At 40.6% G+C, this 72089-nt stretch overlaps 1 long non-coding RNA gene across 1 annotated transcript; it reads right to left on the reverse strand.

The window, feature by feature from the left end:
• Positions 1 to 3516: 3516 nt before the first annotated feature.
• Positions 3517 to 34617, reverse strand: LOC122688201. The gene is made up of 3 exons (XR_006339389.1): positions 34562 to 34617; positions 22254 to 22259; positions 3517 to 3604 (listed from the first exon to the last, which is right to left on the reverse strand). It is a non-coding gene; the product is annotated as an uncharacterized LOC122688201 (long non-coding RNA).
• Between the last annotated feature and the right edge of the window lie 37472 nt (positions 34618 to 72089).

Genomic DNA, 72089 nt, shown 5'->3' on the forward strand with positions numbered 1-72089 from the left:
CTGTGATTTATGTCGGAGAGTGTTTTGCCTATGTTCTCCTCCAGGAGTTTTATAGTTTCTGGTCTTACATTTAGATCTTTAATCCATTTTGAGTTCATTTTTGTGTATGGTGTTCGAAAGTGTTCTAGTTTCATTCTTTTACAAGTGGTTGACCAGTATTTCCAGCACCACTTGTTAAAGAGGTTGTCTTTTTTCCATTGTATATCGTTGCCTCCTTTGTCGAAGATAAGTTGTCCATAGGTACGTGGATTTATCTCTGGGCTTTCAATTCTGTTCCATTGATCTATATTTTTGTCTTTGTGCCAGTACCATACTGTCTTGTATTCCTTAAAAAAACTGGAAATAGAACTGACATATGACCCAGCAATACCACTCCTGGACATACACATCGAGAAAACTAGATCTGAAAGAGACACGTGCACCCCAATGTTCATCGCAGCACTGTTTATAATTGCCAGGATATGGAAGCAACCTAGATGCCCATCAGCAGACGAATGGATAAGGAAGCTATGGTACATATACACCATGGAATATTACTCAGTCATTAAAAGGAATTCCTTTGAATCAGTTCTAATGAGATGGATGAAACTGGAGCCCATTATACCGAGTGAAGTAAGCCAGAAAGATAAAGACCAATACAGTATACTAACGCATATATATGGAATTTAAAAAGATGGCAACGATAACCCAATATGCAAAACAGAAAATGAGACACAGATGTACAGAACAGACTTTGGGACTCTGTGGGAGAAGGCGAGGGTGGGATGTTCTGAGAGAATAGCATTGAAATAAGTGTACTATCAAGGGTGAAACAGATCACCAGCCCAGGTTGGATGCAAGAGACAAGTGCTCAGGGCTGGTGTACTGGGAAGACCCAGAGGGATTGGATGGGGAGGGAGGCGGGAGGGTGGATCGGGATGGGGAACACATGTAAATCCATGGCTGATTCATGTCAATGTATGACAGAAACCACTACAATATTGTGAAGTAATTAGCCTCCAACTAATAAAAATAAATGAAAAGAAAAAAAAAGAAAAAAGAAAAAGAAAGGAGCTTGCTGTGGGGGGTGTGTGTATGTGTGTGTGTGTGATTTGCTTCTTTGTCTTGAAAGAGGAGAATAGAAAAGACTTCTAAGGAGTTGAGATTTCCAGGATATATTCATTCTGGTTTGTCAAAGTCAGTCTAGAATTCATTCTCAAAAAAACACCTTTTCTCTCAAAATGTGGACTGCCCAGGAATTAGATCTCCAAAGTACCAGCAAGTCACGGGTGATTGGAGCAGAGTAAGATTCAGCTAGAATCTGAAGCCAAAAGGATGATAAATTAAAATAAAGGTATGTCTTTTCTCAGATGAGGTCACAAGCTAATCTAGAACAAAAGACAACAGTCTAGGAAGAAATAAAAAAATGGATCAGCAGGAATGTCAGGCATGACCCTCTTCATGGGAGATGGATAGGGACATACAGTGGTGTCCCAGTCTTTGGCTCCCATCTCTATGGTCACCTCTCCCTGAAATGCAGATGTTTGAAGAGACTGTGTCTGTGCTTCTTGATCTTCCCTCACCATATTTAGAAAACTGAGAATTTTCTTTGGGAAAAATGTGCCCTGGTAATGAGAGGCTGAGATACCTGGAATAACAGGCAAGTTTGATCTTGGAGTACAAAATGAAACAGAGAAAAATCTAAGAGAATTGTATCAAGAGAATACACCTGTTATAGCAAGCCCCCATTTTCCAGCAATACAAGAGAGGATGCTACATGTGGTCATCACCAAATGGTCAGTACTGAAATCAGATTGAATATATTATCTGCAGTCAAGGACGGAGAAGCTTTGTATAGTCAGCAAAAACAAGACCTGGAGCTGACTGTGGCTCAGATTATCAGCTGCTTACTACAAAATTCAGGCTTAGATTAAAGAAAGTAGGGAAAACCACTAGGCCATTCAGGTAAGACCTAAATCAAAATCCTTATGATTATACAGTGTGGGTGTTGAATATATACAAGGGATTAGATTTGGTAGACAGACTGCCTGAGGAACTATCAACAGAAGTTTCTAACACTATATGGGAGGCAGTGACCAAAATCATCCCCAATAAAAAGAGATACAAAAGGCAAAGTGATTACCTAAGGGGGCTTCACAAATAGCTGAGGAAAGAAGACAAGCAAAAGGCAAAGGGGAAAGGGAAAAGTATATCCACTTGAATGCAGAGTACCAGAGAATAGCAAGAAGAGATAAGAAGGCCTTCTTAAATGAACAATGCAAAGAAATAGAGGAAAACGATAGACTGGAAAACACTAGAGATCTCGTCAAGAAAATTGGAGATATCAAGGGAAAATTTCATTCAAGGATGGGCATAATAGAGGGCAGAAATGATAAGGACCTAATAGAAGCACAAGAGATTAAGAAGAGATGGCAGGGATAAACAGAACTATACAAAAAAATAACTTAATGACCCATATAACCATGTTGGTGTGGTCAGTCACCTAGAGACAGACATCCTGGAATGTGAAGTCACATGGGCCTTAGGAAGCATTCAGTTCAGTTCAGTTCAGTTGCTCAGTCATGTCCAACTCTGCGACCCCATGAGTCACAGCACGCCAGGCCTCCCTGTCCATCATCAACTCCCAGAGTCTACCCAAACCCATGTCTGTCGAGTCGATGATGTCATCCAACCATCTCATCCTCTGTCGTCCCCTTCTCCTTCTACCTTCAATCTTTCCCAGCATCAGGGTCTTTTCCAATGAGTCAGTTCTTTGCATCAGGTGGCCAAAGTATTGGAGTTTCAGCTTTAACATCAGTCCTTCCAATGAACACCCAGGACTGATCTCCTTTAGGATGGACTGGTTGGATCTCCTTGCAGTTCAAGGGACTCTCAAGAGTCTTCTCCAACACCACAGCTCAAAAGCATCAGTTTTTCGGCGCTCAGCTTTCCTCACAGTCCAACTCTCACATCCATACATGACCACTGGAAAAACCATAGCCTTGACTAGATGAACCTTTGTTGGCAAAGTAATGTCTCTGCTTTTTAATATGCTGTCTAGGTTGGTCATAACTTTCCTTCCAAGGAGTAGGCGTCTTTTAATTTCATGGCTGCAATCACCATCTGCAGTGATTTCGGAGGTCAGAAAAATAAAGTCTGCCACTGTTTCCACTGTTTCCCCATCTATCTGCCATGAAGTGATGGGACCGGATGCCATGATCCTAGTTTTCTGAATGTTGAGTTTTAAGCCAACTTTTTCACTTTCCTCTTTCACCTTCATCAAGAGGCTCTTCAGTTCCTCTTCACTTTCTGCCATAAGGGTGGTGTCATCTGCATATCTGAGGTTACTGATATTTCTCCCGGCAATCTTGATTCCAGCTTTTGCCTCCTCCAGCCCAGTGTCTCTCAGATGCACTCCGCACACAAGTCAAAGCATTACTAAGAACAAACTAATGGAGGTGATGGAAGTCCAGCTGTGTTATTTAAAATCATAAAGCATGATATAGCTAAAGTGCTGAACTCAATATGTTAGTAAATTTGAAACTCAGCAGTGGCCACAGGACTGAAAAAAGTCAGTTTTCATTCCAATTCCAAAGAAGGACCAAGCCAAAGATTGTTCAAGCTACTGTACAATTGAACTCATTAAAAACAAAACAAAACAAACAAACAAACAAACAAAAAAACCTGGAAAATTCTTAAAAAGATGGGAGTACCAGACCACTTTACCTGTCTCCTAAGAAGCCTGTATACCAGTCAAGGAGCAACAGTTAAAACCAGACATGGAACAATGGACTGGTTCAAAGTTGGGAAAGAAATACAACAAAGCTGTAGATTGTCACCCTGCTTGTTTAACTTATATGTAGAGTACATCATAAAACATGCTGGGTTGGATGAATCACAAGTTTAAACCAATATTGCCAGGAGAAATATCAACAGCATCAGGTATGCAGATTATACCACTAATGACAGAAAGTGAAGAGGAACTAAAGAGCCTCTTGATGAGTGTGAAAGAGGAGAGTGAAAAAGCTGGTTTAAAATTCAACATTGAGAAAACTAAGATCATGGCACCTGATCCCATCACTCTATGGAAAATGCAAGAGAAAAAAGTAGAAGCAGTGATTGATAGGTTTTATTCTCTCGAGCTTCAAAATCACTGTGGATGGTAGCTGCAGTTGTTAAATTAAAAGACATTTATTCCTTGGAAGGAAACCTATGATAAACCATTCAGTGTATTAAAAAGCAGAGACCTTTGTCTGCAAAGGTCTATATAGTCAAAGCTCTGTTTTTTCCAGTAGTCATATATGGATGTGAGAGTTGGGCCACAAAGAAGGCTGAATGTTGATGAATTGATGTTTTTTGAATTGTGGTGCTGGAGAAGACTTTTAAGAGTCCCTTGGGCAGCAAGGAGATCAAACTAGTCAATCTGAAGGGGAATCAACCCTGGATATTCATTGAAAGGACTGATACTGAAGATGAAACCCCAATACTTTGGCCACCTGATGCGAAGAGCCAACTCATTGGAAAAAACACTGTTGCTGGGAAAGATTGAAGGCAAAAGGAGAAGGGGGTGGGAAAGGATGAGATGGTTAGATAGCATCATTGACAAAAATGGACATGAATTTGAGAAAACTCTGGGACATGGTGAAGGGAAAGTGAAGAGAAGGTGAAGGTTGGCATGCTCCAACCTATGGGATCGCAAAGAGTCAGACACGACTTGGTGACTGAACAAAAACAACAGCAAATGAGAGGCTGTGCAATTCCAGCTAACATGCTGGGCAGCCCTGCAGGGAGATTCAGGATCCCTGGAGATTTATGCAGGTGAAAGAAGAAGATAGCAGTGAAGGCACTTGCAGTGAGTGGTCTTGCCCCAGAAGGACACTACAGGGAGTCTTCCCCTGAAAGGCCTCATGAGGTTTCCATGTTAGTGGGGAGGGACTTGGGATGCAAGATATTGCTTCTGCCTCACCTGTTATAGCTCAGACTGTGGATCTGCCTCCTGCCTTTATGCCAGGCTAAATTCCTCTTTCTTAAGTCATCTAGTTAGCCTTCTTCATCTCCTCTCCTTTACCTCCCTACCTCCATCTCATTAACTCTCCTCCTCCTCACACATCCTTCCCACCCATCCTCCAATGTGGGTCTTCTCTCAATGTCTTCTTCCCCATGGGTCTTCTTATCCGTGGAGTCACTTAGCCCAGTGAAGTCATGCCACCCTTCTGACCCTGAAAACTTTTAGTTTGATGTGTGCTATGCGCCTTGACCACCCACTTTTCCTGGTACAGCTCTGTTTCTGCTAGCTTGACATGAACTCAGTCCTGAGCACATCTCTTGTCTGAGAAATGTGGAGTGTTTGCATCACCTGCTTCCTGGCCTCCCTGTGAAAGATGCTAGGATTGGACAGGAGACTTGCAAGGCAAACAGGAGCTAAGCTATACACATGACACTCCAGGGAGGTGCTGCAGTTTAGGAGTCCTGCAAAGCACGTAGGAGCTGGGTTGGGTAGATGACATCACTAAGAGGTGCTGGTAGTCCAAGCTGTTAAATCCAACCAGACCCAGGAAACATGGGGATTTCTAGGGAGGATGTTGGCACAGAGCCCTGATGTGGGATGAAGCCTGACACATGATATGTGACACTGAAATCAAGCGGGATCCTGTGGGGCTCCTGGGCATGGCAGCCTTTAGTAAAGGGTTACTAATCAAGGAAGAGAAGGGATACAGAGATGAAGGAGGAGCAGCCAAGAAACAACAGTGCAGTCAAGAATCAGGGTCCTGGATCCCCCTTAAGGGATACACATAACAATATCTTTGAACTCTTTGCATAACTAAGAAAGAAAGTGTTAGTTGCTGAGTCATTTCCAACTCTGTGACCCCATGGACTCTAGTCCACCAGGCTCCTCTGTCCATGGAATTCTCCAAGCAAGAATATTGGAATGGGTAAATGAGTAGCCTTTCCTTTCTCCAGGGGAACTTCCCAACCCAGGGATCAGACCCAGGTCTCCTGCATTGCAGACAGATTCTTTACCATCGGAGACACCAGGGAAGCCTTTACAGAACTAATACCTCTAACAAATGGAAGACATTTGCATTCTTTGTTCCAGAAAAGACCACCTGAGGCCAGATTCAAAGAGTACAGCCCTTCACATTCTCGAATTCTTATCAGAAAACCTGCCCTTAAACCACTGCTATAAAATTATTCATGAAATATAACTGGGTTGGGACACACAGTTTTGAAGGGCACATACTTTTTCCTTTCCCTGGAAAATGAAGTTTAGCAATTGTTTTCTGTTTCACCCAAACCTCTGTCTTTGAGACTTGATTCAGTACCAGCGCACAGAGGTTGAGTCCTCAATATCAATCTCTGGAAGAAGACTGGCAGAAGCAGAACCCCAGGACCAGACTGAAAGCTATCAGATAAGACAGATAAAATACAGAAGGCCTAGCTAAATTTGAAGTTTAGAGTAAAGTGGACACATTTGTGTATAATTATGACTTATGAATTGATGCTTTTGAACTGTGGTGTTGGAGAAGACTCTTGAGAGTCCCTTGGATTGCAAGGAGATCCAACCAGTCCATCCTAAAGGAGATCAGTCCTGGGTGTTCATTGGAAGGACTGATGTTGAAGCTGAAACTCCAGTATTTTGGCCACCTCATGCGAAGAGTTGACTCATTGGAAAAGACCCTAATGCTGGGAAGGATTGGGGGCAGGAGGAGAAGGGGATGGCAGAGGATGAGATGGCTAGATGGTATCACTGACTCGATGCACATGAGTTTGAGTAAACTCCAGGAGTTGGTGATGGACAGGGAGGCTGGCATGCTGCAGTTCATGGGGTCACAAAGAGTCGGATACAACTGATTGAACTGAACTGAACTGAACTGATGCCTTATGCAATACTTAGATGATATTTATAGGATTGGTAGAATAAAGCCACCAAGGAGATGTCCTAATTCCCAGAAAACTGTGAATGTGTTCAAAAGGGAATTAAGATTGCCAATAAACCTAAAATAAGAACATCATCTGGGTTATCTGAATGAGACCAGTGAAATCACAAGGAATATCAAATGGGGAAGAAGGAGGCAGAATAGTCAGTGTCAGAGTGATGCAAAGCTCAACTGATTGTGCTTTGAAGATGGATAAGGAGCCATAGGCCAAGGAATGCTGGCAGCCCCTGGAATTTGGAAAAAGCATATAGCTGGATTCTCCCCAGGACCTACAGACAGGAACATGGCCTTGCTGACACCCTGATCTTAGCCAAGGAGACCCATTGCAATCTTCTAGCTTCCAGAATTGTGAGATAATAAATGTCAGTTCCTGTAAACCACTAATTCTGTAGTAATTTGTTGCAGTAGTAATGGAAAACTATCATGTTTATACATTTTTAAAAAGTTGTTTATTTTAAATTTAAATTTAATTGGTTGACTTGTATTTTATCTGACAACTCTAAAGAAAGCCCTGGTAAACAGCTGTCAGGGAGGAAGAAATTTTCCTCTATCCATCTAGATTTTCTGGCTGGTCTAAGAATTAAGATGACACGAGACAGATGAAAAGGAGGAAATCAAACAACATTTAACAACATGAATACATGGACTACTCATATGGTAAAGAACCCACCTGTCAGTGCAGGAGACATAAAAGACTTGGGCTAGATTCCTGGGTTGGGAAGATCCCCTGGAGGAGGGCACAGCAACACACTCCAGTATTCTTGCCTAGAGAATCCTATGGACAGAGGAGCCTGGCAAGCTATGTTCCATAGGGTTGCAAAAAGTTAGACATGACTGAAGCCACTTTGAACAGAACATACATGGGAGAGACCCAGGAAAACTGAGCAATTCACCAAAGTGGCCAAAACCCTCACCTTATATACCAGCTTCAGCTAAAGACAAGATGATGTGGAGGGTGGGAAGACTCAGTTCTGGATGGTAAATAGGGGTGATTGTGATGCAGATATAAGTCACTAATTTCTATGCTGATAGGACTTTCTAGAGATATGGTTGTCTTCCTCCTCTTCTAGGTATGGCAAAGGAGACTCCCCATCTTTGGAGCTTTCCCTTGCAAATGTAAACTTTCTTACAAAAGGTTAATTGGTTTTCAGGGTTTCCCCCTGTCTACTTTTTTTTTTTTTTTTAGAAAATAACCAGCTTAAAACAATTAATATGCCAAAGGGACATTTTGGGATAATAAATTCTACACAGTCAAACTGAATTTGGGCCAGAGACCAGGTTAAAAGCCCTGTCAGGGGCACTAAGTCTGTGTGGTGGGAGTTAGGCAGGAGCCCCAGTGTTCTTATTATAAAAGGGGGACAATAGCAAAAAAAAGTTGATAAGAAAGGTGCTCATATTCTGTCCCATGGGTGTCTCCTGCTCCTGAGTACATTTTATGATAAACTTTGGAAAAAAAAAAAAAATGTTATGTCCCTATCCCCCTCATCTGTTCTGATAAAAACAGCTGGACACTATGGGGCCCTCAGTGCACAAAAACCCTTCTCTGTCCCCTGCTTTTTGTTTATAGGAAAAAGGCTTCAGACTCCTAGACCTTCCTGAATTCCAAAGGACAGATCCAACAGTTACTAATTAGGTAAGTGAGGGAAGGCAGAAGCAAAGGAAAAGTGGTCAAGAAACAATAGTGGGCCTTAGTTCTTCCTCAAGTATTTTACATAACAATATATCTTTGAGCAATAACTAAAGCCCCACCCAGTAAAGAGAATGGTAACTTCAGACGGAGCACATGATTTGTGGAACACCACCAATCAATCAGAGGAAAGTCACACCCCTGCAGCCCTCACCTCAGATGTTGCCTTTGAAAACTCTGCCTGAAAGCAATTGAAGAGTTCAGATTTTTTTGGCATCAGCCATCATCCTCCTTGCTTGACCTTGTAATCAATGTATCTGTGGTCCAAATTCTAATATTTTGGTTTGCCTGGCCTCACTGTGTATTTGGGTACACAGACTTGTGTTCAATAACACACGACTGGTGCGAAGTGTCAATTGAAAAAAGAAAAAAAAAAGCATAACATGAGAGTTGTAAATTAAATTTTATTGGTAACAAAATGAGGACAATAGCCAGGAGACAGGTCCTCAGCAAGCTCTGAGGAACTGTTCAGCTGAGGAGGGGAAGGTCAGTACACATGATTTTGGTGAGGGGAGATAAGAGTACTCAAGCACACATTTTGGCAGAGGCTTGGTGCAAGTCATGAGGAATAAATGTCTCCATTAGTGATTTTAGTGTGTTTATAGATATGGAAAGATGCAGGAAATTGAGCTCATACAGTCTTCTCCTGAAAATATCTTAATATCTGAAGATTTGTTCTGACAGTTTTTCCCAGAGCACAGAGTACTTCATTCCTAAACTCCACCCTGAACACCTTTCAGGATGTGTTAAAAGTCAGTGACTGCAATAGTTAGCGACCTCATCTTTGTAGAGGTGTTAAAGCAGGCAGGTAGCCAGATATGAGCAGAGATCGGATAGTAGAAAACCTCACATTGTGTGAAAAGCAGGGGTCCATGGGCAAAGAAAGGCAGGAACCTCCAGACAGACAGGAAGCCACATATTTTGAGGGATAAGTGTTCTGGAGGCAGATAAAGAAAGGTGGGGAAAGGTAGGAATCTCTGGTGTTTAAATGTAACCTTTAGCTCATTATGCTTTCATAATAAAATTAGCCTTGCAGATAAGAAGCAACCATTATGCACTGAGGCCATGACATTTCCCTTCAAGGTTGGATAAGGACAAAAATCCCCACCCTCCCCGCCCCGCCCCTTGGGAAGGTGGAGCTGGTATGAAAATCAGAGAATACTGAAGAGTCCTATTCCAAGGCCACAGATGCAAGGCCTTGCATCAAGGCCATAGAGATGGAGCCCAGAACCAAGGTCATCTCTGGAACTGACTGAGCTTCATTGTAACCATTGCCAAAAGCCTCCCTAACCCTTACCATGCAGCCTCCTGGCCCCAAATTAGGCAAAAATTCCCACCCCAGTACTTACCCTATAGTGTGCTAACCAATCACCTAATGCCACCCTTCCAGCAACAGTTTTCTTTGTTTTTAGACTATAAAAATTGCCTACAAACCCATGAAAAGTATTGGCTCTCTCCTGAGTCAGTCCACTGTTCCAACCAACAGCGTCCTGTTGACTTTCTCTGGTCTATCAGGTGGTTGGCCCACTATGTTTACAACACCCACATTATCTCTGTTCTTTGTTCTTAATAAACTCACTCCTTGCTATAGTACTCTGTGTCTGGAAATTCTTTTCCAACCTGTGCTCAGGTTGCCATGACAAACATGACCCCAAACCTTTCCTTCCCCAATGAGTATCCCTTCATTTGTAAGTCCACTTAAAATAGTCACAACCCATAAGTTGACAGTTCTGTTTTATTTGGTGGGAATTTTTAGAACTTCAAACCTGGCAGACAGCATTTCATGTAACCTTGACAGAACTGGGTAACCTCTGGGGAAGCAGGTGAGGGGGGAGGAGTAAGTTTATATAGAAGTTTGCAGCAAGAGGCAGGTAATCTGAATACCAAAAGATTATTGTTAGTTAAGGAAAACCAGATATCTCAAGTTAATGAATTTAGCACTTTTCTCTGTATGGGAAGATGCAAGAGTCTGGGCTTACTAAAGGCATTTCTTTCATATGTATCTCAGCTATCTTGGGCCAGCATCCTGCAATTTGAGTATTCATATTCATATTCATATTCCTTGTTCACCATAGGGAATGGAGGTAGCTTGTGGTGGCAGCTCAATGGCTGCTGGATAGCAGGTATTGTTCTTCCTGGGTTCAGAAATTCACATTTGGCTGGTTGGTGTTCCACTAACCTTGTTTTCAAGCTTAAAACTTGCCAAGGCTTTCACTTCTCTTAGTGAAGTGCCAGGATTCCTAACATGCCATGTTCAGTCCTCTGCCCACTTTCCTTGATCCATCTTCTCTCCCCCTTCCTGATTCTCTGTTCTGGATTCACAAGCACACCACACCCTTTCTACTGGATTAGTGACTGCAGCCTGTTGCCTCTGCTGTGTACTTGGAATGTGAATGTTTGTTCAGTACCAGCCTCTTGGTCCACCTCTTGTTCCTGGCCAAGTTCACTACTAGTGATCTTTTGGGTTCTGACTGAGCTGTAAGTGCCCCTAGGAAGTGGTGGGCTACTCCTGTGGGTTAAGACTCCCTCCTTAATGCTTACAAAGTACTTTGCCTGCCTCATTCCTGACACTGGCCATCCCCTCATGGGACTGGATTATTTTCTTGGTTGCCTTCCTCTTCTTCCTGACAGGAAGCAATTTGAGGGAAAGGATGCTCACTCTTGTGTTTCACTCAAATTCATACAGAATAATAGTAGGTTGCTCCTTCTGCTGGAACATGCTGCTCGCAGATGCCCAGAAAGGAAGGGGTAATCAATTAGATCAAATAAACTATCTGATAAGTAGGGGATGGCTATTCGTCAGCAAATTTTTGTGAGTAGATGATACATATGATTTTCTCACTGTGTTCTCAATTTATTGCACAATCCTACAGCAAGGGCACTCTTCCCTCAGAACCTCTGTCCTTTTCTCTTCTTTCCCTTCCCCTGGGCTGCAGTGCTGGGCAAAGAGATGGTCTGGCTTTCTTACCTTTACTCTTTAGTGTGCACTCTGCAAGGCTGAGACAGGATCCCACAATTGACCTTCACTGTTGTTGCAATAGGCTTGCAGTGGTCCCTCCCAAAGTCACCAAAAGTCACCACTCACCAAAGTCATTGGTGCTCACCACCACCACCAAAGTCATCACTCACCAAAGTCATCAGTGCTCTGTGCTCTACCATCACCAGTGTCAAAGCCTGGAGTTCCCCCATCTGTGATGAAAGAAGCCTTCTGGGCAATGTTAACACCCTCTGAGGATGTGTTGGCTTGGCTTCTTTTCAGACCGGGTAACATTGCAGTTACCTGCCCTGGGCAGGCAGCTATGGAGCTTCTGTCACTGTGCACCTTTGCCTTGCCTATGACTGCCCTGCTGCTGGTGCCCTGTGATTGGAGTCATCTCCCAGGCCTCCAGAGCCGTGCACAGTGAGGCTATGATGGGTTTCTTCCAGGTAGTCACTAAGGAGAAGGTCCAGATGCCCAGGAATTCCACCAAGGCTCCTGTTTCCTTCTCCATGGATCTCTATGGCCTGTGTCAAGAGGGTCACAGTGAAGAAACAAGCAAGGAAGGGAAGACAGAAAGTGAGAAAAGAGCTTCTCCCCTCCCTTCCTGAAAGCTCAAGGACTTATAATTGGAATAATCTCTTTGACAAGTATGTTGTGGAAATTCCTCCATCAAATAGGAGACTGGATGGAATGATTTCAACAGTCCCAGTGCCAAGGAGGGCATTATTATAATTCCTCCATGAACACCTTAAAACACAATGTTTTACACAATTGTACAGGTATTTCTGAAGAAGAAATTCCTAGAAATGGAACTGGGTATGCTCATTTCCCATTTTGATATCTATCAACTGCACATTCACACACACACACACACACTCACACATGTTGTACATGCACACAAATAACACGTGACAGTTATGAGCTCAAATGAGTAGAGATCTTTCTAGTAAAACTGTCCCTCAGTAGAAAGGACTGCCTGTATTGCAGCAAATGCTCACATGCTTGGATGATGAGAATACCATAAAGGAAATTTCAACATGGGCTACAACAGTCAGAATAGCTGGCACCCAAGGGACCCCTGACACTTACCTGTGGAAAACTCTGAACATCACCAGGACCTTTCCCTGAGTGGAATTCCCAGCAGTGGTTCGTTTGACGATGAGCCCTTTGGATAGGGACAGAGTAAAGATAGAAAACAGGTGATTAAACAGTTAATTCCACTAAGGGATCAAGAATAAAGAAAAAATTATGAAACCCATGTATATTCATGATCATTCAGGAAAACAGGTTTGCTTAACAGAAAAACCAAGCAAGCTTGCTTAGCAAGAAAACCATGCAACGGAAGCACAAGACATGCCCCAAAACAATAAACAATGATGGAATGAGATCCACATGCTGCCCAGTGAGCTCAATAAGTTAGTGATCCCCAGGACATGCTTCTTTGCACACAGTAAGAGCAAAAATATAGAGAAGTGACATTATACTGAAACGTGAGATGATTTACTAATTTTAGTGCTTTTTACCACCCTTCTGTTAATTTGAATAGTGCCATAACATTCCCTATTTGACCATGTAGGGGCAAGAAATTTCCCCCATCTGACATGGAGGAAGAGCTGATGATGGAGGTGGAGGCTTGCTATTTACTCAAAAATGAGGAAGAAGGTGGTCTTTCCCCCCTCCCCACTTTTTCTTTGATTATAAAACCGTAGCCCACCAAGTCCTCAGGGCAGCATCCTCTTGCCTGCCTGCTTATAAGCTTCACAGCATTTTACTCTAATAAATCCCTTCTTATCTATTGCTTTGCTTCTAGCTAAACTCTTTCTGCACTGAAAAATAAAGATCCAGAGCTCCTCAGAGGCTTCCTCACCACCCTTTCCCACACATTTCTGTGGTTCCACTTTGGGAAACAGTGAATTTTCCAGGCCAGCCTCAAAGAACATGGGGCAGGAGAGAGGAGTTGTAGGGCAAGGTTATGGCTCCCCCAAAGCCCCTTTCTCAAGTCTCTGCATTGCTTTTCTCCTAGAATCTGCTCATTCTCTCCTCAAACTTAGGCTTATCCAGTGTGATTTCAGCCAAGAGGGCCAGAACACCATAACTCTGCTGGCTGTCTCAGGAAATAAATGAGTTTTTTTTTTTTTTTTTTTTCTCAATAGTCAAGAAGTCATCCTGTGCATCTGGAACAGGTACACTTGAAAGGCCAGCAACACGTTTCAAGGCTTGGATGGAGTCTTATGAAGACCTCAGGGTAAGGAGCCTGTTGTCTCTAGGGTCTCAGAAGGCCTGTAGTCTGTCTGGCATGCTTCTCATAGCCCATGGCTGCTGGGTCAGCATTGTGACATCAGGGGAGTATGGGGATGGTAGGTGGCACGCTGTGGACACCATTCAGATATGTTTGCACTTGGCAGTCATTGCTCCTTTTGTCTTGATCTAGGAAAAGTCATCACTCCGCTCCCTATGCTGTTGTCCTGCAGGTCCCCAAAGGTGGCGTTGGACATGCCCACTGCACTGTAGGGAGCTGTATAATACAGCAACAGGGCCTGAGTTTGCTGTTGTCTTTGATCAGCTCAAGTCTGCCTCTGGTTGTTGGTCTTCTAATAAGCACAGAACCAGGGAAAGGAGAAGTTGCAGCTGAGATCCCCTCCAGCACCTCCACCATGACCTACTCCATCCTGTATAGCCACAGTTATTCTTCCAGTCCTTTGTGATACACCCTTCCCAAACTGCACACTCAGGACAGGACCAAGATCCTCTTTTCCAAAATGTGCACCAAATTCATGGCCAAAAGATGCAATTTGAAGCCAATGATTAGATCAAAACTCAGAAGGAATAAACGTAGAGAAAAATCTTCCATACTTCATCATATGGAGCTTGGACTAAGGACAGGGAGTGGACACAGGAAGCAGAGGAGGGGAGAGGTCAGGCGGGTATTTGGGGCTGAATTGTGTCATCCCCATTTATATGTTGAAGTTGTAATCCCCAGGACCTCATGTTGTGGCTGTATTTGGATATAGGGACTTTATTATTATGTTTTTAAATTTTCTTATTTGCTTTAATTGGAGGCTAATTAATTTACGATATTGTGGTCGTTTTTGCTATACATTCACACGGATCAGCCATGAATTTACATGTGTTCCCCATCCTCACCCTCCCTCCCACCTCACTCCCCATCCCATCTCTCAGGGTCATCCCAGTGCACCAGCCCTGAGCACCTTGTCTCATGCATTGAACCTGGACTGGTGATCTATTTCACATATGATAATATATGTGTTTCAATGTTATTCTCTCAAATCATCCCACCCTCGCCTTCTCCCACAGAGTCCAACAGTCTGTTCTTTACATCTGTGTCTCTTTTGCTGTCTTCATCATTGCCATCTTCCTAAATTCCACATATATGTGGTAATATACTGTATTGGTGCTTTTCTTTTTGGCTTACTTCACTCTGTATAATAGGCTCCAGTTTCATCTACCTCATTAAAACTGATTCAAATGCATTCTTTTTAATAGCTGAGTAATAATCCATTGTGTATATGTACCACAGCAGCTTTCTTATCCATTCATCTCCTGATGGACATCTAGGTTGCTTCCATGTCCTGGCTATTGTCAACAGTGTTGCGACGAACATTGGGGTACACATGTGTCTTTCAATTCTGGTTTCCTCACTGTGTATGCCCAGCAGTGGGACTGCTGGGTTGTATGGCAGTTCTGTTTCCAGTTTTTTAAGGAATCTCCACACTGTTCTCCACAGTGGCTGTACTAGTTTGCATTCTCACCAACAGTATGAGGGTTCCTTGTTCTCCGCACCCTCTCCAGCATTTATTGTTACTAGACTTCTTCATAGCAGCCATTCTGACTGGCATGAGATAGTACCTCACTGTGGTTTTTTTTTTTTTTTTTTCGTTTATTTTTATTAGTTGGAGGCTAATAAAAATCCATGGCTGATTCATGTCAGCATGGCAAATCCACTACAATATTGTAAATTAATTAGCCTCACTGTGGTTTTGATTTATATTTCCCTGATAATGAGTGATGTTGAGCATCTTTTTATGAATTTGCTATCCATCTGTGGGTCTTCTTTGTAAAAATGTCTGTTTAGTTCTTTGACACATTTTTTTTTTTTTTGACTGGGTCACTTATTTTTCTGGAATGGAGCTGCAGAGGTCGCTTGTATATTTTTGATTAATTCTTTGTCAGTTGTTTCATTTGCTATTATTTTCTCCCATTCTGAAGGCTGACTTTTCACCTTGACTATAGTTTCCTTTGTTGTGCAAAAGCTTTTAAGTTTAATTAGGTCCCATTTGCTTATTTTTGCTTTTATTTCCATTACTGTGGGAGGTGGGTCATAAAGGATCCTGCTACGATTTATGTCAGAGAGTGTTTTGCTTATGTTTTCTTCTAGGAGTTTTATAGTTTCTAGTCTTACATTTAGATCTTTAATCCATTTTGAGTTTATTTTTGTGTGTGGTGTTAGAAAGTGTTCTAGTTTCATTCTTTTACAAGTGGTTGACCAGTTTTGCGAGAACCACTTGTTAAAGAGATTGCCCTTTCTCCATTATATATTCATGCCTCCTTTGTCAAAGATAAGATGTCCATAGGTGCATGGATTTATCTCTGGGCCTTCTATTTTGCTCCATTGATCTCTATTTCTGTCTTTGTGCCAGTACCATACTCTCTTGATGACTGTAGCTTTATAGTAGAGCCTGAAGTCAGGCAGGTTGATTCCTCCAGTTCCATTCTTCTTTCTCAAGATTGCTTTGGCTATTCGAGGTCTTTTGTATTTCCACACAAATTGTGAAATTATTTGTTCTAATTCTGTGAAAAATACCGTTGGTAGCTTGAGAGGGTTTGCATTGAATCTATAGATTGCTTTGGGTAGTATACTCATTTTCATTACATTGATTCTTCTGATCCATGAACGTGGTATATTGCTCCACCTATTTGTGTCCTCTTTGATTTCTTTCATCAGTGTTTTATAGTTTTCTATATACAGTCTTTTTGTTTCTTTAGGTAGATTTATTCCTAAGTATTTTATTCTTTTTGTTGCAATGGTGAATGGAATTGTTTCCTTAGTTTCTCTTTCTGTTTTCTCATTGTTAGTGTATAGGAATGCAAGAAGTTTCTGTGTGCTAATTTTATATCCTGCAATTTTACTGTATTCATTGATTAGCTCTAGTAATTTTCTGGTAGAGTCTTTAGGGTTTTCTATGTAGAGGATCTGCAAACAGTGAGAGTTTTACTTCTTTTTTTCCAATCTGGATTCCTTTTATTTCTTTTTCTTCTCTGATTGCAGTGGCTAAAACTTCAAAAACTATGTTGAATAGTAGTAGTGAGAGTGGGCACCCTTGTCTTGTTCTTAACTTTAGGGGAAATGCTTTCAATTTTTAACCATTGAGGATAATGTTTGCTGTGGGTTTATCATATATGGCTTTTTTAATGTTGAGGTATGTTCCTTCTATGCCTTCTTTCTGGAGGCTTTTTATCATAAATGGATGTTGAATTCTGTCAGAGGCTTTCTCTGCATTTATTGAAATAATCATATGGTTTTTATCTTTCAATTTGTTAATTTGGTGTATCACATTGTGATTTTGATTTGTGAATATTGAAGAATCCCTGCATCCCTGGGCCACTTAGTCATGATGTATGATCTTTTAAATATGTTGTTGGATTCTGTTTGCTAGAATTTTGTTAAAGATTTTTGCATCTATGTTCATAAGTGATATTGGCCTGTAGTTTTCTTTTTTTATGGCATCTTTGTCTGGTTTTAGTATTAGGGTTATGGTAGTCTTTTAGAATGAGTTTGGAAGTTTACCTTACTCTGCAATTTTCTGGAAGAGTTTGAGTAGGATAGGTGTTAGCTCTTCTCTACATTTTTGGTAGAATTCAGCTGTGAAGCCATCTGGTCCTGGGCTTTTCTTTGTTAGAAGATCTCTGATTACAGTTTCGATATCTGTGCTTGTGATGGGTCTGTTAAGATCTTCTATTTCTTCCTAGTTCAGTTTTGGAAAGTTATACTTTTCTAAGAATTTGTCCATTTCTTCCAAGTTGTCCATTTTATTGGCATATAGTTGCTGATAGTAGTCTCTTATGATCCTTTGTATTTGTATGTTGTCTGTTGTGATTTCTCCATTTTCATTTCTAATTTTGTTAATTTGGTTCTTCTCCCTTTTTTTCTTGATGAGTCTGGCTAATGGTTTGTCTATTTTATTTATCTTCTCAAAGAACCAGCTTTTAGTTTTGTTGATTTTGGCTATGGTCTCCTTTGTTTCTTTTGTATTTATTTCTGCCCTAATTTTTATGATTTCTTTCCTTCTACTGAGCCTGGGATGCTTCATTTCTTCTTTTTCTAGTTGCTTTAGGTGTAGAGTTAGATTATTTATTTGACTTCCTCCTGTTTCTTGAAGTAAGCTTGTATTGCTACAAACCCTCCCTTTAGCACTGCTTTTTACTGAATCCCATAGGTTTTGGGTTGTTGTGTTTTCATTTTCATTCGTTTCTATGCATATTTTGATTTCTTTTTTTTATTTTTTTGGTGATTTGTTGGTTATTCAAAAGTGTGTTGTTCAGCCTCCATATGTTTGTATTTTCAATAGTTTTTTTTTTTTTTTTCCTGTAGTTGACATCTACTCTTACTGCATTGTGATCAGAAACAGTGCTTGAGATGATTTCAATTTTTTTTGAATTTACCAAGGCTAGATTTATGACCCAGGATGTTCTATCCTGGAGAAGGTTTCATGTGCATTTGAGAAAAAGGTGAAATTCATTGTTTTATGGTGAAATGTCCTATAGATATCAATTAGGTCTAATTGTTCCATTGTATCATTTAAAGTTTGTGTTTCCTTGTTCATTTTTTTGTTTAGTTGATCTATCCATAGGTGTGAGTGGGGTATTAAAGTCTCTCACTATTATTGTGTTACTGTTAATTTACCTTTTCATACTTGTTAGCATGTGCCTTACACACTGTGGTACTCCTTTTTGGGTACATATATATTTATAATTGTTATAACTTCTTCTTGGATTGCTCCTTTGATCATTATGTAGTGTCCTTCTTTGTCTCTTTTCACAGTCTTTATTTCATAGTCTCTTTTATGTGACATGAGTATTGCTACTCCTGCTTTCTTATGGTCTCCATTTACATGAAATATCTTTTTCCAGCCCTTCACTTTTAGTCTGTATGTGTCCCTAGGTTTGAGGTGGGTCTCTTGTAGATAGCACATATAGGGGTCTTGTTTTTGTATCTGTTCAGCCAGTCTTTGTCTTTTGGTTGGGGCATTCAGCCAATTTACATTTAAGGTAATTATTGATAAGTAGGATCCTGTTGCCATTTACTTTATTGTTTTGGGTTTGAGTTTATACACCTTTTCTGTGTTTCCTGTCTGGAGAAGATCCTTTAGCATTTGCTGAAGAGCTACTTTGGTGGTGCTGAATTCTCTGAGCTTTTTCTTGTCTGTAAAGCTTTTGATTTCTCCTGCATATTTGAATGAGATCCTTGCTGGGTATAATAAGCTGGGTTGTAGGCTTTTCTCTTTCATCATTTTAAGTATGTCCTGCCATTCTGTTGTGGCTTGAAGAGTTTCTATTAAAAGATCAGCTGTTATCCTTATGGGGACCCCCTTGTGTGTTATTTGTTGTCTTTCCCTTGCTGCTTTTAATATTTGTTCTTTTTGTTCGATCTAGGTTAATTTGATTAATATGAGCTTTGGGGTGTTTTGCCTTGGGTTTAATCCTATTTGGGACTCTCTGGTTTTGTTGGACTTGGGTGGCTATTCCCTTCCCCATTTTAGGGAAGTTTTCAACTATTATCTCTTAAAGTATTTTCTCATGGCCTTTCTTTTTGTCTTCTTCTTCTGGTATTCCTATGATTCAAATGTTGGGACGTTTAACATTGTCTCAGAGGTCTCTGAGGTTGTCCTCATTTCTTTTAATTCTTCTCTCTTTCTTACTCTCTGCTTCATTTATTTCCACCATTCTATCTTCCACCTCACTTATCCTATCTTCTGCCTCAGTTCCACTGTTGGTTCCCTACAGATTGCTTTTGATCTCAGTTATTGTATTATACATTACTGATTGACTCTTTTTATTTCTTCTAGGTCCTTGTTAAACTTTTCTTACATCTTCTCAATCCTTCTCTCCAGACTATTTACCTGTTACTCCACTTTGTTTTCAAAATTTTGGATCATTTTTACTATCATTATTCTGAATTCTTTTCCAGGTAGACTCCCTAGATCCTCCTCTTTTGTTTGGTTTGGTGGGCTTTTATCATGTTCCTTTACCTGCTGAGTATTTCTCTGGCTTTTCATCTTGTTTAGGTTGCTCTGTTAGGTTGGCCTTTCTGTATGCTGGAAGTTGGTGGTTCCTCTTTATTGTGGAGGTTCCTCCCTGTGGGTGTAGTTGGACGAGTGGCTTGTCAAGGTTACTTGGTTAGGGAAGCTTGCGTCAGTGTTCCGGTAGGTGGAGCTGGATCTCTTCTCTCTGGAGTGCAATGAAGTGTCCAGTAGTGAGTTTTGAAGTGCCTGTGGGTTTGGTGTGACTTTTGGCCACCTGTATTTTTGTGCTCAGGGTTATGTTCCTGTGCTGTTGGAGAATTAGCTTGGTATGTCTTGCTCTGAAACTTGTTGGCTCTTGGATGAAGCTTGGTTTCAGTGTAGGTGTGGAGGCTTTTGGATGAGCTCTTGTCGATTAATGTTTCCTGGAAACAGGAGTTTTCTGGTGTTCTCAAATTTTGGATTTAAGCTTCCTGCCTCTGGCTTTCAGTCTTATTCTTACAGTAGCCTCAAGACTTCTACATCCATACAGCACTGATGATATAATATCTAGGTTAATGGTGAAAATATTCTCCACAGTGGGGGACACCCAGAGAAGTTCACAGAGTTACATGGAGAAGAGAAGAGGGAGGAGGGAGATAGAGGTGACCAGGAGGAGAAGAGGGGGAATAAAAAGGGGAGAGAGTAATCTAATCTAGCCAGTAATCAATTCCCGATTTGCTCGCGACAGTCTGGAACATTCAGAGAGTTTCACAGATTTACATAGAGAAGAGAAGAGGGAGGTGGGAGATAGAGGTGACCAGGAAGAGAGGAGGGGGAGTCAAAAGGAGAGAGACCAATTTAGCCTGTGATCAGTTCCATAAGTGTTCTCCACAGCCCAGAACACCCAAAGAGATTCACAGAGTTAAGTAGAGAAGAGAAGGGGGAGAGAGGAGATAGAGGAGACCTGGGAGAGAAAAAGGAGAGTCATAAGGGGAGAGAGCAATCAAGCCAGTAATCACACTCCTAAGTAAAAATGGGTACTGAAGATTGGATTCTTAAAGGTACAGAGTTGATAAGAAATACCAAAAAGCAAAGATTAAAAATCTAGAGTAGAGGTTAGACCCTCAAAAATACAATATTAAAAAAAAAATCGTAAAAGTTATAAAAATATATATATATAAAATTTGCCTTAGAAATAGGGTCTTTTTTCAAGGTAATAATAGATTTTAAAAATGAAAATCAAAAGAGCAATAAAGAGCTTAAAAACAGAAAAATTAAAAAATAAAAAATGATAATAGTAAAATATATCTAGGAATATCTCTGGAGTTATTGAGGGCAGTGTGGGGTCAGTTCAGTTTCAGATAGTTCTTTGTTCCAGTTTATACTTCTCAAGGTCTATAGGTCCCTTCATATGTAGCCAGTGCTAACTTCAGGGTTTTAATCTGTTGTACCCGTCACTTTCAAAGTCATTCCTTGTTCTTTGTTTATTTTGACTTCCTCTGTTTGCAAGTCTCTTCAGTATCTAACCTCCACCCTGACACAAGGGGGCAAGTGGTCACTTTTTTAGGTTCACTTGTTCAATCGTGCTTTTGGAAGAGAGGAACTCTGCAAACAAACATCACTGGCGTGTGTGGGGAGTGCTCACAGTGTCTGGGCCACACTGGGTTTGCCCCCGCTCATGGCGTGTGTGCTTTCCCTGTCTACACTGCTTAGGCTCCAGGTTGCTCTGCAGGGGAACTGTCTAAAGTGTGTCCTGGGTTGTGTGCACTTCCCAGGTCTAAGCTTCTCAGGTTTAGGTTCTTGGGTACTCCACAAAGGCACAGACTTGGTTGGGCCTGCGTTTTGTGCCCTGCGCAGGTCTGAGCAGCTCAGGCGACCAGGTGCTTGGCCAGCTCACTCTCTCCAGGTGGGTGGTGCATCTTATCACCTTCCTGGTCCCAGTCCCTCGGTTTCCTGGGTGCGCAGTGGGAGTGCCATCTCAGGTGTGCCGTGTGTCTCCTCTGGGCAGCTGATCTCTGGCTGTGACCCTCCTGGTGGATGTCAACCGTCCAGGATCCCAGGAAGGCTTGGTTAACAACTGGGAGCCTGCTCGCAGTTTGGTAAAGGATGTCATGTCCAGGGATGAATTTGCCCCCTGTCTTTAAGCTCTGGCTGTCGCCCACTTGCCTCCCTGCCTCCGGCGTGGGATGGGTCAGTCTGCTAACAGCTAGCTCTCCTCTGGTATTTGCTCAGTCCATTGTTCTATGAGCGGCCGGACAGTGCCTTAGGTTAGAGCTTTTCCCAGGAAAGTTCTCTCTCTCTTTCTTCTTCTTCGTTTTTTTTTTTTTTTCCTCTCTGGCTATCCCACAGTTTGGGTTGCTATCTCTAGGTAGCTCCCTCAAATTACCCTCAGGGCATTCAGGCCTGGTTATTACCCTAAGCAATGCAACCCACGCCTCCCTGTTCAGCCCTCGCTTGCTGGTGGTGGACTTTAGCATCTGGGCTACTTCACTGGGAGTTGCAGTTAGACGCATAATCTGTGGGTTTTATCTATTTATTTTTTCTTCCTAGTTATGTTGCCCTTTGAGATCCCAAAACTCTCCACAGACCCGCCAGTGAGAGGGTTTCCTGGTGTTTGGAAACTTCTCCTCTCTTATGACTCCCTCCCCAGGATGAGACTCTGTTTCTAACTCTTTCGTCTCTCTTTTTATCTTTTATATTTTGTTCTACTTCCTTTCGAAGACAATGGACTGCCTTTTTGGGTGCCTGGTGTCCTCCACCAGCATTCAGAAGTTGTTTTGTGGTATGTTTGCTCAGAGTTCAAATGATCTTTCAATGAATTTGTGGGAGAGAAAGTGGTCTCCCTGTCCTATTCCTCAGCCATCTTAGCTCTGCTCATAGGGACTTTAAAGAGGTGATTATGTTAAAGGATTTCTTCCTAATCCAAGAGGAGATAAAACAAGATTAAGATGCAATCATGCAAAGAAGAAAAGACCATGTGAGGACACAGAGAGAAGATGGCCATCTGTAAACTGGCAGGAGACCCTGAGAGAAACCAACTCTGCTGGCCAACACCTTGATCCAGCACATCTACCTTCCAGAACTGTGAGGCAATAACTATCTGTTGTTTAAGTCACCCAGTCTGTGGTATTTATTTTGGTGGTCAGAGCTAATTAATACAGGTGGGGGAATGAAAATGAGGTGCAGTCAAGGAAGTCAAAGGGGTTTCAACTCGTGGAGGAGGCAGTGGTTGGTGCAAATCCCATGTGGATTAGACACAGGGCATCATTAGCAAATCCCGTGGTTCCCACCCCCATGACATTGTCTGGTTTTTCTAAAGAGAAATGTCCTACACATCCTACTCACTTTCCAGTTTTGGGAATGCAACTGTTTATTATCTCCATTCAGCAGCCAAGGAAACTGAGGTTTATATCTTTTGTGACTTGCCTGTAACTTTATAAATATTTAAGGACAGATCTCCTAACCCTCTTCTTAAATTCCTGCAAGGCAATTCTCCCAGATCCTCTAGTCTGAAGAGTGATTCTGAAACTCCAGAATTACTTCAGGAGTTTGCTTGCAGCAAGCTAGCTCAGTTGGTAAAGAATCTGCCTGCAATGCAGGAAACCCTGGTTAGATTCCTGGGTTGGGAAGTTGTGCTGGAGAAGGGATAGGCTACCCACTCCAGTATTCTTGGGCTTCTCTTGAGGCTCAGCTGGTAAAGACTCCGCCTGCAATGCAGGAGACCTAGGTTTGCTCCCTGGGTGGGGAAGATCCCCTGGAGAAGGGAAAGGCTACCCACCCCAGTATTCTGGCTTGGAGAATTCCATCGACTGTATAGTCCATGGGATCGCAAAGAGTCAGACATGACTGAATGACTTTCACCTTCACTTTCTGCCCCGGTCTGATAGAAGCAAAGTGAAATACAAGCTAGATTGTCATAGATGGATAGACACAGGGTCTCCTAGGTGGTTGGCTTGGCAATCCTAATTGGTAAGCATTTTTGATAAGCCAGCTGAGAGGGGCAGCTTCAGGCTGGAGCTCTGGTTCATGGTGACAGAAGCCAGATTCTCTGCCAGCACAGAGGGAGAGAGTAGGGATGCAGAGGATAAGATTCTTAGGAGAAACAGAGTGACTGAAGACAGTGGATGGTAGAAAAAGCTGCCACTCCAAATGTCACTATGGCATGTGAGTTATTTCAAACTGAGAGCAATCAAAGCCCAAAAACTCTGGAAGAAACTTTAAACTCCTCCCTAAAGCCTAGGAGAATATACCTTGAGGACCTATTCCAGGAAGTGAGTTATCAGCATAGGGTGACTATAATATGAACTAGGTGTGCAGACTGGGAGGAACTCAGCAAAGTCTGTTTGTTGAGTGCTCTCTGTGTCCCACTGTATCTGATGACCCAGTAAACATTTGTTTATCAAACATTTGTTTTTCTATTTTTATGTCAAAGTCCCAAACCCCTTTTCTTTTCATTGGAAAATACTTTGATGCTGGGAAAGATTGAAGACAAAAGGAGAAGAGGGTGGCAGAGGATGAGGTGGTTAGATAGCATCACTGACTCAATGAACATGAATCACAGCAAACTCTGGGAAATAGTGAAGGACAAGCGAGCCTGGCTTACTGCAGACCACAGGATTGCAGAGATTCAGTCATGATTTAGTGACTGAACAACCACAATCCAAACCCCTGACCCAACATTCTTTTCTGTCTTTAGCCATGGATGATTTTTAAGGTGAGGATTTCAACCATTTTGGTGAATTATTCAGTTTTCCTGTGTTTCTTCCGTGTGTGTGTGCATGCTAAGTCACTTCTGTCATGTCCAGCTCTTTGCAACCCTGTGGATTGTAGCCTGCCAGGCTTCTCTATCCATGGGATTCTCCAGGCTTGCTATGTCCTCCTCCAGAGGATCTGCCTGACCCAGGGGTTGAATCCATGTCTCCTGGATTGCAAGTAGATTCTTCACTGCTGAACCACTAGGGAAGCCCTCTGCAATGTGTATCGAAGACAACATGTTATTAAACTTTGTTTGGTTATCTTCTGCTAATTTGTGTCATGTCAATTTAGTTCTTAGACCAGCCAGAAGAACCCAGAAGGGTAGAAGAAAATTTCCTCTCCAATAACAATTTATTACCCCCAAAGTGTTAGGCTAGTGACTGAGGCTAAAGGGCCTCAGCTTCCTCCCCTACAGCATGCTTGCATGCTAAGTCACTTCAGTTGTGTTTGACTCTGTGCGATCCCATAGATGGCAGCCCACCAGGCTCCTCTGTCCCTGGGATTCTCCAGGCAAGAATACTGGAGTGGGTTGACATTTCCTTCCCTGGCATAAGTTGCTTCAGTTGTGTCTGACTCTGTGAGACCTTATGGACAACAGTCCACCAGGCCCCTCTGTCCTTGGGATTCTCTAGGTGAGAATACTGGAGTGGGTTGCCTTTCCTTCTCTTACAGAGCCTTTAGCAATTTGTGTGGAGGTCTATAATGCTTAGAACAGTTGGTGTGTGTGTCTGTGTGTCTGTGTGTGTCTGTGTGTATGCACGCACATATGTTTTGTTTCAAGACTGGTGGAAACTCCAAGAAAAGGATGGAAATGAGGTTTTGATTAAAGACAAACCAGTGGCACAGGAGCAGAAACGCTACTTCTATAAACTCCCTCCTCTCTCCAGGGCACCTTATCTGTATGTACCCCATCCCCCACAATCCTACAACACTGACACATCTTGCCCAGCTGCCCTGACCTGGGCTTCCTCCTTGGCATGGCCATATCATGTGCCTGCTTCCCCATCTTTCCTTCCCTGGGATCAAACTTTCTTCAGAAGACCTACTGTCCATTTGTTGGCCTAACTGCTACCTTAGTTCGACAATTAGTTCATAAACCTTCTCAAAATGCCCTTTCTCACCTGGACACACATGCTCCACCCCAAGTCACCCCCAAGACTTGGTTTCTATCTCGTTCCCTCCTTGGGCCAGTAGCAGTATTTTAGAATGGTTCCATATTTCACTTCTTGTGGAACCCAGAGCAAAAGCCTGGGACTACAGGAGTGGGGACGGGGTTGTTAGCAAGAGCAAAGGGATTCTTGTTCTGTGTGTTTGATTGGAGGAATCCTGCAACTTTCTGCCTTGGAGAGGGCAGGGTTTTGGAGAACCCCTTGAATCATGGATGAGAGCTGGGTCAAGACTTGTAGTTGTTGGGGAGCTCCAGGGATGTGTATAACGTGGGGGATGACCACCCAACCACAGTACATGCACTGTTTGGGAACAACATTTTAAGGAGTCCAACTTATTCCCTGTGAAAGATGGCAATTCAAACACATTTTATCTGAAAAGAAAAAGTGTGCAAAAATAAGATAAAAGCTTGAACCAGGAGAAGGAAGAGTCCTTTGTTTGCTTTTTTTCCCTATTTACCAGTATAAATGATCCCCTTTTACATTACAAACTAGTGTCAATATATAGAAACTTAATTGTATATTTGTTATGACAAAGTGATACCCATGACTGATAGAATTGCAGAGTTTAATTGGAGAGGGAGAATCAAATATCGTCTGTATCAAGCTGAATGAACATCAGTTGTAAGTGCTGACCTCAGCCTGGGGAGAAGCTGCATTTGCTGCACTTAGCCTTAGGCTGGGTCTTTGAGGCAGCGGAGCTCACTCCTTCCTGTCTTCAAGTGGGACTAGTGTCTGTCTGCTAACCACACACACAATGGGTGGTAGTCTTTCTCTCAGATCCCTGCTGTAAATGCCACCTGCAATCCTGTGCATTTTTCAAGGCCTCCAGACACTTTCCAAAAGTTTTCCAATTTTTTCCAGCTCCACCTACTTCCATGAGGAGGTGAGACTGAGGACAAAAAGGAGAAAGTACAGGTTTTTGTACCAAAATCCTTCACTAGTTTCCCTCAGTTCAGTTCAGTTCAGTTCAGTTCATTCACTCAGTCATGTCTGACTCTTCATAGTGATGCTTCCTAAGGCCCACTTGACTTCGAATTCCAGGATGTCTGGCTCTAGGTGAGTGATCACACCATTGTGATTATCTGGGTCATGAAGATCTTTTTTGTACAGTTCTTCTGTGTATTCTTGCCACCTCTTCTTAATATCTTCTGCTTCTGTTAGGTCCATAACATTTCTGTCCTTTATTGATCCCATCTTTGCATGAAATGTTCCCTTGGTATTTCTAATTTTCTTGAAGAGATCTCTACTCTTTCCCATTCTGTTGCTTTCCTCTTTTTTTTTTTGCAGTGATCGCTGAGGAAGGCTTTTTTATCTCGCCTTGCTATTCTTTGGAACTCTGCATTCAAATGGGAATATCTTTCATTTTCTCCTTTGCTTTTCACTTCTCTTCTTTTCACAGCTATTTGTAAGGCCTCCTCAGACAGCCATTTTGCTTTTTTACATTGCTTTTCCATGGGGATGGTCTTGATCCCTGTCTCCTGTACAATGTCATGAACCTCCATCCATAGTTTACCAGGCAGTCTGTCTATCAGATCTAGTCCCTTAAATCTATTTCTCACTTCCACTATTTAACCATAAGGGATTTGATTTAGGTCATACCTGAATGGTCTAGTGGTTTTCACTACTTTCTTCAATTTAAGTCTGAATTTGGCAATAAGGAGTTCATGATCTGAGCCACAGTCAGCTCCCGGTTTTGTTTTTGCTGACCATATAGAGCTTCTCCATCTTTGGCTGCAAAGAATATCATCAGTCTGATTTTGGTGTTGACCATCTGGTGATGTCCATGTGTAGAGTCTCCTCTTGTGTTGTTGGAAGAGGGTGTTTGCTATGATCAATGCATTCTCTTGGCAAAACTCTATCAGCATTTACCCTGCTTCTTTCCGTACTCCAAGGCCGAATTTGTCTGTTACTCCAGGTGTTTCTTGACTTCCTATTTTTGCATTCCAGTCCCCTATAATGAAAAGAATATCTCTTTTGGGGTGTTAGTTCTAAAAGGTCTTGTAGGTCTTCAAAGAACCATTCAACTTCAGCTTCTTCAGCATTACTGGTTGGGGCACAGGCTTGGATACCGTGATATTGAATGGTTTGCCTTGGAAATGAACAGAGATCATTCTGTCATTTTTGAGATTGCATCCAAGTACTGCATTTTGGACTCTTTTGTTGACCATGATGGCTACTCCATTTCTTTTAAGGGATTCCTGACCACAATAGTAGATATAATGGTCATCTGAGTTCAATTCACCCATTCCAGTCCACTTTAGTTCTCTGATTCCTAGAATGTCAACGTTCACTCTTGCCATCTCCTGTTTGACCACTTCCAATTTGCCTTGATTCATGGACCTAACATTCCAGGTTCCTATGCAATATTGCTCTTTACAGCATCAGACCTATCACCAGTCCCATCCACAACTGGGTATTGTTTTTGCTTTGGCTCCATCCCTTCATTCTTCTTGGAGTTGTTTCTCCACTGATCTCCAGTAGCATATTGGGCACCTACCGACCTGGGGAGTTCCTCTTTCAGTATCCTATCATTTTGCCTTCTCATACTGTTCATGGGGTTCTCAAGGTAAGAATACTGAAGTGGTTTGCCATTCCCTTCTCCAGTGGACCACATTCGTGTCAGACCTCTCCACCATGACCTGTCTGTCTTGGGTGGCCCCACACGGCATGGCTTAGTTTCATTGAGTTAGACAAGACTGTGGTCCTGTGATCAGATTGGCTGTGATTATGGTTTCAGTGTGTCTGCCCTCTGATGCTTTCCAAAACACCTACCATCTTACTTGGGTTTCTCTTACCTTGGACGTGGGGTATCTCTTCACGGCTGCTCCAGCAAAGCGCAGCCGCTGCTCCTTATCTTGGACGAGGTGTATCTCCTCACGGCCGCCCCTTCTGACCTTGAACTTGGAATAGCTCCTTTCGGCCCTCCTGCATCCCCGCAGCTGCTGCTCCTTGGATGTGGGGTTGCTCCTCTCGGCCACCGCCCTGACCTCGGGCGTGGAGTAGCTCCTCTCGGCCGCTTGGGCAGCATCAATTAACCTCATTTACTTGCCTCTAAGTTGTGAAGAAGAATGCTTATTCTAAGGGATGTTTTTATGATTAAATGAGTTATAATAATATAAAGTTCCTGGCTTAGTGGTATCCCTTCTTTTTTATAGAGTACTTTATAGAGCATTCATGCACATATGTCATATCTTACCACTTATCCATGCATATTCACCAAATTTATCTGTGTGTGCTGTTTCTTTGGGGGGAGGACATGGCCTTGCAGGCTGTGAAATCTTAGTTCCCTGACCTGGGATTGCACCTATGCCCCCAGCGCTGGGAGCTGGGAGTCTTAACCACTGGATTGTCCGGGAAGTTGGTTTACCATTTTGAAAGGCATGATGCTTCCTTTTTCACTTGTAGCCTCACAGTACCAAAGGTCTTACTGTAAAATGCAATTCACTTTAGTTGTCCTGGACTAGCCATCCCACTTGACTCCACCCCCTTTCCTGCCCCTTAGAGAATGATCTCACCAAAACATTGACTTCATTGCAGTGGGTTTATATTAATTAACTAATGTAAAGCATTATATTAATCCTAATTAGTTAGTGTAAAGCATGATTAATCCTAAAGCATGCTCAAACTTTCAGCAGAGTAAAGGCAAGTTCTTGACCTTGTGGATTTCATAGCCCAATCACACACAGGATAGTCCTGACAGGGTTTCTGGTGAATAAGAAAGAGGTGACACTCTTCGCCTGAGTTTTTCTTGTATGTTCATCTGATACACAACAATCATATCTGGATTTTAAAAATGTCAATCTTTAAAAGATAAACCAGTGGGTTGACAAAACCAGGAGCCTTGAGTTTTCACTGAGTCATCACCTAACCTCCAACGAGGGTATGCTTACCTAACATTGTGTGTATGAATTCATCACATTTCTTCTCTAATAACTCAAAATCCTCCTGTGAAATGTGGGGGTGGTCCTGCACCCTCAATGACCTTTGTGCAAATCATGCTATACCTTAGTTTGCTAAAATGAAACAAACGACCTATGTTTTCCTCTTGTCAAACATCTGGAGTTTTTCCTCATGTATTTTGCTTTTGGTGACTCATATTACCCAAAGATATCATTTCATATTTTCCCTCAGAAGTTTAGTTTTCCTTTCCTCATATAAGTCTGACATTTGCCAACTGTCCTAGCATCATCCACTGGGACACACAACTTTCCCCACTGATTTGTAATGACACTACTGCCATATATCAAATTTTTGTCTATATGCAAGACTATTTCCATCTTCTCTATCTAATTCTATTGTTTTTTCTTGCTTCTGCTGAGTTTTTAAAAATTATTATTGCTTTATAGCAAATCTTGACTCTAACACTGTATGCAATTTTTTATAATTCTTTTGCTAAAATCATCCTTGATCTTCTTTGGCTTCTGGAATTCTATGCACATATTAGGATCAGATATCAAATTTCAGAAAAAACATTCCTTTGGGATTCAGGTTAGATTTACATTGAAATTTAAAATTAGTTTTGGGAAAACTGACATGTTTAAACTATTGAATTTTGGTATATTAGCATGATATAGCTCTCAGATTATTCAACTTTTTCTTTTGCCGTTCAATTAAGTTGTAGTTTTTATACACACAAGGCTTGCCTATATTTATTTAAATTTGCTTTATATTAAATTATTTTATACTTATTTTATATAACATTTCTTTACTAATATGATGTGCATCACTAGATGATCAACAAAAATCAGATTGATTATATTCTTTGCAACCAAAGATGGAGAAGCTCTATACTGTCAGCAAAAATAAGACTGGGAGCTGACTGTGGTTCAGAGCATGATCTCCTTATTGCCAAATTCAGACTTAAATTGAAGAAAGTAGGAAAAAACACTAGACCATTCAGATATGACCTAAATCTAATCCCTTATGATTATACAGTGGAAGTGAGAAATAGATTTAAGGAACTAGATCTCATAGAGAGAGTGACTGAAGAACTATGGACAGAGGTTCATGACATTATACAGGAGACAGGGATCAAGACCATCCCCAAGAAAAAGAAATGCAAAAAAGCAAATTGGCTGTTTGAGGATACCTTACAAATAGCTGTGAAAAGAAGAGAAGTGAAAAGCAAAGGAGAAAAGGGAAGATAAACCCATTAAATATAGACTTCTAAAGAATAGCAAAGAGAGATTAAAAAAAAAAAAAAAAAAGCTTTCCTCAGTGATCAGTGAAAAGAATAGAGGAAAACAACAGAATGGGAAAGACTAGAGATCTCGTCAAGAAAAGTAAAGATACCAAGGGAACATTTCATGCAAAGGTGGGTTTGATAAAGGACAGAAATGGTATGGACCTAACAGAAACAGAAGGTATTAAGAAGAGGTGGTAAGAATACACAGAAGAACTGTACAAAAAATATCTTCACGACCCAGATAATCATGATGGTGTGATCACTCACCTAGAGCCAGACATCCTGGAATGTGAAGACAAGTGGGCCCTAGGAAGCATCACTACAAACAAAGTTAGTGGAGGTGATGGAATTCCAGTTGAGCTATTTCAAATCTTAAGAGATGATGTTGTGAAAGTGCTGCCTTCAATATGCTAGCAAATTTGGAAATCTCAGCAGTGACCGCAGGACTAGAAAAGGTCAGTTTTCATTCCAATCCCAAAGAAAGGCAATGCCAAAGAATGCTCAAATTACTGCACAATTGCACTCATCTCAGATGCTAGTGAGAGAGCCCTTTCCTAGGCAGGTTGATAGGAAGTCTAAGGGTCCCCAAGGAGAGACAGGTCTGGAATTCTCAAGGAGGAAGAAAGGACAAACTCTTTTTTCCCCTCTACATTCCTTAGGATTATATAACAATAATGTATCCTGCTTGAGGACAGTCTCTGGAAAAAAACCTTCTGGCTACTTCTGCTATCTCAAAATGTGAATTATGCGAGTAGGTCTGGTGAGGTCTTTACAACCTCCAGACATTCTTTTGATTCACTGTAATAACTTATTTGACAGTATATAACTCCATTGCTAATGCTAGCAAGGGGGTACTCTTGTGCCCCCTTCTGATGTCTATGTCAGAGGGCTTCTCTATCTCTGTTATACTTTAATAAAACTTTATTACACAAAGCTCAGAGCTATCAAGCCTCGTCTCTGGCCCCAGATTGAATTCTTCTCTTCCGGAGGCCGAGAATCCCAGTGTCTTTGTGCCGTTCAGCAACAACCTTTCACTAGTAAAGTAATGCTCAAAATTTTCAATGCCAGGCTTCAACAATACGTGAACTTCCAGATGTTCAAGCTGGTGTTAGAAAAGGTAGAGGAACCAGAGATCAAATTGCCAACATCTCCTGGATCATCAAAAAAGCAACAGAGTTCCAGAAAAAACATATACTTTGCTTTATTGACTATGCCAAAGCCTTGGACTGTGCGGATCACAGTAAACTGTGGAAAATTCTGAAAGAAATGGGAATACCAGACCACTTGACCTGACTCTTGAGAAACCTGTATGCAGGTCAGGAAGCAACAGTTAGAACTGGACATGGAACAACAGACTGGTTCCAAATAGGAAAAGGAGTATGTCAAGGCTGCATATTGTTACCCTGCTTATTTAACTTATATGCAGAGTACATCATGAGAAACACTGGGCTGAATGAAGCCCAATCTGGAATCAAGATCGCTGGGAGAAATATCAGTAAACTCAAGTATGCAGATGACACCACCCTTATGGCAGAAAGTGAAGAACTCAAGAGACTCTTGATGAAAGTGAAAGAGGAGAGTGAAAATTTTGGCTTAAAATTCAACATTCAGAAAACTAAGATCGTGGTATATGGTCCCATCACTTCATGGTAAATAGATGGGGAAACAGTGCAAACAGTGGCAGACTATTTTGGGGGGGCTCCAAAATCATTGCAGACGGTGACAGTAGCCATGAAATTAAAAGATGCTTATTCCTTGGAAGGAAAGTTATGACCAACCTAGATAGCATATTAAAAAGCAGAGACATTACTTTGCCAACAAGTGTCCATCTAGTCAAGTCTATGGTTTTTCCAGTAGTCATATATGAATGTGAGAGTTGGACTATAAAGAAAGCTGAGTACTGAAGAATTGAACCTTTTGAACTGTGGTGTTGGAGAAGACTCTTGAGAGTCCCTTGGACTGCAGGGACATCCAAACAGTCCATCCTAAAGAAAATTAGTCCTGAATATTCATTGGAAGGATTGATGTTGAAGCTGAAACTCCAGTACTTTGGCCACCTGATGCAAAGAGCTGACTCATTTGAAAAGACCCTGGTGCTGGGAATGATTGAAGGCAGGAGGAGAAGGGGATGACGAGGATGAGATGGTTGAATGGCATCACCGACTCGATGGACGTGAGTTTGAGTAAGCTCTGGGAATTGGTGATGGACAGGGAAGCCTGGCGTGCTGCAGTCCATAGGGTGGCCAAAAGTGGGACATGATTGAGTGACTGAATTGAACAGAACTTCTATTTTTTAGCCTATTGTTGCTGCTGTTCATTTGCTAAGTCATGTTTGCCTCTTTGTGACCCCATGGACGGCAGAATACCAGGCTTCCCTGTCCTCCTCTATCTCCCAGAACTTGCTCAAGTTCATGTCCATTGAGTCAGTGATGCTATCTAACCACCTCAACCTCTATGTCCTCTTCCTGCCCTCAGTCTTTTCCCAAATCAGGGTCTTTTCCAATGAGTCAGTTATTCACATCAGGTGGCGAAGGTATTGGAGCTTCAGCTGCAGCATCAGTCCTTTCAATGAATATTCAGGAATGATTTCCTTTAGGATTGACTGGTTTGATCTCCATGCTGTTCACAGGACTCTCTAGAGTCTTCTCCAGTACCAGAATTCAAAAGCATCAATTCTTTGACACACAGGTTTCTTTATGGTCCAACTGTCACATCCATACATGACTACTGCAAAAATCATAGTTTCGACAATATGGACCTTCATGGCAAAGTGATGTCTTTGCTTTCTAATACACTTTTCTTAAACTGAAGAACCTAGGGAAAACCAGTAGACCATTCAGGTATGACCTAAATCAAATCCCTTATGATGATACAGTGGAAGTAAGAAATAGATTTAAGGGACTAGACCTGATAGACAGAGGGCCTGATGAACTATGGATGGAGGTTTGTGACATTGAGCAGGAGACAGGGATCAAGACCATCCCCATGAAAAAGAAATACAAAAAAGCAAAATGGCTGTCTGAGGAGGCCTTACAAACAGCTGTGAAAAGAAGAGGAGCAAAAAGCAAAGGAGAAAAGGAAAGATATTCCCATTTGAATGCAGAGTTCCAAAGAATAGCAAGGAGAAATAAGAAAGCTTTCCTCAGTGATCAATGCAAAGAAATAGAGGAAAACAACAAAATGGGAAAGACTAGAGATCTCTTCAACAAAATTAGAGATACCAAGAGAACATTTCATGCAAGTTGGGTTTGATAAAGGACAGAAATGGTAAGGACCTAACAGAAGCAGGAGATATTAAGAAGAGGTGGCAAGAATACACAGAAGAACTGTACAAAAAAGATCTTCATGACCCAGATAATCACGATGGTGTGATCACTCACCTAGAGCCAGACATCCTGGAATGTGAAGTCAAGTGGGCCTTAGAAAGCATCACTACTAACAAAGCTAGTGGAGGTGATGGAATTCCAGTTGAGCTATTTCAAATCCTGAAAGATGATGTTGTGAAAGTACTGCACTCAATATGCCAGCAAATTTGGAAAACTCAGCAGTGGCCATAGGACTGGAAAAGGTCAGTTTTCATTCCAATCCCAAAGAAAGGCAATGCCAAAGAATGCTCAAATTACTCTACAATTGTACTCATCTCTCACGCTAGTAAAATAATGCTCAAAATTCTCCAAGCCAGGCTTCAGCAATATGTGAACCATGAACTTCCAGATGTTCAAGCTGGTTTTAGAAAAGGCAGAGAAACCAGAGATCAAATTGCCAACATCTCCTGGATCATCAAAAAAGGAAAACGTTCCAGGAAAAACATCTATTTTTGCTTTATTGACTATGCCAAAGCCTTTGACTACGTGGATCATAATAAACTGTGGAAAATTCTTAAAGAGATGGGGATACCAGACCACCTCACCTGCCTCTTGAGAAACCTGTATGCAGGTCAGGAAGCAACAGTTAGATCTGGACATGGAACAACAGACTGGTTCCAAATAGGAAAAGGAGTACGTCAAGGTTGTATATTGTTACCCTACTTATTTGAATTATATGGAGAGTACATCATGAAAAACCTTGGTCTGGATGAAGCACAAGCTAGAATCAAGATTGCCGGGAGAAATATCAGTAACCTCAGATATGCAGATGACACTACCCTATGGCAGAAAGTGAAGAGGAACTAAAAAGCCTCTTGATTTTAGTGAAAGAGGAGAGTGAAAGAGTTGGCTTAAAACTCAACATTCAGAAAACTAAGATCATGTCATCTGGTCCCATCACTTCATGGGAAATAGATGGGGAAACAGTGGAAACAGTGGCAGACTTTATTTTTTGGGGCTCCAGAATCACTGCAGATGGTGACTGCAGCCATGAAATTAAAGACACTCCTTGGAAGGAAATTTATGACCAACCTAGATAGCATATTAAAAAGCAGAGACATTACTTTGCCAACAAAGGTCCATCTAGTCAAGGCTATGGTTTTTCCAGTGGTCATGTATGAATGTGAGAGTTGGACTGTGAAGACGACTGAGCGCCGAAGAATTGATGCTTTTGAACTGTGGTGTTGGAGAAGACTCTTGAGAGTCCCTTGGACTGTAAGGAGATCCAACTAGTCCATCCTAAAAGAGATCAGTCCTGGGTGTTCACTGGAAGGACTGATGCTGAAGCTGAAACTCCAATATTTTGGCCACCTCATGCAAAGAGTTGACCCATTGGAAAAGACCCTGATGCTGGGAGGGATTGGGGGCAGGAGGAGAAGGGGACGACAGAGGATGTGATGGCTGGAATGCATCACCGACTCGATGGACATGAGTTTGAGTGACCTCTGGGAGTTGGTGATGGACAGGGAGGCCTGGCATGCTGTGATTAATGGGGTCACAAAGATTCAGACACGACTGAGTGACTGAACTAAACTGAATGGAATTTAGAAAGACGGTAACAATAACCCTGTATGTGAGATAGCAAAAGAGACACAGATGTATAGAACAGTCTTTTGGAGTCTGTGGGAGAGGGCGAGGGTGGGATGTTTTGGGAGAATGGTATTGAAACATGTATATTATCATATGTGGAACGAATCGCCATTCCAGATTTGATGCATGATACTGGATGCTCAGGGCTGGTGCACGGGGATGACCCAGAGGGATTCGATGGGGAAGGAGGTGGGAGGGGTCCAGGATGGGGAATACATGTATACCCGTGGTGGATTCATATCAGTGTGTGACAAAACCAATATAATATTGTAAAATAATTAGCCTCCAATTAAAATAAATACATTTATATTAAAAATAAAATTATGTAATTAAATAAATGTATGCTGAAAACAGTCACAATATTGTAAAGTAGTTATCCTCCAGTCAAAATTAATTAATGAATATATTATCAGATTTTTTCTGATTTACTTTAACTACTACTTAGTGTCTTTCTAACATACATTTTTTATGCATTTAAATACATTCTTAAACATTTTTGAAAATATTTCTTACAATTATAGTCTGTTAAACTACTTGAATGGAAAAGTTTTTCTTTCTTAGTGGTAGATTAAATTTGATGTGTATTATATGCAACAGCATTTCATATGAAGTGAGCTGCATTTTAGGTTTTCTAATATTTAACTATTTAACAGTTCTGATATAAACCAACTTAATATAATTTATTTGGTATCTTTGTATTTATTTCATAAGACAAGGCTATAATTTTTGCTTTCTTCTAACTACCTTATTTTATTTTATTGTATTTCATTGCAATATAGCATTATTTTCAGGTGTATGACATAATGGTTAAATATTTGTATGTATTGCAAAATGATCACCATAAGTCTACTTAACATTCATCATCATGTGTGTTATGTGTGCTGTGTGCTCAGTGGCCCAGTCATGTTCAATCGAACCCCAGTCTCTTGCGTCTCCTGCATTGGCAGGTTGATTTTTTTACCACCGCGCCACCTGGGAAGCATGCATCCTTCAACGACCATGTAAAAAAGGGCTATCTTGATGTTTCAGACAACGTGAATCTTTGAGGCATTATGCTAAGTGAACTAAGTCTGACAAAGACAGATACCATGTGATCTCATTTATTTGTCAAGAATCCTTGACAATATCCTGGATATTTGAGCACAGTGAGTCCAAGTTAACACTGTGTCACAGCCATTACAGAGCTGACTGCTTATATGACCTCATTTATATGCGGACTCTTTAAAAAATAAATAAATAAACTAGCTCATTGATACAAAGAACAGATTGGTGGTTGCCCAAAGCAGTGGCAGGGAAGGGGGATGGAGGCAGCTAAATGGGTGAAGGGAGTTAAAGATACAAACTTCCTGTTACAAAATAAGTCCTGAGGATGTAAGGTGTAGCATGTTGACAATAATTAATGTGTATGTTAGTTGCTCAGTCTTGTCCGACTCTTTGCAATCCCGTGGACTGTAGCCTGCCAGGCTCCTCTGTCCATGGAATTCTCCAGGCAAGAATACTGGAGTGGGTTACCATTTCCTTCTCCAAGGGATCTTCCCAACCCAGGGATCACCCTGGGTCTCCTTCATTGCTGGTAGATTCTTTACCATCTGAGCCACCAGGGAAGCCCCCAGTAGTTAATAATACAGTATTATGTATTTGGAAGTTGCTATAGTTACAAGTTTTCCTTTGTGATGAGAATGTTAAAGATTTCCTTTTAGCAACTTTCAAATATTTAATACTGTGTTATTAACTATTGTCAACATACTGCACATTACATCCCCTCATGTGATACCCATCTTTCAAGGTTTATTTTTATCTAATAAAGTGTTCATTTTATAACTTATAAATTAAGTGGTATGAAATAGTTCATTTATCTTAAGATTTAAAAATCTCTATAACTATAGCCCTATATTCTTCTGAGGATTTTATTTCTTCCTTTTCTTTATTTTTAGAGTCTGTCCATGTTATTAGTTTTAAAAATAGTATATACTTTTGTTTTTCATAATCTTCTCTATTACTATTTCTTTATTTTATATCTTATAAATTTTAACCTATCAACTTTTTCATTGTTCTACACTTTAAGTTTTATGTTCTGTTCTTTTTCTAATCTCTTGCTTTGCAAGTTTGGATAATATTTTTCTTTTCTAATATAAACAACTCAACTAGTCCTTAGATTTTGACCATCTAATAAAATATTGTTCAGTTCTTACTAATTTGTAATTTTCATTAGGATTTTTTCACAAATATATGTTTTTCCTTGGAAATATGAAGGCTACTTTGTGCTGTTTCTTGCTTATTTGTACTTTATTTATATGTTACAACCAGAAAAAATATAGTGCAATTGATCTGATATCTGGTTATCCTTGCTCAGCATGTGGTCTATTTTTCATTTTATTTTGTTTTATTTTATTTTTAAATTTTAATTGGAGGCTAATTACTTTACAATATTGTAGTGGTTTTTGCCATACATTCACATGAATCAGCCATGGGTGTACATGTGTTCCTCATCCAGACCCTCCCTCCCACCTCCTCCACATCCCATCTCTCAGGGTCATCCCACCCTGCATTATGCATCGAACCTGGACTGGCAATCTGTTTCACATCTGATAATATTCATGTTTCAATGCTATTCTCTCAAATCATCCCACCCTTGCCTTCTCCTGCAGAGTCCAACAGTCTGTCCTTTACATCAGTGTCTCTTGTTGTCTCACATATAGGGTCATCATTACCATCTTCTAAATCCCATATATATGTGTTAATATACTGTATTGGTGTTTTTCTCTCTGACTTACTTCACTCTGTATAATAGGCTCCAGTTTCATCCACTTCATTAGAACTGATTCAAATGCATTATTTTTAATAGCTGAGTATTGTGTATATGTATTGTGTATATGTACCACAACTTTCTTATCAATTTGTCTGCCAATGGACATCTAGGTTGCTTCCACATCCTAGCTATTGTAAACAGTGCTGCAATGAACACTGGGGTACACGTGTCTCTTTCAATTCTAGTTTCCTCAGTGTGTATGCCCAGCAGTGGGATTACTGGTATTGTATGGCAGTTCTATTTCCAGCGTTTTTAGTGGCTGTACTAGTTTGCATTCCCACCAACAGTGTAAGAGGGTTCCTTTTTCTCCACACCCTCTCCAGCATTTATTGTTTGTAGACTTTTTGAAGGCAGCCATTCTGACCAGCGTGAGATGTTACTTCATTTTTTTTCCCCTTAATGTAGGATTTTTAAAATTATTGTTTGTGACATTCTGTATTGTTGGTCCTTTATTGGACCAGAACCTGGTGGTCCAGAGTCTACAATGAGAGAGTGAAAGAAGGAAAGAAGCTAATATTCCCTGGGTTACGCAGCTGGCTTTTGAGCTCCAGGGAATCAGCCAGAAAGTGAGAGAGAGGGAGAGAGAGAGAGATATGGGGACCCAAGCTCTGATGGAGCAAAGGTGATTTAATCAACATGGTGTGGGCATATATACTGTCTTACAAGATAGTTATTCTCAGCAAAGATAAAGATTAAAATTCCAGACTTACAAAGCATAAGGTGATAAACAATCACTTTTACCGTATGGTTCACAAAAAGGAAGAGGGTACTTATCACCATAATGAAGGACATGCCTGGATTCCTCAGCCCCTGGAAAGGGGTGCCTCTCCTCTTAATTCCTGAATATTCGGGAATTAATAACGACCAGAGGATTCATGACAGATCCAAAACAGCACACAGGATGCCTCCTGTTAAATGCTTCCTGACACTGTATGTCTCATATTATTCAAAATTTCTATTGATTTTTAAAATATTACTGAGTGCTCATATTCTGAGAGATGAGTTAAATATTCACACCTATGTATTTAGATTACTCAGTTTGTCCTTGTAATTTTGTGTGTTTTACTTTTACATACTTTAAAACTACCTTAGGCTCTGGGTTGCTATAGTTTTCTGTTGAATTCGTTCATCATTTTTCATGTTCAAAATACTTTTTCTCAGTAGCAATTGTCTTTTGCTTTAAAACATATTTTATTAAACCATTTTAATTAATGCTTTTCCTGATATATCTTTTTATATTCCTTTCTTGTCTTTTCTTAATGTTTAATATTTGTGAGTTAACCTGAACATTGTTTAAAAAGTAGTCATAAGGGAGTGAAATGATGAAATTCTGATATTCTTACCCCACAATCATGATGGTGATTATATCTCCTGTCTTTCTTTCACTCAACTTGTTTCAGAAATTATGCTGGATAGGAAAAATTGTAGACTCCTCTGTTGAGATTTGAAGAACTATCATATAACATAGCCAAAACTATCATAACCTAATCTATATTTTAAAAATTATTTTTTTGCTACTGTTTTGTTCAAAACACTTTTCGATCATAAACAAGTGTCCTTGACAATATGCCAGATACCTGAGTGCAGTGAGTCCAAGGTAACCGGCGTCACAGCCATTGCAGAGCTGACTGCTGGGTTCTTTCAAGCAGTGCGTGCTCTGTGCTCGGTTGCCTCAGTTGTGTCTGACTCTTCAACCCCATGGACTATGGCCCACCAGGCTCCTCTGTTCATGGGATTTTCCCAGAAAGGATACTGGAGTGGGTTGGCATTTCCTTCTCCAGGGGATCTCTCAAACCAGGAATGAAACCCTTGTCTTCTGCGTCTCCTGTGGATTCTTTGCCCCTGAGCCATAGGGGAAGCCTGATTCTCTCTGTACCTGCAACCAAATGCTACTCTTCCCTTCACACTTCTTGAATTAGTTTCCCTGCTATTTTGCCTCCACCGACGGCAAACCCCAACGTTCCACCTATATACTTCACGGAATGCTGAACTGGAATTGCCCATCACGAGCCTCTAACATTTTGTCTTATGGATGGGGAAATGGAGACTCTGGCAGGGAGAGAGGATGGCTTAGGCTGATTAGAGCTAGACTCACGATTCCACCTCTGCCTGTGATGCGCACACTATATCTTTCTTTATTGTTTTGTGCCACTAGCAAACTTCTATTGTGTGATTGTGTGTGGGATTTTGAATTGTTTTCCAAGGATGCTGTTGTGGATAAGGAACAGTTTTCTCTGCCTCTCCATATTCACAGTGACTCATAGATATTAGATCATTATTTGCTTTTTCATAAGTTCTTGCCTTGTCTCCTGCTTTCCATAGTGAGATGCTGAGGGCTGTGAGAGGCAGAGCCTTGGGCTTGGTTGTATTTTTCCAGCTCCCATCTTAGCAGCCCATACCTGGAAGTGGTGGCTACAGTAAATATTTGTTGATTTGAAGAGCTAGTGCAGTTTATTTCCTCTCCTCCTCCACTTCTGCATTTAAACTGCTTTCTTTTCCCAAGGTGCCCTGCCTTCATTATGACTGCAGGGTTTCACAGAAATGCTGTTCTGTCTGTACCAAGACAGCACAAAGCCTCAGGGAACCCACTTCAGTGATGAATATACCCAGAGATCCTTCAAAATTGTCATCCCAAATATTTTTAAAATTCTCCAAATTATTAATCAAGATGTATTTTTTAATGCTTCTTTTTCAATATCCCACAGAAATTATATTCTTTCCTTGGTTGTTATTAAAGAAATCTCTCCTGGTTCATTTCTGAGTCTGACAAGTTCTGCATATAAAATCAATAGCTGGAGATTTTTAATAGTCATCAAGATTATGACTGCGCTCTTGCATTTTCTTTCGCCTTTCTTTCTCAGCTTGAGTCATTTGCCTCTTCTTCCAAACTTGGCAGACAAGGGCCTCTCCAAATGCAGGCTCTGAATTATTAATGCTGCTCAGGCCACCAACAGTGCCCACGCAGCTTCTGCGCAGCTCATTCTGAAAGGATGCACCAAATCATTAAATGCTGGCTGCCCCCTATAAACCCTGGGACCACACACATCTAGAGATGCTATTTTACTAAATTATTTCCCTACTGCTAGTTTTTAGATTACTTAGGCTTGGTTCAGTCATACTTATTTTAGCATACATTTGTTAGCCACAAATTGTCCCAGGAGATTGGGTCAAAAGTTGTGTTCTGAGAAGCTCTCGTAAATTAATGAGAAAGGCACATGTACAAACAACAAGGTTAGGGCACAAAGGGTATCAACTATGGAGGGAAGGTCAGTTCCTCAGAATACAGGAAGAGAAGACTCCTTGGGGAAGAAATAATTTCATCTGCTCCTGGAAAGAAGAGAACCTGGAGGATGATGGGGAAGTGTTGGGTTAGAGGGCATTTTAGACAAAGGGAAGGCTATAAGCGATATGGCCTATGTGAAAGCAAGTGATGAATATTAAATACGAAGCCCAAAGTTGTGAGGACAAGGGGAATGTTTCATAGTGCAACACAGGAATCTTTTCCATCAGGAAAGGCTGTCTCAGGTTAGGTTCACTCAGGGTGTTCCTTTAACTATAACAAAGTGACCAGAGTAAATACCTGCTTACCGCTGTTAGAAACAAAAATTGTACGCGGAAGTGAGAAAATTCAGGACAGGAAACACCCTGATAAGTCAGGGCCGAGACCTTTTAAGAGTGGCAAACAGCCACTTTTAAGCCTTTTAAGAGTGGCTTCTCTCTCCAGTTGTGACAAATGGTGGACACAAGGCAGTCTTAATTCTGTAAGACCCTAGGAAGACCTTGGTCCTTGGCAACACAGGTTGAAAATTACTGCAAACTTAGATTAACTTTATGACAGGAGACTGTGACTGTATATTTTTAATTTAAACATTACTAGAACTATGTAAAATGGAAATGAAAATTCAGTGCAGAGCTGTGGGAAATTGCAGAACCTGATGATACAAGAGAAAAAGATGCAGAGCAGACTAGACAGCCTTCTCTTAGACACACTTAGATAAGGGTTTGCATCAGCTTTTCCCTTAGAAGCAGTGGAAAGTGTCTGTTCAAACACACTTGATGTCTTTGTCCTTCAAAGTTCTGTTCGAGAAAATCCCACTCAAATTGGATTGACTTTGTTTGCTGGAACGACTGAATAGTCCAAAGTCAAAGGTTGCTTGGTTGTGTCTGGATCAGACTCCATGATGAATCAGGATGTCTTTCATCTCCTACCTGCTAGTCTCAGTCTCCTGAGTCTCCTCTGGGGCTCTGTGCTGACATCCCTCACTTGTTATGCCCAGAAGAAAGACAGTTTCTGTTTCCATCAGTGCCAGCTGAGGCCCACGCATCCCTCTTCTTGGTCCTGACTGGGACATGTGCACATCCCAGGAACAAACACTGCAGTAAATGAAGTAGATTAATGGGATCAAGGGGCTTGCTGAAGAAAAATCAGGGTGCTTGGAGTGAAGATGGGTAGTAGATGGTCATAGACTCACTCAGGCAATACACAGCAATCAGGTGATATTTTAAGACCCAACTGAAATCTCACTTCTTTTTGGGAAACCCTCTCTTACTCATTCTGCAGCATTTGCCTCTTCATCTGCTACAATTTTCTTTCCACAACCAAACTGTGTGCTCCTTCAGAGTCTGTACCCACTTTTGCAGGGTGCCAGACCAAGAACAGGGTGTGCTGAGGTGAAGGGCATAGACATGGGGTACACACAAGCATACTATTTATATGCTAGGGACATGCATTTATTGGTAGTATTTCTGCATTGATTTTTTTTTAATCTTTTTTTTTTTATTTTTTAGAGGTATAATTAATTATAAAATTACATTAGTTCTAGGCATAGATATTAATGGTTCTATATCTGTATGCATTGATTCTTTTGAGGTAAAGATCTAAACACATTACTAATTTTACCAACACTTGTAATATACCTATAATTTATTGCAAGTTGTCGTTTTTGTTGTTCAGTCACTAAGTCATGTCTGACTCTTTATGACCTCATGGACTGCAGCATGCCAATCTTCACCATCTCCCAGAGTTTGTTCAAACTCATGTCCATTGAGTTGGTGTTGCCATCCAACCATTTAATCTTCTGTTGTCCCCTTCTCCTCAATTTTTCCCAGCATCAGGGTCTTTTCCAATGAGTTGGCTATTTGAATCAGGTGGCCAAAGTATTGTAGCTTTAGCTTCAGCATCAGTCCTTCCAATGAATATTCAGGGTTGAATTCCTTTAGAATTTACTGATTTGATCTTGCAGCCCAAGGGACATTCAGAAGTCTTCTCCAGCACCACAATTTGAAAGCATCAATTTTTCAATGCTTAGCCTTCTTTATGGTTCAACCCTTTTGTGCCCAGGAGCACAAAAAGGGATTGCTTAGTTTCACTGGGAGGACTCACTGATGAGACCCTAAACCAGGTACTTAGGCTAACTTGGATGTTGATGTTCTTGATCTGATTATCTTGTAATAAGAAACACTTATAATTAAGATGTTAATAATAAATTAAACAATAAAAGATGAGTTGCACATGTCTAGGGGACTGTGGCCAACCTTCATATTCCTCCTGCATCTGGAGTCATGGGCATATTGTTAAAACACTTGTCAAGGAAGCCCACTGAGTGCATTGCTAATGTGAATTGTAATCCTTACCCTCTTCAGAACATATGCCCTCTATGTCAGAGCAAGAAGGCAAGAACCAAGAAAACATTCTTCATAAAAAAGGAGGAACTGTTACAAAGAGTTCATATCCTTTTTTCAGGTAAGAGAAACATGATAAATAGGAAAACATGTTTTCTGATGGAAAATTATATTTCATTCTCTTTTTTTGTTTGTTTGTTTATTCAGAGTAAGGGATTTGGAATAAATTAATGACTCATAAGCATATTTCTTTTCTAGATTTTTAATGAATTGAAGTCTGAGGCCCTAGAGGGGTTCCACTCTTCCAGCACATGGCTTGGGCCTGGAAATACAAATCTTTGGGCTCAGCTATGTGTTCTTTTTCTTATATAAGCCTAAGTTTTGAATGCACACCCAAGTCAGAATTGAACACAAGTGGGAGTGTGGCTGTTGCAAGTCCAGTGCTCAGACCTCAGTGTGAAAGAAGGAGAGCGGTCATCCAGAACAGCACTGCAAGAGAGAACACAGGTGCTGGGCAACCCCTCAGGAGACAGTGTGGATGGGCAGGTATGGGTGGGAAGCCCCACATCTGGGTCCTGCGTGAGGACCCATTGGTTGCCTGGACTTCTTCGGGCTCCACATGGAAGGCAGAGGGGAGGCCACAAGACTTCCAGAACCAACTCAGTGCCTGTCTCCTAGCCTTTATGATTGTCTTTGAGCCTCTTAGGTCAGGGTGAGAGTGGAGGAAGACAGCAAATATTTATTGACCAGTCTTGCTCCTGGCTGAGGAGGATGGAGGCAAGTGTCCACAAGAAACCAAAAGATCCAAATCAAAACAACATTCTCTGACATCTTGTGTGTATTTATGTATTTAGCTGCACCCCGAGTCTTGTGGGATCTTATTTCTCCAATTAGGGGTTGAACCCCAGGCCCGTGGCTTATCCTCTGCAGAGAGGCAGCCAGCCCCCAGCTGTCTTTCCCAGATATTTGGTCATCTTCTCACCAAGTCTTAAGGTGCCCATGATAATGTTCTGCTGTTTGTGAATCTGGCCCCTGAGAAAGTATTTGGAAATATTCAAAATTCCTGAGAAGGACTGCAGACACAACATAATCAGATTCCCTGCTTTTATTTGTTAATCTTTTATTCTTTTTTCTCTTCTAGTGTTATCTCTTTTTACTTTTTAATTTTTTTCTTTCATATTGGAGTATAGATTTCCAATGTTGTGTTAGTTTCATGAGTACAGCAAAGTGATTCATTTATACATATATATATAACTATTCTTTTTCAGATATTTTTTTCCCATTTAGGTTATTATAGAATATCGAGTCCCCTATGCTATATAGTAGGTCCTTGTTGATTATTTTATATACAGTAGTATGTACATGTTACTAAAGGGGTAAATTAGGAGGTTGGGATTAACATATATGACTCCCTGCTTTTATAGAGAGGATACCCAGAAGCAGAGTAACCACACCTGAGCTCTGGCAGAGCCTGGGTGTAGCTGGTTGGTCTCCAGCTTAGCTTCCCCATTCAGCTGAACTCTGAAGTCTCAGGATAGAGTGAGGGCAGGCACAAGGAGGCAGAGAGGGCTAGAATTACAGATGAGTGTGCCTGCCTCCAGCCAGTGCAGACAAACAAGGGTGAGGCCCTCAGAGCAGGAGCCCCACCTAGCATTTCAACCTGTTGCATTACTGCTCAGGGCCTGATTGTTCTGATCTTTCTGAAACTCAGTACTTCTAGGGAAATATGGTTGCTGGGCAAGCATTCTTGACTTTGTTTGCTCAAAATAATTTGGGCTTCCCAGATGGCACTTTTTGCCATTTCATGCTTTTCATAGGGTTCTCAAGAAAAGAATACTGAAGTGGTTTGCCATTCCCTTCTCCAGCAGACCAAGTTTTGTCAGAACTCTCCACCATGACCTGTCTATCTTGGGTGGCCTTACAGGGCATGGATTATAGTTTCATTCAGTTAGACAAGGCTGTGGTCTCTGTGGTCAGTTTGGTTAGTTTTCTGTGATTGCGGTTTTCATTCTGTCTGCCCTCTGATGGGTAAGGAAAAGAGGCTTATGGAAGCTCCCTAATGGGAGAGACTGACTGAGGGGGGAAATGAGTCTTGTTCTGATGGGCAGGGCCATGCTCAGTAAATCTTTAACTCAATTTTCTGTTGATAGCTGAGACTGTGTTCCCTCCCTGTTGTTTGACCTTAGGCCAAACCATGGTGGAGGTAATGAAGATAATGAAAGAGACCTCCTTCAAAAGGTCCCATGCACACATTGCCACACTCAGTGCTCCTGACCCTGCACCATGCCACCGTCAACCCACCCCTGTGCTGGAGACTCCTGGACACTCATGAGTAAGTCTGGGTCAGTCTCTTCTGGAGTCACTGCTCCTTTCTCCTATAAAGGAGAGAGTTGGACTGTAAAGAAAGCTGAGCACCACAGAATTGATGCTTTTGAATCGTGGTATTGGAGAAGACTCCTGAGAGTCTCTTGGACAGCAAGGAGATCCAACCAGTAAATCCTAAATCAGTCCTGAATATTCATTGAAGCTGAAACTCCAATACTTCGGCGCCACCTGATGTGAAGAGCTGACTCATTTGAAAAGCCCCTGATGCTGGGAAAGATTGAATCTGGGAGTAGAACGGGCCAACAGAGGATGAGATGGTGCTCCGAGAGTTGGTGATGGACCGGGAAGCCTGGCATGCTGCAGTCCATGGTGTCACAAAGAGTTGGACACGACTGAGCGACTGAACTGAAGTGAAGTAGTGTTTAAAGAAGAAAAGAAAGTGAAGTCGCTCAGTCGTGTCCGACTCTTTGTGACCCCATGGACTGTAGCCTACCAGGCTCCTCCCTCCATGGGATTCTCCAGGCAAGAGTACTGGAGTGGGTTGCCATTTCCTTCTCCAGGGGATCTCCCCAATTCAGGGATCGAACCGGGGTCTCCCACATTCCAGGCAGACACTTTAACCTCTGAGCCACCAGGGAAGCCCCAGAGGTAGTGTTTAGTGGTAAAGAATCTGTCTGCCAATGCAGGAAACAAAAGGAGACATGGGTTCTTTCCCTGGGGATTGGTAAGATCCCCTGGAGAAGGAAATGTCAACCCACTCCAGTATCCTTGCCTGGAAAATACCATGGATAGAGGAGCCTGGTGGGCTACAGTCCATAGGTTCGCAGAGTCAAACATGACTGAGTGATTTAGCACGCATGCTTGCTAAGTGCTCTTGAGAAAATAGTGTCACTTCTGGTGCCTTTTTAGTGGGAATGTATGCACATGGAAGAAAGCTGCATGTTCCCTCCAGCACCTATTCTGCTCCCATCCCACAGGTCTGCTTCTTCCCCCAGGCACCAGGACTCAAGTCTCCTTTGACTCTTCTTCATTCAGCTCCACCCTCTTCTAGTCACAGTCAGGGGTTGGCCTCTCACAAGACCCTACATTCCGCCCCCTCCCCCAACTACCTCTTCTCTTCTCTCTTCCATGGTCTAGACTGTATTCTACCTGGATAGAGGATCACCTCCCAAATTTCCCATCTCAGCCTGCCTCTCTGCACCCCTTAATGCTATGGCCAACCTTTATAAGATGTAATTTTGATCATGCATTTAATTTCCCTTATCAAATATATTTATCAATTTCTCATTGTCTGAATAATCAAGCCAGTCTTCACAGTCTCTCATCTCACACACAGTGTGGTTCTCAGGGTCTGCCACCTGGAGGCCATATCCTGTGAGGGCAGGAGGGGAGGACCACCGGCCTGCTTCCAGTCTGCTCTGAGACTTCCTTGATGTGTGACTGGTGCAGGCCGCTGACTTCCCTGGACTGAGTGCCCTCACCTGTAACACTCACTTTACAGCCAGCCTGCTATCCTCACAGGGACACTGGAGCTGGAAATGCCTCCTCACATGCAGGCGGCCCCTCCACAGCCCTGAGCCTTTTCTCCTCCTAACACAAGTCTCTACTCTGTTCCTGTCCCTTCCCTGTCCTCTAGTCTCACTTGCAAGAACTTCTCAGCATTTGTGCTTTGAAATTTGTCAGGCTGCCTGCTTTGTCTCTTCTGGTCTAAAACCTCATTTACCAAGATCTGATTTCATACTTATGTCTACCTTGGTGACCGCAGGCCAGGCCCCACCCACTGAGGTCATCCTGCAAGCCAGCTCCCTCCCCACCTTGGGTATTGAGCTGTGCTCCCAGCCTCCTGTCTTAGCACACATGTGGACATCTTTGTCTTCCTTCTAGAAGCAGAGGCAGTGCCTCCTTCCTGAGTAGGGGCCAAGTTATCCCCATGGTGTGAGTGCTCTGAAGGAAAGGCTGTTCTGTCTCACTTCATCCTCACGTCTGACATGTTGCCTGGGGCTCCGCCAAGCCTCACACAATGCCGAAACTGAGTAGCATGTGGGCCAGGAGGAGTCTGGGGCTTTGCAGACAGCTGACTCCAAACTCCCTCTGCTTCTTCCCAGCTGTGGATATTGACAAGCTACTAAGTAGCTCTCTGGGCCCCATTTTTGGCTGTTTTTAAACAATAGGGCACTTTGTTCTTTTTTGAGCTGCTGGGAGGAATAGTGACATAACCTTGGAGAGATACTTAGCCCGAGACACAATCCTTAACCCTGTGGGTCCTGCCTCTAGTTAGTCGCAGCTGCCTGGGGGTGTATGGGAAGGATTCTGGGTCCAGGTCTGGAATACAGAGAAAGTTGGAATGGTGACTCGTGTGCCTGGTACCTGCATGTATCATTTCCCTCTAGAACATCATGCTTTGAACAGCTCAGAAAAATGATGTTTGTGGTTCTTCTCCTGGAGAGAGTGAAGAGAAGCCTGACAAAGTCTCTGTCAGGCTTTCACTCTTGCTTTGAATCTGGGTCTTCCTGTTTTGTGACCCTGTCATCCCCAATGTCAGAACAAATTGTCCAGTTAATCAGTTACGGGAAGGAGAACTAATGAGGGAACTGGGTCCTGGAGATTGACAAGGAGAGGGAAATTTTTTCACTTTGCAACTAGTTGCTTTGGCATTTTGTAGACAGCCTTGGGCTCTCGAGTTTTGTAACACACACCAGTCCATTGGAAACAATTTTTTGTGTAGTTTATAAAATATTGATTCTCCATCTTCCTTAACATTTTAATTGCATTTCAGAGAACACTGAGCTGCCGTAAATGTGGGGCAGCCTGGTTTCCATTTGCTCCCAGGGGAACAGGCACTCTGGAGAAGTAAGAATGCAGAAAGCTATCTTATAAATAAACCAGAGGAATTATAGGGAGGACAGCCATGTGTGGCCTGGTTGGAAAGGAAGCAAGCTAGTTTTAGGGGTACAGGAGAAAAATTGAACCAACTTACTGGTGTGAAGAGATTCAATGCATGTCTGAGCACATGCACTCATTCTCCTATACCCCAAATGTACCTGGGCTGCCAAATGCTGTCCAGCCACTTTCTGCTGAGCCCCCTGGGCACAAGGTAGGTGATGAACCTGGGTCACCAGCACAGTGGTCATCAGGACAGGCCAAGCAGAGGGCAGCAGTCACCACTGGGAATCAGACTCCCATTAGCCATGTGGGCCCCACAGAAAGTAGCTGTGGGAGAGAAGCCAGAAGGGCTGACAAGCCTGGGGCTAATGGGGAAGCATAGACGCAGCTCCTGTTGTGTTGGAAGAATGTGTGCTGGTGTCTGGGGAGACAAGGGTTTCTCATAGTCTACAGGATGCATCACAATCATGGAGAGCCAAAAGCCTCCTACATCCTTGGAACTGGCTGTGCATGCCTGCCCATGAGCATGCATTCTGTCCTCCCGCTATGTCAGCACCATCTCTGGGTTCTGAAGGCACCTCCCCCCAACCCCCAATCCTCGCCTCTAAAGCAGACTGCATCAATCCAGTTTTAAACCGTAGCAAAACGAGCCTAGTGTTGTAAATTAAGGACAGAATTGTAAATTAAGCAGAAGTGCTTCCAGGAGCTGCCCGAGGTATTCAGAAAGCTTCCCCAGCCCTCTCTGGGCCATGTGGTCTCTCCAGGCTTTGAGGGCAGGAATTGTGGGCTCCATTTACTCCACACCTACCATTTTCTGAATTTTTATTTATTTTATGCTGGCATCTTTTACAGCTGTTTAACTTTTTGTGAGTTGCATGTCTCCTCTTTCTATCTGTGCTACAAGTGCCTCAAAGTAGTGATTGCACCAGGAGTTTTAGAATCAACATTAGATCTCAATTCCTGAAAGGGACTTTTCTGACTCGGTTTGATTTTGTTGTTGAGGGAACTGGTTTGAGAGTTTAAAGGAGTTCCCTGAGGCCACCCAGGGTGTGGGGCAGGCCTGCTCTACAGATGAACTATTGTCAACATTGGGTGGCACTGCAAACACAGGTGGTGCCTTGCTTCCATCCTCTGCTTAACAAAATTATTGTCATCTTGTAACTGGGAAAAGTTAATTTTGAACTAATGCTGGATCTGCTTCTGTGACTAACTCGCCCCTGCCCCTTTCTTGTTACTGTAGGCATACATAATGTCCTGCCTCAGGGAGGTAACCTGAGCAGCCCACCAGTGAATGACTGTAAGGACGTGAAACTAAGTCATTCCCCTGCCATTCTAGGGGACATTTGCAAAGATTGAATAGTCTTTTTACTTTGTTTCCTCACCTGTCCCCATCTTTGATCCTATAAAAAACCTGGCAACCAGGCCCCTGGTTATTTTGGCTATTCTGAAATGCTAGCTAATTGTTCTTCTCAGTCAGCTGGTCAGCTGGCTCCTGAATGAAATCCCTCCCTGATCCCAACACCTCGACTCAAATTCATTGACTTATCTTGTGGCAGGTAGAGCAAGTTTGGATTTGGGACCAATCAGTAATCCTGTTGTACCCAGTAACACTATGTTGTTGCATTCAATTTTATGTATATGATTACATTCAATAAAGTATTACATATGAAATAAATCTTGCACTTACTAAAGAGAGATATTATACCTCGTCATCTCTACTCTTTCACTGTTTTAAATTTTCCACACATATGTAAAGTCCATGTTGAACAATATTGAAATAGCTTTAGTTTTGTGTATTGGACTTTGTGCTTTCATTGATTGTTTTAAATGTGTTGTCAAAACACAAGGGTATGAAGTACCATATAGGTTAGAGTTGCAAGCCGCCCCTTAGGAGAGTCTGGAGGTCTCTCATCTTATGACTGACACACACAGGGGTGGCTGAGATGGTGTGTGTTGGGACATACTCTGAATCAATTTCCATGTAGAATACAATGTTTACTTAAGGATAAGTCATAAAAATATGCTTATTTAAGGCTGATATTTATATTATTAAAACTTAGCAGTAACCACAGCAGTTGTTTAAGACTTAGACCAACATAAGATTTTTAAAGGTGAAGAAATATTGTTGACATTCTTCAGAATGGTGATAACAAAAAACAAATCAACTTCTAGTAAGTTTTTTATTGTTTTATAGTCCTCTACTGTCACCCCCTTCCCTGGTGGTTCAGAGGTTAAAGCGTATGCTGCAATGCAGGAGACCCAGGTTCGACCCCTGAGTCAGGAAGATCCCCTGGAGAAGGAAATGGCAACCCACTCCAGTATTCTTGCCTGGAGAATCCTATGAAGGGAGGAGCCTGGTAGGCTACAGTCCATGGGGTCACAAAGAGTCAGACATGACTGAGCACTTTCACTTTCACTGTCACTGTCACTCCATTATTCTTACTGGAAATCCCATGGACAGAGTGGCCTGGTGGGCTACAGTCCATGGGGTTGCAAAAGAATCGGACACAATTTAGTGACTAAGCAAAAACAATACCTGACAACGCTACCCCATTACCTACACCTGGAGAAGTCTACCACCACCCCACAATAGTTTGGTGCTGTTGCTATGGGTTTGTGAAAACAACTGTATTTTGCCAGAAACATGGGTATACAAACACTCACGTTTCTCCTGGTCTAGCTGTATCTTCCTATCAGGTTCTTTACAGATGGAAAGAGTGGTTAGCAAATGAACAAATGTTATGAGGTTTTGAGCCTAATACCCTAAATGGAATCACAGAGGGTGTGGCTGGGCCTCTGGAGGCTTCCTGTCTAGATCAGAGGGGCTGAATGAACCCTCTTTCAACTACCTGGATGTGTGTAACTTTTAACTCTGCTGGCCAGGAGCCTGCTGACCTTTGCAAAGCAGGTCAGCTGTTGAGAAAAGTGGAGATCAAAGGGAAGGACATGGAGCAGCTGCCATGTCTGGAGCTCCATCCTTGGGTCCTCAGGTCCCTGCAGCAGTCCTGCACCCTAATCCCAACCACCAACACTGAAGAGGGAGTTAGGCAGAGAGGGGTAAAGTTTCCCAAATGAGAGTTTGGGAAATTTGTGTGAAAAATATTTGTACTTAAAGGTGGCAAATGTTGTCACTTCTGTTGTGAAAGTAAGCTTTACTTAAAAAAATATATATATATTACTGCTTTCTAAAGAAAAGGAAAACTGGGCACTCTTCTTTCTTCTTCTGTTAGTGCTCAGTGGTTCTCAACTGCAGCTGAAGGTTGGATTCACTTCTTGTGGACTCAGATAAATTAGATGTCTGAACCAACTCCAAACTAATTACTATATCAAATGCGTGGCCTAAGATATCACCCTCTGTATCTTTAAAGTGCTCCTCAGGTTGTGTGTACTCTGGCTGAGTATGACTGAGATACCCAATAGGAAGTGATCTGATAAATCAGACAACTTCTTTGGAGCCATTCCTGACAAAGCCACCATGACATTCATGTGGCTGTTCATTGAGGTGCTGAATATGTGAGCTGTGCACACAAGGTAAATAATAAATGTCCCACCTACAAAACTATCAACTATATTACTGCTTAGAGGCAAAGAAATGAATAGATGAATGAAATTTCAGATAATTTTAAAAAGTCTGAGGCTGTGATGAAGCACGGAGAACTCAACACCACCATGGGGACATTGGCTTGGACCATGCCCTCGATCATGATACTGTTTAGCTGAGTAGAGAAAACCTCTTGCAGTTCTGGGGGCAGTATCTTTTTTGGCAAATATATGGAAGTGAAGATCATAGGAGGAACACTTTCTCCACACTCTTTATTCTTGTGTTGCAGAATGTTACTGATTCTAAATGAATCCACTCTTATTCTTTAATTTTCTGTTGAGATCATGCACAATAATTCTTTTTTATTCCTTTGGATAACCACAAAGTTTCACCCTTTTTTAAAATGATCTTTTTAAAATTCCTGAGAGTTACCAAGAGCCAAAGTGATCTGAGTATTTCACTTTAAGAGGACTTGCCTTGTTACCTTCTATGAAGTATTGTAGGATCTCCCCTTTCTTGGGAAGTTGGAGAAAAGTTTATGCAATTTAACCAAAGAACCTGCTGAAGCTACTCTCAGCTTTTCTGGCCCATGTTATTTTATGTTACTTTAATTTATAAGTAAAAAGTGCAACAGATATTCCTCTAATGCCTGAGGTGTCTTTCCTTGGCACATTAATTTGCAAGTCAGCAGGATGCTTGTGACAAAGGCCTCTTGTGTCCTTAAGCTATGATCAAACAAGACTATGACAAGTAGCAGGGTAGACCATCATGCCAGGTTGCACTGTTCTGTCTCCAGGAAAGAGCCAAAGACCTTTCCTGGTTAAGACTGGAATCTGAAAGTAGCAGATGGGTCAGAGCATAAGGGTCTTCACTGAGTTCTGCTCACCACCATCTTATAAGAGATAGTAATACACAAAGCATTCATGGCTTTATTTTTTCAACAAGCAGAAGAAAACTGAGAAAGACTTAATCATGGTAATAACCACCAAAAGCTGTATTTGTGTGATCAGAGCAACAACTTTAACACATCTATCAGAAGAAAAAGATTTCCTCAGGGCAGCACTAATTCTGTTCCAAACAAGAAGCCACTCATCTCTGTTGAATTGGGTTCCACATACAAGCAGTGACACCAGAAGACACCACTTGCCAGAATTGATTATTCTATATTCTAAAATAAAAAGCACTCACAGGGACTTCCCTGGTGGTCCAATGGTTAAGAATTCACACTTCCACTGCAAGGGACATGGTTTCCATCCCTGGTCAGGGAACTAAGATTCTGCATGGCACAAGTTATGGCCAAAAAAAAAAAAAAAAATTATAAAAAATAAAGAGCACTCGCAAACTATCCATGGCCTGCCACCTGAGGAAAACACAGCACACACAGGTAACACACGCAAGCAAGAGGTGCACTAACCCTCAGGCATGTGTGAGGGCATGGTGCTGGCCTTTAACTGGGCTGCCATAGGTCTGTGTGTATACTGTGTTTCCCTCCTAAAGGATGCTGGCATGCTCAGACCCCTGGAAAAGATGGATTTCATTCTGGGAGATATTGCCTCAGAGGCTAAGAGTAAGGGTAAGGTTGGAAGCTGGGAAGAAATGAAAGTAGGGATCCAGTTGATGGGTCCAGGAATTTGAAACCGTGGGAATGATAGCAGACTAGAACAGAACTGCATTCCATCAGATCCAGTAAAGAGAAATTTCACATATACCATTAAGTGGAAGGTGCCAGCCATTTCGGTGTGCATGTGTGGACAGAATTCTATTCTGGAGGAGACTGGCTTCCCTCCTGGGCTGGCAGCCAATGTGAGTGATGTCATTAGTTGGTTGGCAATGAGGTGACAGTGTAAATCAGCTGCGAAGGGGTGGGGACAAGCTTGGGCCAAGGATTGACTGGCGGAAAGGCTGGCAGGGAGAGCTGTCACCCAGGGAGGGAGAGGAGCTGAGTCCTGGGAAGCAGATGGTGGATGGGGCCCGAGGCGACAGATTTGAACAGATCAGTATAGCGATATAGCTTCATTTTCAGGACCACTCTGTGAAGAGATGGTTCTGGGGAACAGGTCTACCTCCCAACAGGTCCTCTTGCCTCCTGGGATGTTTTCACAGGAAGACAAATCTTGAGTTCTGGCCCCAAAGTGCTGTAAGAAAAATTTGGTCTCATTCCTCTCAGTTCTATTCTTTGTGTCATCCAAGTGGTTAAATGCTGTTTTATAGTCTGTGACATCCCAAGCTGACAGCATACATCAAACCTGACCCTGGCACCAGAGCTCCCCAGGCACTTGTTCACCTCCCATCTTCTCTGCCAGCTATCCAACCATTGTAGGAAGGCAGTTCATAACAACAAGCTAGGTTTCTTCCTACTTCCACAGGTCCACAGGAGTCCCCCACCCCCCCACCCCGGCCCCTTGCCCCTTGCCCAGCCAACTCCTATCCATTTATTCTTTGGCTTCTGCCAAGGAAGTTCTCCCTGACACACTTCCTATGGCTGCTGCCCCCAGAGCCCCTTGTGTGAACTTGAAGGCTCCCATCTTAGAATCCTGGTTCCATTTTTTCTTACCTTCCAGACTAAGAGATTTCCAAAGTGAAGGGAAAATTCTGACTAATTTTAATAAGTTTCTTTTTAAGAAATTTTAGCACTTTTCAAGCACTCATTAAGTTCATTGATGTTTAAGTATTTCCTTATTTGTGGTCAAATTTAAGCTATTTTATTTTGGCTTTTTTTTTTTTTTTTTCCATTTACAGTGTGTGAAGTCACTAAAGAAAGACTCAAAAGCCACTCATTGATCAGAGCTCTAACAACAAGGCATGAAATTATGAAATATACTGATTGTGACCAGTTATAAATACCAGCAGGAAAAGTCAGAGCGTTCTCTGAGGAACTGTCATTCCTTCATCTTTTGATTCTTAGTTCTACTTGGGGGAAGTTAGATGATACTCTTGCAGGCTTTGGAAAGTGTTTGTGATGCAAACACAGCTCCTGTAGTCTTCTGTGCCAGATGCAGCAAGGAGATCCAGCAAACTGTTCAGGGATCTATAAATCAGGCTCTAGGAGCCAGCTTCTCCAGTTCAGAGGCATTAAAAGAAAGAAGAGAGGGATGCTCTATTTTTCATCATTACATTCCTAGACTTGGCTTATAGTCAGATTCAGAGAGTAGCTAAGATTTACACTATAATTTATTGCTACATACCATAACCTTGACATTGTATTCAAGGCTTGGGGAATGGACTCTTTCCTAAACTACAAGTTTCAGGGTTGCTGCAGGGATGCTGGCCCTCTCCCTACACATGGACTAGAAAGTTGCCCACCCAAATCTTGTTAGCAATGATGTGGAAGGAAGGGGCTCTTTAATACTCAATGACTTCATCTTTGGCACTGGGTACCTAATTATAGAACCTGTCACTATTACCTAGTGGGAGATATGTTTTCATCTCATTTATCTCAACCATAAGTATAAGGACAGGGGATTTGTCTTTCTCATTATTACATTCTCTACCATTAGCAGAGGGTAGATGTCTAAGAAATGATAGCTATGAATGAATGAGGTTAGGTCAACCTCAGTGATTTTTCAGGGATTTAATGCATATTGATTATAGTTAAATGGTTAACAACTATGGGATAAATAAAGTATAAAGGGCTTTGCAAATACTATCTTCACAACAGAAGGGGAGGGAAGAGGCATTGTTATCTCCTTCTATGGATGAGGATGATCTAAGGGTGCGTATAATAAGACACAAAGGAGCTGTGCTTTGTGTCCAAGTCAGGTCTCCCTATGTGATCACTTTCCTCCTCAAAGCCATGCTCATGCCCAGAGAAAACAGTCTGCTTGACTACACACATACACAGCCCACATTCCTAAGGCACATCACAGTGTGTTGGTTTTCATTAGTCTTTTTAATGAAAAGAGTTTCTTTTTAAACACAGACCTTCTTCTATAGTACCTAGATAGCCCAGGGTTGGCTCTGGTTGGGTGGGATATTAGAAGGCCTCCTGGATCCCCAGAGAGGAGGGATTGTGGGGCCTGAAACTGTGGTTGGAAAGGGGCACTGAAGGCTGGGGAAGGAGAGGCACGTTATACATTCTCAAGCTGAAGGCATTATTCTTGTACAACGTGCATTATTTGTTTATTCAACATGGGTATCAAGTGCATTTTATATCACAAAGCACTATTCTAGGGAACTAGTTATTAATAAAATTGTTCCTGAATAAGAGATATTTTATAAGTATTATTTCCAGATGTCATGTAATTCTTCTTGACTGATATTATCACAATTTGAAAGCAAAAGATTCTGAGGTTGGACCAGGTTGAGCATCTTGCCAAGGTATCATAGAAAGAAATCAATAGAGTACATTTAAACCTGAGTCTTTCTAAAGTTCAAGCTCTAAACATGTCTGCAATTTATGAAAAAAGGAAAAACAACTTTAACGGACATGTGTTCTGACTAAATGCACTAAAGTTAGTACATTTGATATGATGGCACAATAAAAATAAGACAAGATGTAAGAGAACTACTAGAGCTAATCAGTGATAAGTTTAAGACCAGTGAAACTTGCCACAGGACAGAGAGCTATGTGGGTGGCCAGCATAGTGTGAAGAGGAAGCCCAAGTGTCTATGTACTGAGCCTACTGGGTACCTTGTTAGCCTTCAGAAATGACACAGGGCCAACTCAGAAGCAGCTCTCTAAAGAGACCCCCCCTATCTGATGTGGGCTAGACAAGGACAGAGCTGCTTGGAAGGTGTCCTGGGGCTGGAATGTGCCATTGGTAGGGTTCCATGTACCTGAAGCTGTGAGAAATGGAAGTTGCAAGTGGATACCAGAGAATCTCATGGGAAAGTCACAATGTAAAGTCTTCCTTTCAAAGTATTTTATATAGAGAGAAGCCAAGAAACAGACCCAAATGAGAAGCAAAGTGTCTTTGGCTGGGAAGGGAAATGAAGGGGTAAAAAGCAATGTAGAAAATTTCTGGACACTATGTTGAGAATATTCATAAACTTTGCATAAAATCAATGAGTAGGTTTTCTGGGGAAAGTCCTTTAGATATAGAAATGTTGACCATTTGTGGCTTGGCAGGGTAGGCTGGCATGAGCTCCCTTAATATATAAAGCAGTGAGGCCTTTGGCAGTTTTAGGGAACCTCTGTACCATGATACTCAGAGGCATTAGTGATGGTGAGTGGCTTCAGTCACCAAGTAGGTGAGCATCTTGTAGAGGTACACTGCAGTTCTGGTAAGTGCCACCTCACAGAGCATGACACCTGGGGAATGTAGCCTCTGCATTTAAATCATCCACATGAAAAAGTTTGCATTCCAAGTCTTATATGTGTTCTTCTCTTAAAACAACAACAATTAAAGATGCATTTTTTTATCCCATGGACAGAAGAGCCTGGTGGGCTACAGTCCATGGGGTTGCAAAGAGTTGGACATGACTAAGAGACTAAAAAGCAACAGCAATTATGGATCAGAATGGAATCAAACTGACACCTGAGCCCAAAATCATACACAAGTTCCCAGGGAGGGGATTTATGTGTGTGTGTGTGTGTGTGTGTGTGTGTGTGTGTGTGTGTGTGTGTGTGTGACAGAGAGAAAAAAAGATTAAAAAAAATACTATTACCACTATATGAAGTGAGTCAACACAGGGCAATCTCTAAGGTGATATTTAAAAGAAATAAACCTAAGGTTCTCCAGGATCAATCAAGATGATATCCTAAGTGAGAATGTTGAAACATTTTATCAGTTTTCCACTAAAATAACTCAACTACTGTAAAAGGCAAAATTCTGTATCACAGTGAGTAGCCATTAAAAATTGAACACTGATGTACAAAATCTCAGAGTTCATCTTAACTCTCAGTATGAATGAACGGGTCTCGCCTGTGTGAATATTTGCACAATCTAACAACCCAGGAAAACTGCAATTCCCAAATTAGAGCAACAGTGTGAGCATTTACTGCAAAAGATTCCCTGTAAAATAAAGATAACATAATACCAATACACTAAATTCTCCAATCATAAGACAAAAAGTGGCTGCATGGATACAAAAACAAAGCCCATCTATATGCTGCCTACATGAGATTCACTTTAGATGGAAAATATACACAGACTAAAAGTGAAGGTATGGAAAAAATATCCCATGCAAGTGGAGACCAAAAGAAAGCTGGAGTAGTTATACTTATATCAGACAAAATACACTTTAAAAAGACTGTAATAAGAAACAAACAGAAGCATTGTACAAAAATTAAGGGGTCACTCCAATAAAGGAATATAATACTTGTAAACATTTATGCATCCAATATAAGAACTTCTGAATATATAAAGCAAATATTAACAGACCTAAAGGGAGAAATTGACAGCAACAATAATAGTAGAGGACTTTAATATTCTGCTTACATCAGTAGGTAAATTATCTGAACAGAAATAACAATAAAGAAACATGACCCTTAAATGGCATAATAGAACATATGACCTTAATACACATATGCACATACAGACACACACAGATACACACATAGGGCATTCATCCAAAAGCAACAGAATATATGTTCTTCTCAAATGCACTTGAAACCTTTTCCAGGATAGATCATATGTTAGGCCACAAAACAAGTCAATAAATTTAAGAGGATGGAAATTATATCAAGTAAATTTTCCCACCACAGTGGTATGAAATTAGAAATTAACTTCAAAGAGAAAACTGCAAATTCACAAATATGTAGACACTAAACAACATGCTAGTGAGCAACCAATTGGTCAAAGAAGAAATCAGAAAAGAAATTTTAAAAAAATACCTCAGGACAAACAAAATGGAAATGTACCAACATTTGTGGGATGTAGCCAAAGAAATTCTAAGAGGAAAATTCATAGCAATAAATGCCTATATTATGCATTAGTGATGGGAACATAGAACAGTGAAATGGCTTTGTAAAACAGTTTGGCAGTCCTCCAAAACTAAACTTAGAATTAGTCTATGGTCCAGCACTTGTTATACTAGAATTATACTAAAAGTAACTAAAAGAATATGTTTGCATAAAGACTTACACATTGTGCCATTATTCATGGTAGCCTCAAATAAAGATGACCCAAATGTTCATCAATAGATGGACAGATAAAATGTGGTACATCCATACAATGGAAAATTGTTCAGTCATTAAAAAATGAAGTACTGATACATACTAGAACATGAATTAACTTTGAAAACATTGAGCTAAATGAACAATAACAGATACATTAACCACATATTAAACAATTCTACTCCCATGAAATATCCATAACAGAAAATCTACAGAAACCAAAAGTTGTTGCTGGTTGTCAAGAGATAGGGGAAGGGGGAAATGGGGAGTTATAGTTAATATATATGGGGCTTCATTTTGCAGTGGAATGGTGAAAATATTCTGGAATTAGATATTGGTGATGGTCACTCAACCTTGTAAATACACTAGAAAGTATTTAATTTTATATTTATAACACTTGAATTTTTGATACATTTTGATATGTTAATTATATCTCAAAATGAAAAACCAAAATAAGAGATAAAATGGACAAGCAAAGATAACTCAGAAAAAAAGACTTCAAAATATTATCCCAGTTAAGCCAGAATATGCATAAATGGTGTAAACCACCAGCAGAACTCATGGAGATTTTATTGTAGAATAAGAAACTGTGTGGAGAGGTAAGATGATGGGGTGTTCTGCTGCTACTGAAAAATCCAGGGGTTACTAGTGGTTGTCCCCATAGAAAAGAGAGGAACCTATTCTAAGGACTGATATGAGAACAAGCAGTGAAACTGTCAGAATGTAGCCTGTGTTCTGATTTTCTCAAATACACTTTAAAATATTTCCAGAAGTGCAAGATGAACTAGTAAGAAAAATAGTCAAAAGAGAATCCAAACTTAGCAAAATAGGAACAATAGGATTAATAAAAGAGAAGGTTCTGATATAAAGGATGAAACATAAAGGGGAGTCAGATCTCAGAACTGTGGAGATGACCAGATAGACAGAGTATTTGAAAACTGTTAAAACTTCCCTGTTCCATCCCTCTGATGAGGCATGAACTCCATCTAAAAGAGAAGAAACCATCTCATATTTGGTAAGCAACACTAAATGACAAATGAACTTCATGTAGTGATATTATCAAACAAATGATGAAAGTGATAAAAGTTAACTGAGTTATAATTTAATAGATAATGAAGGCATACATTAAAATTATGGTTTCATGTCAATGAATGGCAAAAACCACTACAATATTGTAAAGTAATTAGCCTCCAACTAATAAAAATAAATGGAAAAAAAAATAAAATTATGGTTCAGAGTAGATAAACCATGATCTAATATGAAAAAAGATAAAATTAAAAAAAAAATATGAAGAGAAGAAAAATAAAAACATTAAGAGAAGAAAAAAATGCCAAAGATGAGATGTAGAAAATTTCAGAATTTAAATTACTAAACAAATGAAGTATATGAAGAGAAGCAGACATGCTAAAAATTTGTTATATATATATATATACACATACATATTAATGAAGAATGAATTAGAAGGAAATGAATAGGTGATAAAGTATAGTAAGGGAATTAGAGGAATAGGACAATGAAAAAATAAAGAAAAATAAATTTTTAAATTAGAGAAAATGATAGATGTAGAAGACAAAAGAATATAACATCTATATTGATATCCATATCTAGTATTCCCAAAGGAAAAAAGAAGCAAACATAAACCAAAGCTATAATTCAAGAAATGTAGTATATATGAAATGACATCAGATACTTATTGAAATCCCACACTGTGAAACTGTGAAAATTTGAGGCAGAAAAATCAATCCTGAGATGTATTTCAATAAAGTTGTAAGGCCTTAAATGTGTAGAAAAAACTTTTTTGAAAAAGGATGAAAATATTCAATTTACAAACAAAAAAATAGGTAATTACCATGCTTCTTGAAAGTAAGATTTCATAACAGAAAACAATAAAGAAACATCTAAGATGCAAAGGAATGAAAATGAGAAGCAAGAATGTCATGGTTGGTCAGACTGACAAACAACTATAAAAGCTAAAACTAAACAGACATGTATTTTCAGGAGCACATAGAATTTCTTTTCTTTCCCAGGTGGCGCTAGTGGTAAAGAGCTTGCCTGTCGTTGCAAGAGATAAGAAATAGAGGTTTGATCCCTAGATTGGGATGAGGAGGAGGGCATGGCAACCTCCAGTATTCTTGCCTGGAGAATCCCATGGACACAGGAGCCTGGCACACTACAGTCCGCATGCACATAGGAATCAAAAGAGTAAGGTTTAGCCAACCAAGAAACCAGGAGAAGGTTTGGATTAAAGTGTGATCTTGAATATTAAATGTATTTAATTTTAGATCTAAAGATCAATGATGGTGATAAAGTGGGGAGTAAGGATATCACTTTATAATAGAGAAGAGAAAAAGAATATGGCTTGGGGATTATAGTTCACTTCATTATTTATCATACAGAGAGAACAGTAGACAGTACCCAGGGAAATACTATATGCAAAAAAAATAAATTTCTTGTTACAGCCACATTAAAGTACAGTTAAGGTCAAATATAGCTCTTATCCAGAATATATAAAGAACTACAAATCAGCAAACAGAATAGAGAAGAACTCATTGAAAAGTAGTCAAAATTCTATAAAGACATTATACAAGAAGACATATAATGCATAGCAAGCATATAAAGTTTATTACCTTCATTAGTCCTGGGAAAAATAGAAATTAAACACAAATACAAATTAAAACAATGATTTAATACCATCACACACAGATCAGAGGGGCTGAAATGCAAAAGACAATGAACAAGTATTAGAAGAAAGAACATTTGAAGAAATCATAATTGAAAACTGCCCAAATTTCATAAGACACATAAATCTATATACCCAAGAAGATAAATGAACTTCAAGTAAGATAAACTAGAACAGATTCATATAAAGTAACATTATCATGAAACTGTCTGTTATGGGCTGAGTTGGGTCCCCCTTGCCCCAACTGATATGTGAAAACCCTAACGCCTAAAACCACAGAATGTGACAATATTTGGGGATAGGGCCCTGAAAGATGATTAAACTAAAATGAGGCTGTTGGGTGGGCCCTGATCTAATCTAACTGGCATCCGATAAGAGGAGTAGATTTGAATACATAGAAAAGCAACAGGGATGGACACAGAGGAAGGGCCCTGTGAGCACACAGTGAGAAGGTGGCCATCTGCAAGGCAAAACAAGAGGCTTCAGGAGAAGTTAACTATGCTGACACCTTGATCTTGGACTTCTAGCTTCCAATACGTGAGAAACTAAATTTCGGTTGTATAAACCACCAAGCCTGTTTTGTTATGTCAGCCCTCACAACTGACACAGTATTTAGAGCCAAAGACCAAGATAGACTCTTGAAGATAGAAAAAAAAAAAAAAAAATTCATACAAGGGATTTTCAAAAATTAACTGCTGATTTATCCATAGAAATCAGGGAGGCCAGATAACAAGTTTAAAGTGCTGAAAGAAAGAAAAAAAAAAAAGTCAAGTGAGAATTCTATACACAACAAAACTATTCAAAAATGATGTAGAAATTAAATCATTCCAGTTAAAGAAAAATGGGGAGAGTTCATCACCAGAAGAACTGTCCTACAAGAAATGATTCAGAGAATCCTTCACACTGAAGTGAATGAACACTAGATAGTAACTTGGATCTACCTGAAGAAATAAGACATTACTTTTCTCCTGCAATTATTATAATTCAAAAAACTGTGGTATAAAGCAATAATGAGCTTAGAGAGAAAAAGAGGGGGGTATTTTAAGATAAAAAGGTCAATAAATCAGGTAAACATAAAAAATTACAATCATATATGAATATGAATACATGAAACACAAGCTGATAGAAAGATGTGAAGGAAGAAATTGATAATTCAACAACAAATTTGAAGACTTAAATATCCCACAATGAATAATGGATGTAACAACTGAACAGAAAATAGAAAATAAAGTAGAATATTTGAACAAAAGTATAAAACAACTAGACCTAACACAATTCCTACAGAACTTTCACCTCAAAACAGTGGAATACATATTCTTCTTAAGCTTGCATGGGACATTCTCTAGGATAGACCATATGCTAGGTTGTAAAATAAACCTGAGTAAATTTTAAAATAATTGTACTCATATAAGACTGTTCTTTGATTACACTGTAATTAAATTACATATAAATAACAGAAAGCAATTTGAAAAATTTACAAAAATATAGGGAAATGTGAAAATTAAACACCATACTTCTAAAATAACTAATGGATTAAAGCAAGAAAATTACAAAATATTTTTAGATGAATAAAACCAAGTAAATCACATACACAAATTTAGGGGATGCAGCTAAAGCAGCACTTAGAAGGAATACTATGAACAATTTTGTGACAATAGTTTAGATTATCTTCATGAAGTGGACACTTTCCTTGAAAGACACCAACTCCCAACTCTGAATCAAAAATAAACAGAAAACCTGAATGTCTATAACAAGCAAAGAGATTGAAATAGTGACCAAAAATCCCTTTCAAAGGAAATCCCATAGCCACAGTTTCACGGATGAATTCTACTAAAGTTTCAAAGCAGAAATAATACTAATTAACCACAGATGTTTTCCAAAAATAAAAGAATATTTTTAAAATTATTCTATGAAGCTAATATTGCCCAAATATCAAAACTGAATAAAGACCTCTGAAGAAAAGAAATCGCAGACTAGAGTTTCTAATGAAGATAAATGCAGAAATCTTTAACAAAATACTAGTAAATTGAAAATAACAATACATAAAAGAGATTATACATCGTAAGTAAGTAAAATTTATTCCCAAAATGCAAGGTTTATTTAACATAGCAAGATCAATCAAATATACTGTATTCACAGAACAAAGGACAGAAAACATAAAAAGCATCTCAATAGAAACAGAAAATGTATTTGACAAATACCATTATTTCATTATTAAAACAAAATCAAAACCGAAACTCAGCAAATTATAAGGAAGCCTAGTAAAAGAAATCTATAAAAACTCATTAACTAACATCGTTTTGATGGTGAGAAATGCTTTCCCCTTCAGATTAGGAAAAAGACAAGGATGGCTCTTCTGTTTGTTTTTGAATATTTTATTGGAAATTCTAGCCATGCTAATTAGGGAAGAAAATTAACATATGACATTCACATTGGAAAGCAAGGAGTAAAACTGTATTCACAGAACACATGATTTCATATACACATGAAACCATAAGTGAAAGCAAAAGTCACTCAGTCGTGTCCAACTCTATGTGACCCAATGGACTATATAGTCCATGGAATTCTCCAGGCCAGAATCTTGGAGTGGGTAGCCATTACCTTCTCCAGGGAATCTTCCCAACCCAGGGATCGAACCCAGATCTCCTGCATTGCAAACAGATTCTTTACCAGCTGAGCCACCAGGGAAACCTAAAAATACTGGAATAGGTAGCCTATCCCTTCTGCAGCAGATCTTCCTGACCCAGGAATTGAACTAAGGCCTCATGCACTGGAGGTAGACTCTTTACCAGCTGAGATACCAGGAAAGGCCATATAAAACCATAAGGAGTGCACAAAATACTAGAACTAATAAGGAAATCCAGCAAGGTTGCAGGATGCAGGATCAATATGCAGAAACCAGTTGTATTCTACACACTAAAAGTAAACAACCTGAAAATTAAGTTAAGAAAACTATTTCACTTATATTTTTATCACAGAGAATAAGTAATTAGGGATAGATTTAACAAAAATTGCAAGAGTTTTACACTCAGAAGTACAAAGCATCATTTAAGCAATTAAAAATCTGAATAAACGGAAAGAATTTCAATGTTCATAGATAAGAAGTTTGATATTGTTAACTTGTAAATACTTCCCAAACTGATATGCAGCTTCAGTTCAATTCAAAAGTTTTTGTTGTTTATGGAAGCTAACAAATTAATCCTAAAATTCATGTAGAAATACAAAGATTCCAGAATTACATGATCTTGGAAAGATAAACTTGGAGGACTCATATTTTCTGACTTTAGAACCAACAGTAAATCTATAGTTATTGCAACACTGTGTTACTGGCATAAGGCTGGAAACAAATATCTGTGGAGTATAAATGAGAATTTGTAAATAAATATTTAAATGTATGGTAAATTACTTTTCTGCAAGAATGCCAATATATTTCTGGGGGAAAAGCAGTCTTTTCAACAAATGGTGCTGGGACAACTGCAAACCACATGCAAAGAGAGAATCTGATGCTCTACTCACATGTACAGAAAAATTAACACGAATTAATCAGAGACCTAAAGTTGAGAGCACTATAAAACTTTTAGAATAACACATAAGATTGTACCTTTATGTACTTTTATTTGGCATTTAAACTTAGATATAATACTAAAGCAAAAGTAGATTAGAAAAGTGAGACTTTATCAAAAATTAAAAGCTGTTGTGCTTCAATGAACATTATCAAGATTCTAATAAAATAACAAAAAGAATAGGAAAAAACATCAACAAATCATTTACCTGATCAGAGACTTCTATTCAGAATAAATATGGGACTCTTAAACTTTGATAATAATTTACTGCTAAAGATTAGTAGCAAACCAAGACACCTACCACTGGAGAAGAGAATGGCAAACCACTTCAGCATTATTACCTTGAGAACCCCATGAACAGTATGAAAAGGTTAAAACATACGACACTAAAAGATAAACTCCCCAGGTCAGTAGGTGCTCAGTATGCTATTGGAGAAGAGCAGAGAAATAGCTACAGAAGGAATGAAGAGCCTGAACCAAACCAGAGATGATGCCCACTTGTGGATGTGTCTGGTGGTGAAAGTCCAATGCTATAAAGAACAATACTGCATAGGAACCTGGAATGTTAGGTTCATGAATCAAAGTAAATTGGAAGTGGTCAAACAGGAGATAGCAAGAGTGAACATTGACAATTTAGGGATCAATGAACTAAAACAGAGCAGAATGGGTGAATTCAACTCAGATGACCATTATATCTACTACTGTGGGCAGGAATCTCTTAGAAGAAGTGGAGTAGCACTCTTACTCAAAAAAAGATCTCAAAATGCAGTATATTGGTACAATCTCAAACATGAAAGAATGATCTGTTAGTTTCCAAGGCAAACCATTCAATAGCACAATAATCCAAGTCTATGCCCCAACCATTAAAGCCAAAGAAGCTGAAGTTGAATGGTTCTGTGAAGATCTATAAGATCTTCTAGCTGCTGCTGCTGCTGCTAAGTCACTTCAGTTGTATCTGACTCTGTGCGACCCTATAGATGGCAGCCACCAGGCTCTGCCGTCCCTGGGATTCTCCAGGTAAGAACACTGGAGTGGGTTGCCATTTCCTTCTCCAATGCATGAAAGTGAAAAGTGAAAGTTAAGTCGCTCAGTCGTGTCCGACTCTTCGCGACCCCATGGACTGCAGCCTACCAGGCTCCTCCGTCTATGGGATTTTCCAGGCAAGAGTACTGGAGTGGGTTGCCATTGCTGTCTCTGACAAGATCTTCTGGAACTAACAGCAAAAAAAAAAAAGTCCTTTTCATCATAGTGGACAGGAATGCAAAAGTAGGAAGTCAAGAGATACCTGGAGTAACAGGTAACTTTGGCCTTGGAGTACAAAAAGAAACAGGGCAAAGGATAATAGAGTTTTGCTAAGAGAATGCCCTGGTCATAGCAAACACACTCTTCCAACAACACAAGAGAAGACTCTATACATGGACATCACAAGATGGCCAACACAGAAATCAGATTGATTATATTCTTTGCAGCCGAAGATGGAAACTCTAGTCAGCCAAAACAAGACCAGGCAGGAGCTGACTGTGGTTGAATCATGAATTCATTATTGCAAAATTCAGACTTAAATTCAAGAAAGTAGGGGAAACCACTAGACCATTCAGTCAGTTCAGTCACTCAGTCATGTACAACTCTTTGTGATCCCATGGACTGCAGCATACCAGGCTTCCCTGTCCATCACCAACTCATGGAGCTTACTCAAACTCATGTCCATCGAGTTGGTGATGCCATCCAACCATCTCATCTTCTGTCTTCCCCTTCTCCTCCTGCCTTCAATCTTTCCCAGCGTCAGAATCTTTTCCAATGAGTCAGTTCTTTGTATCAGGTGGCCAAAGTATTGGAGCTTCAGCTTCAACATCAGTCCTTCCAATGAACATTCAGGACTGATTTCCTTTAGGATTGACTGGTTTGATCTCCTTGCAGTCCAAAGGACCATTTAGGTATGACCTAAATTAAATAACTTACAATTATACAGTGGAAGTGACAAATAGACTCAGGGGATTAGAACTGATAGACTGCCTGAAGAACTATGGATGAAGGTTCGTAACATTGTACAGCAGGTGCTGATCAAAACCATCCACAAGATAAATAAATGCAAAAGGCTGTTTGAGGAGGCCTTACAAACAGCTGAGAAAAGAAGAGAATTGAAAGGCAAAGGAGAAAAGGAAAGATACACCTATCTGAATGCAGAGTTCTAAAGAATAGCAAGGAGAGATAAGAAAGCCTTCCTAAGTGAACAGTGCAAAGAAATAGAGGAAAACAACAGAATGGGAAGACTAAATATCTCATCAAGAAGATTACAGATACCAAGGGAACATATCATGCAAGGATGGACACAATAAAGGACAAAACATCATGTTCCTAACTGAAACAGAACATATTAAGAAGAGATGGCAAGAATACACAGAAGAAGTACACAAAAAAGATCTTTATGACCCAGATAACCATAACCATGATGCTGTGATCACTCAGCTAGACCCAGACATCTTGGAGTGCAAAGTCAAGTGGGCCTTAGGAAGCATCACTATAACCAAAACTAGTGGAGGTAATGGAATTCCAGTTGAGCTATTTCAAATCCTAAAAGATGATGCTTTTAAAGTGCTGCACTCAATATGCCAGCAAATTTGGAGGATGCAACATGGCCACAGGACTGGAAAATATCCATTTCATTCTAATCCCAAACAAGGTCAATGGCAAAGATTGTTCAAAGTACTGCACAATTGCATACATTTCACACGCTAGCAAAGTATTGCTCAAAATTCTCCAAGCTAGGTTTCAAGAGTATGTGGACTGAGAGCTTCCAGATGTACAAACTGGGTTTTAAAATGCAGAGGAACCAAAGATTAAATTACCAACAACCACTGGATCATAAAAAAAGCAACCAACGGGTTCCAGAAAAACATCTATGTCTGCTTCAGTGACTACATTAAAACCTTTGAATGTGTGTATCACAACAAACTGTGGAAAATTCTTAAAGAGATAGGAATACCAGACTACCTTACCTGCTTCCTGAGAAGCCTGTATGGAGGTCAAGAAGCATCAGTTAGAACCGGACATGGAACAATGGACTGGTTCCAAATTGGGAAAGGAGTGCATCAAGGTTGTATACTGTCATCCGCTTATTTAACTTATATGCAGAGAACATCATGAAAAATGCTGGGCTGGATGAAACAAAAGCTGGAATCAAAATTGCTGGGAGAAATATCAATAACATCAGACATGCAGATGCACCATCTTTATGGCAGAAAGCAAAGAGGAACTAAAGAGACTCTTGATGAAAGTGAAAGAAGAGAGTGAAAAACCTGGCTTAAAACTCTACATTCAAGAAACTAAGATCGGGATGGGGAATACGTGTAACTCTATGGCTGATTCATATCAATGTATGACAAAACCCATTGAAATGTTGTGAAGTAATTAGCCTCCAACTAATAAAAAATTAAAAAAAAATAAAAAGAAACTACGATCAAGGTGCCTGGTCCCATCACTTCATGGCAAATAGATGAGGAAAAAATGGAAACAGTGACAGAGTTTATTTTCTTGGGCTCCAAACCATTGCAGATGGTGACTATAGCCACGAAATTAAAAGACAGTTGCTCCTTGAAAGAAAAGCTATGACACATCTAAACAGCATGTTAAAAAGTGGAGACATTACTTTGCCAAATGATCCATATAGTCAAAGCTATGGTTTTTCCAGTAGTCACGTATGGATGTGAGGTTTCAGACCATAAAGAAGACTGAGAACAGAAGAATTGATGCTTTTGAACTGTGGTGTTGGAGAAGATCCTCGAGAGTCCCTTGAACTGTAAGGAGATCAAACAAATCAATCCTATAGGAAATCAATCCTGAATATTCATTGGAGGGACTCATGTTGAGGCCGAAGCTCCAATACTTTGGCCACCTAATACAAAGAGCTGACTCATTGGGAAAGACCCTGATGCTGGAAAAGATTGAAGGCATGAGGAAATGGGGACAACAGAGGATAAGATGGCTGCATAGTATTACCAACTCAATGAACATGAGTTTGAGCAAGCTCCAAGGACATGGTGAAGGACAGGGAAGCTTGGTGTGCTGCTATCCATAGGGTCACAAACAGTCAGACATGACTGAATGACTGGACAACAACAAAGATATCTACCCTGAAAAGGAGAAAAACAGGCCTTAGAGTGCATGTACGGGTTTTCTAGAAAGCCACAGTCTTCTGGTGAGCCTGGCCATGGCAAGATCAAGGTCAAAGGAACGAATCAGAGGTGAGATTTATATTCCCTAGAATTAACTTATCATAGCCAACTCTAGGCCATTCCCATCAGTTATTTATAAAATCAGCACTTTTTACTTACTTTTTCTTTAAGCATAATTTTTAAAAATATCATTAAAATGGGGAGATTTGACTACATATTTCTTCCAAATAGGAATACAAATGACCAGTAAGCAAATGAAAAGATGATAAACATCATTAGCTATTAGATAAATACAAAGAAAACCATATTAAACTTCCATTCACATGTGGTAAGGTGGCTACAATAAAAAAGGTATACAATGACAAATTTTGGTGAGGATGTGCAAAAATTAGGGCCCTTATTCATTGTTTTTGGGAATATAAAATAGTACATCTATTTTGGAAAATAGTGGTAGTTCTTAAAAGTATTAAAGATTGAGTTATCATATGACTGAACAATTCAACTAAAAACCTACAATCACACAGAATCTTTTACACAATTGTTTCTAGTGAGAATATTTGGTAAAGCCCCAAATAGAAATAACCAAAATGCCTATCAACCAATTAATGGATAAATAAAATGAGACAGATCCATGATAAAAGTTCTGATCAAACCAATTTCATTTGGAAAGTGTTTTCCTACATCACCAAGCAATGCTCTGATATCAGATGGATGTCCTACCATTCAGCTCAATTCTTACACCACCTACATGGAGGTAGCATCAGACCCCACAAGTTAAGGGCTCAGTCCCACAAGACTGTCCTGTGTTTCTAATGTGTGTGAAGTCGCTCAGTTGTGCCCAACTCTTTGTGACCCATGGACTGTAGCCTACTAGGCTCCTCTGTCCATGGGGTTCTTCAGGTAAGAATACTGGAGTGGGTTGCCATTTCCCTCTCCAGGGGATCTTCCTGACCCACGGATCGAACCTGGGTCTGTTGCATTGAAGGCAGACTTTACCCTCTGAGCCACCAGGGAAGCCCTAATAGAATGCTTCTTATATCAACCACACAAAAAAAAGAAAAAAGGTGTCACCTGTGTGACTGACTGAGCAGTTTTAGACTGGAGGTTTCAGCCACTCTCTCCTTGGTTTTATTAATTTGCTGGAGTGATTCACAGAACTCAGAGAAACATTTTACCCAATAGATTACTGATTTATTACGAAAGAATATAACTCAGGAACCGCCAGATTGAAGAGACGCAGAAAGCAAGGTTCAAGGAAATGGCTTGGAGCTCCCACTGTTTCTTAGAGCACACTATTCTCCTCAAATCTCCATGCATTCAGCAACTCAGAAGGTCTCTGAGTTCAATCAGTTTACGATTTTTTTGGAGGCTTTATTAGACAGGCACACTTGGTTAAACCATTGGCCACTGATGCTTAAACTCTGTTCCTGTTCTTAGTTGCTCTAAGAATAAAGAGCCACCCTATTAATGTAACAAAAAACACATTTGGGTTTTAGTAGCTCTGTGCTGTAAAGGGGATGAAGGTCAAATATATGTTTCCTATTTTAAA

Source organism: Cervus elaphus, chromosome 33 (genome assembly GCF_910594005.1).
Source record: "Cervus elaphus chromosome 33, mCerEla1.1, whole genome shotgun sequence".
In the NCBI taxonomy this organism is placed as follows: Eukaryota; Metazoa; Chordata; class Mammalia; order Artiodactyla; family Cervidae; genus Cervus; species Cervus elaphus.